The following is a 72,089-nucleotide window of genomic DNA, read 5'->3' on the forward strand; positions in this document are numbered from 1 at the left end:
GATGATACAGAAAATAGGTTAAGAGTTTCTAATTTCTTATTTTTCGGTTTAGAAGATGACGAAAAGGAAGATTGGGCAGCGTTTGAATAAATGATAATTAGGTTTTCCAGAGAAAAACTCGAACGGCACACAACCAGTACATAGTACGAATTCCATTTTTATTCTTTGCTAGGCGTGTTACGTCCACTGTACTACGTTTTTTAGGAACGGAAGCGAATTTGTGGGTAGTGGGTCGGAAACGAGAAAAAGGTTTTGGATTCTTTTGTAAGAAGATTGGGGACTTGATTGATTTGATTGATTGTAGGGTTTAACGCGCCGACGCAACGCAGGTGATGAGGCGCGCCGTAGTGGAGGGCTCCGGATTAATTTTGACCACCTGGGGATCTTTATCGTGCGCCGAAATCTCGTACACACGGGCGTTTTTGCTTTTCGCCTCCATCAGAAAAGCGGCCGCCGCGGCCGGGAATCGAACCCGCGACCTCGTGCTCAGCAAGATAGGGGACTTGGAAACCACCATAAATGGTGGGAGATAAATTTTAAGGTGTCTTTCGAATGAGTTGTTCAGACTACCATGACACGAACGTACACTGCTGTGTATTTCGCCAACCTGCTCGGTGCATATTTGTTAAAAGGGCACGCAAAGCAATGGTTAAAGAACACCATGCCGGAATTACCCCACAAGCCTATTTAGTTCTTTCCTAGTAATTTTACGTTCCGCTGATCCTCAAATAGGGCGAGCATGTTGCCGTTTGGGTTTATGTTTTTTTTTCTCTCAGTATTCCTGAGGGATTGCTCCCCGTCTTCTGGTCCTGCACAAACCGAAAGTAGAAAGTGGTGGCTCTTGGGCTCTTTTGGCTCAGTTCCCTTTTCCGTCTTTGCAACAGGTATTTCACGACGACAACAAGGAATTAGCTAAATTCTTGTATAGTGAGCCTTACATCTTCCTGAAACTATGCTAAACAGAAAAGTAGCGGACATCCAAAAAATATATTTGTTCATTACTGAAGACTTTAAAAGAGTACTGACACAAAATTTCAAAGCTGGGATAACTATAAAAAATGCTCCCTTTTTATCAGGAGATATCTCCTAGCAAGTTTCAACAGAACGCGTTAAGCGTGACACATTTTAATTCATTTTAATCTTCGCCCCCCCGAGAAAGCATAGAGCGGGCCGACATGACATCATCTGCTACTTGCCCTAAGCTTCTGACGTCGGTACGCCCGTGACGAAGCCGATGCACTGGCTGTGTTTGGCACGCGCTGCACCGGCGTGGGTACACTTCTTGGTTTTGGGGTTTACATCATGCTCCCCGGGAGTGTGAGGATAGTTAGGATCTTGGCCGGTCAAAGCGCGCGAGTGCGCTCGCTCGCGCGCGCGTCCAAAGCTGCAGCGGTACAGCAAGAACGGTGACCTCACGTGATACCTGCTGTCATGGCGGCCGTTCGGCGTTCGTTTTGTCGAAACCGAAACTGACACGAATAAACGACGCAGTAAATGAATTTTTTCGCTGCGCTCGGCCTTCTAACGTGGATTCTGTCATCAGTGGGCTGGTAGGCATGCATATAAGCGACAAAACATACTGCTAAAAATTAATTGGCGCTAAAACAGGGACGAGAGGAACACGTAACTCACAACACGGTGCCGAACTTCCAACGAGAATTTATTGAAAAAGATGCTGCTTATATACACAAAACTAAAAAACTAAAAACGAGAAGCAATTGTCACGTCTAAATGCATCACGTGTTTAAAAAAGCCACTTCTTTATCAGTCAGCGATAAGGACGGAGTACTCACGCAGTTATCCCCTGCCTGTCTAATAAAAAGAGCTTCCATAATTTCGCGCTCAAGCCTTCCTCGTGCTTTGCGCAAGAAGTTTGTCCTATCTAGCCGGGGGCTACACTTGCATCGTTTGCAGTGATCAGATAGGTGGCCACCAGCTTTATTTTCAACTGCCCAATTGTGCTCCCTTGCCCTCTCATTGAAGCATCTTCCAGTTTGCCCAATATACACTCTTTTGCAGCTCAGGGGAATTTCATAAACTACACCCATCCTGCAGTCGGTGTAGCGAACAGCGTAGTTTTTTGCACAGGGTTCAGATTCTTTCTTCGGATTTTTGCTCATCATTGGGCAAACTTTTGACAACGTTTCCGGGGCGCTGAAAACGACATTTATCCCGTACCTTTGCGCCATTTCCTTTACATTATGCGAGACCCTGTGTAAATACGGTATGACGTGCACCTTTTTTCTTTTTGGCAGCCTATCTAGTTCGTCAGGGCTATCTTTCCGCCTCACCTTTTGTAAAAGAGCCTCACACACGCTCGAAATCAGCGAAGAAGGGAAATGGGCCCGGCTTAGCCTCAAAATCTGATCGTGGAAACTAGCTTCCACTTTGTGAACGCACGATTTTTTCAAGGCTTCTTGAATACACGTCATCGCTACACCCCTTTTTACTAGTTTTGAGTGCGCACTATTGAAGGGAAGAAGCTGTTTTTGCGCCCTCGGGCTGTACTGCCAGCAAACATGCGTGCCTCCTCTGAACGAAAGCTGCAAATCAAGGAAGCGGATTTTATTATCACAAGGCAGCTCACACGTAAATTTGAGAGCTTTTGACGCCTGACTGAAGGTGTTAATCACATTTTTTACTATCAAATCTTGATGCACTAATCCCCTATTCACTACAATAAGATAGTCGTCGACATACCTACAAATGATGAGGTCAAGCGAACTATCTAAAGACAAGCTCACACGGCTGTCAAAGGCACTCAAAAACGAGTCGGACAAGATGGGGGCAAGGGAAGAACCAATACAAATTCCACTACGTTGAGCATAGTGTTTGCCCTCAAAATTAACCACTGTGGAATGTAGGTAAAAATCCAAAAGTTCCAGGAAATTGTCGCTAGTAACTCCCGTCACGCCATTGAACCTTATTTCACCATAATCATCAATTTTTTGCCGCAGGACACTGAACAGTTCGTCGTGAGGAATATTGTAGTAAAGGTCCTCCACGTCAAGTGAGAAGGCATACACTCCACTCCACGTACCTTCTTCCAACTTCTGGATGAGCTCGGTAGAGCTCCGGACAAGAAAAGGATCATCCAGGCGCAGCTGTTGCAGCTGACGTTGCAGGTAGTGCCCCACTTGAGACTGCCATGTGCTCTTTTCCGAAACAATAACGCGGAAAGGACACTCGGGCTTATGCGTTTTGCCGGTGAAGAACAAATCTAAAAGCCCCGCTTCTTCCTTACTTGTGGCCTTTCTAAGTGAATCGAGATTTAAGTCCGCAAGTAATTTCAGGCCTTGGATTTCTGTTTCTTCGGATCAAATGCCACTGTCTTGAAATTCTTCTGAATGGCGCCTAGAGCTTTCTCTCGAAAGTCGCCGTCTGGGTGGATCACAAAGCCACCTTCTTTATCCGCTTGCACAATGGAAAGGTTGTTATGCCGAATTTTACTGCAATTTGTCCTGCGAGGTATTTAACCAAGCAGCGTCATCTGTACATCTAAGGTTCTTTAGGTATTTGTCATTCACCCTTCCGCCCACCAGCTTCCAATCCGCACATTTCTCAATCACCTGATTGATCATGTGAATAGGGTCTATTGTCGAATAGCCTTTTCGAAACCCTGCTTGTTCATTGGGTTGACTAAAACAAAGGGGCCAAATTTTGTTAGCGATTAGCTTGTTAAGTTCCTAGTAGACGACTGACAGTAAGCTGATCAGCCTGTAATTTTTCAAGTGCTGCATTTCACCGAATATTGCTCGCATTCTTCCAACAATGGAGTTCACTCGCAGCCATTAGGAATTGCGTATACACCGGTGCCAGTTTTTCTAGTACAATTTGCCCAGTATCCTTCAACAGGTCACCTGTTTGATTCTCACCAGGGGCTTTGCCACATTGCATTTCTTTAAATGCCTTCGTAACTTCTACCGTCGTTAATGGAGGGATGTTTACATCCTGTGAACTGCTTCATCGTTTGGTATCATCCTGAATGTCCCTGCAACTGTACTGATCTCTATAGACCTCCTCGGCTACTATGGCATTTTTATTCCTATTTGTAATGACATTAGCTTTCTTGTGTGTAAGTGCATGCATGTGGTTTTTCTTCGTGCCCAGAGGCCTCTCCACTACTTCCAGGTTGCATTCGTTCTTGACCGCATGCTCAATCTTCTCCATATTATACTTCCGTATATTAGCTGTCCTAGGCCTATTTATTAACTTCTAAATCTCCGCGAGTTCTATTCTGTCACCTGAAGTGGGCACTGTGAAGCTTTAGCTTTTCAAAAATAAATGTTTCGCCGCCTGAGAACGTTTACCAGTATCCTATCCAGCAATCGTACCTCGGACTTCGACTTCTACTGCATACTCCGTGGAAACGCTTGTAAGCTTCTCGCTCGCTTCCTGTGTTGTAAACTTCTCTTCCTCTGTTATAGCTTAATGTCGGGTATACAGTGCGATCATGAATTCTTTCACTTTCCTTTTTACTGTTACCTTATTGATCGGATTCTTTCCTACTAGCTTTATACGGTCAGCTCCCCATGTAATAATACACATAAAAGCAGCTGCAGGGGTATGTCGGAACAGTTCTATCAAATGAACGCGCGAGCGCAAAAGAGAGGCTGAAACTCTTTATTGAAGAAAGTAATGCATAGAGGTTTATCAACATCGTTGTCGTGTTGCTGCAGTTGCCCAGCAGGAAGTGGAATGGGAAGACTAGATATTAGTAAAAACAATAGTCCTAGAGGCAAGCAGAGAAAAGGGGTAGTGTTTAATATACGGTCATTGGATATAGCCTGGACTGTCCGCAATAGGATGGGTTGTACTAAGTGACGCCAATATCATCAAGGGAGCTAAATAACGTGTCTTGAACATTACGTTGAGAGGAGGTTAGTGACATGGTCTAGGTATAAGGCCTTTCGTAATTGGTCCAGGAAGACGACAATGTATCCTCTGCTGTGGCTGCGAACAGGCCCTTGCGTCCGTGTGGGCGAAGCACTCTAGGAGGACATCTTCGATTGTTTCAGGGCAGCCACAGTTTTTCAGTATGAGTTTGGACGTCTGCATTCGCGATGTAAGTAGGTATTAATAAACGCCGAATTGATTCGCAGTCTGTGAAACAACGTCTCAGGTGAATAAGGTAGTCTTTCTGGCTGCCTCAATCCCGTGTGTGGGCCAAAGGGAGACAGAAGAGCGTGATGATGCTGGGGAAGGACCCATTAGCGGTTTTTGAATGGTCATAGCTGAAGCATCGTTGTTTGGGAAGGAAATGTTTCTTTTTTGTTATTTCTAGGCGATTGCATGCAGCCTCATCTCGTGGCTTATGTGCCAGTACACCAGTGTCTGAGGAGCCACTGAAGAGTAAATCAATGGCCAGCAGCATACCCAAGATGTCGAAGGTAAGTTCCTTCGCGATGAGTGTGGTCGTGAAATATGCAGCTGGAGGCCTGTTGGATTCTTTGTAGGGCGGCTTTCGAATCGGTGAAAATGGTTAACTGTATCAGTGGCTAAAGAACGGTGTACCGTATGGCATCTTTGATTCCATATAGCTCAGCTAGCGTGGACGAAGTACCACTCAAGCCGGTGTGACAGTTATCTCTTAGCTGACGTAATAGCTGATGTAATAAACACTTCGGAAGAATGACACTGAAATGTTGCTGATTCTTTTATAAAAATTTGGGCTGTTGCTGAGTAAAATTTTTGAATGTGCTCAAGTTTAATCTGAACCAGGTCATCTTGAGATATCCACTTTTTTTAAAGTATTCCTGTAATGGAATATTTTATGGGAACAGGTCACGGAGTCTACGGCGGAAGATACATGGCCTTGATCTGCAAAGCTTGAGTTTGCACAGCCGCAATTATTGCACTTATTGTTCGTCCAAAGCTGAAAGTGTCTCTAAACGCAATACGATTGTGTATCGCAATCGTATTGCGGATCAAGACAGTACGAGCCGGGAAATGGCTTGTGACATCCAAGCTGTGCCTGAATGATTAATAGCGTCTTTTGAAGCCGTAATACACCCACGCCAGCGGAAGCGGAAGTAGGCAGACAGCTTCCGGAAAATTAACCCAACGTGGCCAGCCGGCATGAAGGCCAAGTCCGTTGCTCTTTGCCGCTTCAAGCTGTTATCTGCTAATCGGGCACAGTCTATGCAGGATGGGAAGGCTGTAGCGCAAGACACCATCGACATATGCCTGGACCGACATCGACATATGCCCTGACCAGAACCGGAGAGTTACAATCACTAGGCCAGGGAGTGTGGTAAAGATGTACATTTATTTGAGGTACTGTTTGTGTTTGCGTTCGTAATCGTTTTACTACTGGGGACTACAAGTTTTTTCTGTGTATTTTTATGGCAAGTTAATTTTTGGTTGGTGGTCGAAGCAAAGATTGGACACTGACGATTCCTGTATGTAGGTCTCTGCTCTTGCGGGTGAACGACATTGCACCTTTGTTTCGGGGGAAAGATTGATTCTTCAGGCGCTAGGTATACATATATTCTCGCAAGACTTTTTGAAGCTGCTGCTGTGTGATTCGGCACAATCTCGATACACTCCAAACACCGACATCGGCGTAGAGTGCGACCTTGACGCTTCGGGGGATAATGTTCTTTGGGTGAATAATGGTAAGATTAAACAGTGATAGACTCAAGTCTGCCAATTTTGTGACTCCGCTTTTCCCATAATAACACGGCGCTTGGGTTTCATCGGTGTATATAAAAAAAGTGTCCATAGTCCATGCATATAACGTTTCTACTAAGCCAAGTGCTTTATAATGCACTATAGGTACATTAAACAATATACCAGGTCAATGATGCTATGAATGGCTATCGATTCTCTCGAAAACCATTCAGTTCAGGTCGGTACCATTTTTTGGCATCAATGCCAACTCATCCTTTTCAAGATAATTTTATCCATTAGTTATCCAACGCAACAGACTAAAGCAATCGGTCGAAAGGAGTCTTAGTGGGTCGGTGGTTTACCGCGCTTCCAAACGGAAGTAGATTTCATGCGAAAAAAGCCTTGCGTTCAGCTGCCATACCCTTTCGACGAACTGGTGTATTATTAGTCCTTAACATTTTGCACTGTCATGGATCCTCTCTATATCCGAGTCGTTTCGGCCGTGTGGGAATGGTGCAATCAGTAGACTACGGCTTCATGACTCGAAGGACTGAGGAGCGATTACGACCGCGGGAGGCCTTTTAAAACAAAGCTTTCTACCTCTACCAGCCAACGGTTTTTCCATTGCGGGCGCACACAGAAGCTCCCAACCAGGCTAAATAAAGGTACTGGCACCGCCAGGGATCTAACCTATGCCCGATGAGCAGCGGAACGAGAGCCCGTCGTCTAAGCGACTAAGCTACACACCCACACTTGGAGACGTTGAGACCGACACTGCGGCGCGGGGAAAGGAAGAGCACTTCTTGGAGGTGGCACATGAACAAGAGTGAGGAGAGGCAGTGAGAAAGATGAAGCAGTAGCCGCGCATGCAGCCCTCCTCGTACCCTTTGAATGACGCTCCTTCGTGTTTTTTTCCCGCCGACGCACGGTCGTGCTAGAGCGGCGGCATTGACCGCTCCACCGCGGCTATTGCCGACGCCGCTGCGTTTTGGACGCAGCCGTCGTGAATCCCAGTTAGAATCTGTGCCCGATTAGAAGCGGAGCGAGAGCCGAAGACTAAGCTACGCCCACACGTGTAGTCGGACCGACAGACAGACGGTGGTTTTTATTGAGCTCGTAGTTTGTGGGAGGCTCTTTTTGACACGAACCCCTGGTAACGGCTGGCAAAATCTGTGGTTTCGCTATTTGTTGAGCGACATGTGTGAATTGAAGTGACGTTGCATAAGGATTATTTGGGAGTTTTCGGTTACAGCTTTGCTTTCTGACCAGTTTCACAGCGTGGATTTCAGCCAATCTTTTTGTTAAAAATGGTAAGAAGACACCCACACTGCAGCCATAGTTATTCTCTTCTATGTTTTAATAAAATAGGAATCGAGAATGGCGTCTACCGATACCCGACATACTTTGTATTTGCTCGGGACATCAAGTGAGGCGCAACTGGGCCCGAAAATAAAATTCAACAACACAACAGATCAAATGTGTTGTGCCTCAACACAACTGAGGCACAACATATTTATATTTAATATAAGTATTTCTTAGCTGACTTTATTAAAAGAAGTTTTATATGGCTAGGTGCTAAAAAATCCGAGGTTCTGCTGTGTTTGGAAAACTCTTCCAGGGCAACGCAATGCCCATGCGCGATAAAAACAAGTTGAGGAAGATTTATTAGTAAGGGGGCGGACATTCACTGGATTTACAGGAGAAGTAGTTACACTCACATTACAGTAATCGGTGAGAAATAACTTTGCTCGGAGGGAGGGAGAAGACTCTGTCTCAGTAACCGGCGCTCGTGGCGAGCTACCGTTTGGCTCACCTGAAGTAAAAAAAAGGGTACTGGCAGAGCGGTGCGGGTGGCGCCGCCGGTTAAGGCAACCATACGATATCTCCGACAAGTTCGCTCCAGCAGCCCTTTCTGCACAGCGGCTCGCCGAGGGGGTTATATGCTGTCTCACCGGCGCACCACGCACTCCGGCTCCGCTAGAGCTGTCATATTAGCCTGGTTGGCACAATCACGACTCCACTGACGTGAGTGCAAAGCTTCTGCCTTATTTTTTCGTTTGTTCATGTGTGCTCGATTGGAAAGCGTTTGTTGTGTGCTTCTGGCCTTGTAAAGCCGCGAAATACATTGGCACAAACCGTTGTAGTTGTGAGAGCTGTCTAGAAAAACTAGCTTCACCTGCTAAGACAAATGTTGCTAAGTGTATCAGTATAGCTCTTGCGCGAGACAGGTGCAGCGTAACGCATCGTATGTTATACCCGAGGTGAATATTCGTGCAAAGCACAATGTTACATAAACAGGCTGCCTGCCGACGCCTGCGCAACTGCACAAAGGCAACATTAGGTTAAGACTGGCGGTAGCTGATTTTATTATGCGCACGCGCATATCGCAGTTTGCTTGAGTTTATGAACTGTGTTTAGATAGCCTTTTTTATCATCGCTAGGTAGCGACGTCAGGATACTGATAATTAAAACTGAACAAGCCGCGGATCTTCCTAAAGGCCAACCATGAAATGCTATGGGGTGAACGGATCTGAGAATACGGTGAAGCTAGAAGCGCATGTTTTATACCGCTGCATCAACGGCCACTCCTCTCCCAACATTTCGCCAGTCAAATTGACATGTGCAGTCGTAGAACACCGCGAGACACTGCGGCAACCCATTATTTTAATGTGTTCCGTACGAATTGCAATCAAAGGCCACAACAGTCAAAAACTTTGATGTAACTACACAACAACTCTTGTGCGCTTACATTCAGCCTAAATTTGAAGCCACCCCAGTTAGCTAACTGTAGGGAAGCTTTCAGTGAAGTGGGGGGGTCGGATCGCCACAATTATGCAAATATTTTGAATGACTTCAAACCGAACAGCCTCATCAAGAGAGCCTACGAGCGAGCCCCAGGAGAACAATCGTTACCTCCTAACCAGACATACGGCGCATTAGGTGTGCACAACACCCTTGAAGAACTACGTGAGGCACAAAGCACTGCGCACCGACCTCGTATCTCCAATACGGCCACGGGGAGACATCTAGCTACCAGTTGTATCGTACTTGGCTTTCGCGGCGTGCAAGCCGATAACGAGCCCCACTGTCACACCCTCTCCCTTCTCTGGCTGCGCATGCGGCTATATAAGCAAGCCCACTAAAGCTGCGCGCGGTCTGCTTTGGCTGAGCCACTTCATGTGTCGTCTTCCTGCCACCCACACATGATACATGGTGTCAGAAGTGTCAGAACCGCCAACGCAACAAGCATCAAGGAATGGACGCCATAAAGCCACCGGGACCACTGCAACTGTCTGAAAACATCAGACGCAACTGGGAGCTCTTCAACCAACGACTCCACCTGTTCCTGACGGCGACTTCGGCGGAGAAACCCAGGACAGAAGCGGTCAAGGCAGCGATCCTTCTCAGCACCGCTGGCGAAGAGGCGCTGGAAATCTTCAACAACTTTACCTTCCATGAAGGTGAGCGAAAGGACGACTTCCCCACGCTGGGGCGCAAATTTTATGAGTACTGTGTCGAGCAAGGGAACGAGGTTTACGAGCGACATCGGTTCCGCGTGCGGGTCCAAGATGAGGCAGAGCCTTTCGAACGATTTTCCCGAGAGTTAAGGACGCAAGCTAAGCTTTGCTATTTTGGGGGCCTTGAAGAGTCTATGATAACGAACCAAATTGTTTTCGGGACCAAGAACAAGAACACCAGAAAAAAAATGTTGCGGGACAAGAACCTGACTCTACAGAAAGCAGAAGATATGTGCAAAGCAGCAGAAGTAGCGGAGCAACAAAATACTGCATGGGCTAGTGAGCGCGTACAGGTTGACCTTGCCCGGCGGAATGAACGCAGCAAAAAGCAAAGAAATCGTTGCACGCAATGTATTAAGAGCCATCAGTCATGCAGTGTCTAGCTAACGAGAAAGTGTGCTACGCATGCAACAGGATGAATCACTTTGTGTCCTGCTGCAAGAACAAACAGGTTAACGATATTCAGAACGACGCGGACGATCATTTCGACGTGCTTGACATTAGCATCTGTGGCATCAAAAACAACGCAGGAAAAGATTGGACAGTACGCGGTAAGGTGTACTGTTGCGAAATTGAACTGAAAGTAGATACGGGTTCTCAGGCGCACCTTATTCCGCTCAGCGTCTTCAAACGCATGTCAACAACAGCGGCATTGGAGGAGAGCAACGCAGTGCTCACCGCCTACAATGGGTCCGTAATCAAACACCTTGGCGTAGCGACCACAGCACTGGAGATAAACGGCGCAAGGAAAGAAACCAATTTCTTCATCGTTAAGAAAGGGCGGCAAGCAATTGTTTGCCTGAGCACTTGCCGTGAAATCGGCCTTATCCCGGCAACCGTCGATACTATCGGACGAAGCGGAGCAGAGGCGCCCGAGACAGAATTCGCGCACCTTTTTCGAGGCACTGGTTGCGTAAAAAGAAAATACAAGATGGTTCTTCGGCCAGACGCTGTTCCAGTCGTGCAACCAGCAAGGAGAGTGCCACTGGCTCTGAAGGAACCATTACGTGACGAACTCGCCCGCATGGAGAAAGCAGCCATCATCGTGAAAGTAGAAGAACCAACTGAATGGGTGAGTCCACTGGTTTCTGTACGCAAGAAGAACGGGTCGCTCAGAGTACGCATGGACCCAGGAGAAGTGAAGAAAAATATATTACGTGAGCATTACACTATGCCCATCCGCGAGGACATTGAAAGTGAGTTGTCAGGGGCCCAAGTCCTTTCGCGTCTACATGCAAACTCCGGATTTCATCACATACCACTTGATGAAGCTACATCGCGGATCTGCACGTTTGCAACACCGTTCGGGCGATATCGCTTTTTAAGGTTGCCGTTCGGAATTTCATCAGCCAGCGAAGTATTTCAGAAAACGCTGTCCGAAATTTTTGAAGGTGTACCTGGAGTACGCGTGTACGTAGAGGACGTCCTGGTGTGGGGAGCTGACAAAGCTCAACACGACGAACGTTTGCGCGCCGCTCTAGAAAGGGCAGAGAAGGCAGAGCTGACCTTTAACCCAGAAAAATGTGTCTTCGGTGTGAGCGCAATAACATTTTTGGGTGACGTGATCAACGCACAAGGTGTGCTCCGCAGCGCCGACTTGATCAAAAGCATCCGAGCTATGCCCGCTCCAGAAGACAAAAATGCAGTGGGGAGAATGATGGGAGTCGTAAATTACTTCCGCAAGTACATGCCCCGACTAAGCGACAACACGTTATTGTTGCGGAGCCTCGTAAAGGGCGATATCACTTTCGAGTGGACTGCAGCTCACGCGCGCGAGTGGGAAGCCGTATGCGAGGCGTTAACGTCTCCTCCGCTGTTGGCTTTCTTTGACGAGAAAAAAAGAGACAAAGCTGGCAGCGGACGCCTCTGCAATCGGAGTAGGTGCTCTGATAACGAAACGCGATATTCCCAAATCGAAAAAGAAACGCTCGGCACCGTGTTCGCGTGCGAAAAATTCTACCAGTTTTTATACGGCCACAAGATTCTTATCGAGACCGACTACAGGGCGTTGCTTGCCAGTGGGAAAAAATATCGGCGAGATGCCACCAAGGCTACAGCGTTTCTTTGTGCGCTTGCTCAAGTACAATACTTTGCAGTTCGTTCCTGGCAAGGACCTGCTCCTGGCTGACATGCTGTCTCGCGCGCCTGCCTTCGCTTCAGAGCCGGCAACAACCGAAGACGTCGAAGTCCACGCAGTTCAGGTCGTCTCCGGAATAGTAAGCACACCAACGAAGCGACGTCTTCAAGTTGAAACTGTGGCGGATCCTTACCTAAGTTTGGTGATGCAGCAGCTTTTCGAATGTCGACCTGTTGAAGGGGAATTACGCCCGTTTGCCGCCGAGCTATCAGTCATCGAAGGAATATTACTTAAAGGATGCAAAGTTGTCATACCTTTGTCCATGACAGCTGAAATGCTAAAGAAAATACACGCCGGTCATCTCGGAATGAACAAATGCAAGGCAAGAGCGCGTGAATTAGTTTTCTGGCCTGGTCTTGACGGCAGCATTGAATCGATGATTTGTTCATGCAGCGCATGCCAGAAACATGCGTACAAGCAGATGTCCGAGCCACGTGTTCTTCGGCCAACACCCAGTATGCCGTGGTACAGAGTAGGCATCGATATCTTTTCCTTTGCTGGTGACGCATACTTGACAGTGTACGACGCGCACTCCAACTTTCCTGAGGTGGAAAAGCTAGCTACCACGACAGCACGAGAGGTAGTAGAGAAAACTTCCGCTACCTTCGCACCCTATGGGATCCCTGGACAAGTACGTACAGACAATGGGCCTCAATTTGTGTCAAAAGAATTTGCCGACTTCGGAAAACGGTATGACTTCGAGCACATCACTTCGAGCCCGCGATTCCCTCGGTCCAACGGATTAGCGGAAAAGGGGGTGCAGGTAGTCAAGCGAATCTTGAAAAAGACTACAGAGTCGCGTGATGATTTTTGGCTAGGTCGGCTGTCGTATCGGGTATCTGCATTAGAAGATGGCCACTCACCCGCACAACTATTACAGGGACGGCAACTGTGCACCAACATCGCGGAATACAGAGCGGAGCTCGGAAGCGCCGTAGTAAAGCATAGGCATCAGGACAAAGGCAAGGGCATCTGCGTTTCACACCTTTCCATTGACATGCACCCACATTACAACGGGAAGCAGAGAGAGCTGCGATCCCAGGAACACAGCCACGGGGAGCTATGGTTTCGGCCGCCAGTGACTGCTCTTACAAAATTCGCACTCCCTGCTCCACTCGAACCAAACACTCGGAGGAAGGCGAAGAACTGGCATTGCGCTAGCCGTAGCAGCAACCCAAGCGCGGAAAATGACTAGCGATTCCAGCCAGTAATACTCACCTTTGCATAATGAAGAATGTCCATCAGTAGCGTGGAAATTTGGGCTTGTTGGTTCATAACTTACAAATATGTAGCGCAGAAGACGAGAGACACAGACAAGTAGACACACACGGTGCTAACTTCCAACACCTTTATTGAAAACGAAAACACACATATATAGGCAAGAATCCCGTGACGTACCACACATGCGTACATCAGCGCGAACGCAAGTAGGCAATCTCTTTTTCTGATAATTTGATATAAGTCGAACTTACACAAGAGCTTCCTAACCTGGTTATCTTTTCCGCCTCAATGATTTCACGTGTAACGCATGTACAGATTGCAAACCATTCCTTGATAAATGTGTTATTATTGGTAAGAGTAAGGACAAGTGTACACGTGAAATCATTGAGGCGGGAAGGATAATCAGGTTAGGAAGCTCTTGTGTAAGTTTGACTTCTATCAAATTATCAGAAAAAGAGATTGCCTACTTGCGTTCGCGCTGATGAACGCATGTGTGTGACGTCACGGGATTCTTGCCTATATATGTGTGCTTTCATTTTCAATAAAGGTGTTCGAAGTTAGCGCCGTGTGTGTCTACTTGTTTATGTCTCTCGTCTTCTGCGCTACATATTTGGAAGAATGTCCAGCGTAGGGTGTCTTTACACGCCCTAAGACAAACTAAAACACCACAACCACCTTGATATGGACCTCTCGCACGTATGGCACTACAACGCAGTGAATAGGTAAAAAAAAAACTGCACGTGGTCACACCCACCCAAAGCCCCAGGCGCACATTCCACAGGCAACTCCAGATATCGTGTCTATACATGCCCAGGCGTGCTTGACCACTAAAAAGGGGAAAGACGAAGCCACTCGATAGCCGATCGTTCACTCATCAACGTGCAACAAGTGGCGTGGAGACACCTGGGATATACAGTTATCCTAACCTAGCCCTCTACTGGATCTTCCACTCGGGGACACACAACGGCGGTTGTTAACACTGCCCCAAGCTTGCAAGTTTGGTTTACATGCTATGGAAATGCCCCCGTATACAGAGACGTGACTTCGAAATTTCTAAAGGTACATTCATTATCCGCAGTAAGAGCAATAAAAACCCGTGCCTCCTGGTTGTATACTTCCTAGAATTTTTCAATCCTGAAAGTTCCGGTCGACAAATTTTGATTTCCTTGCACCTAAAGTTAACACTAAATGAACATTTGTAGGTCTGTATAGATGCGTGTGCTAAAATTCACTTTTATGTATGATTTAAGACAACCTATAGCGCTATAGTGTTAGCTCTCTGACTCTGTTTTTGTAACGGAGAAAAGCATACAAGATGGAAGGTTACAGATGTTTAAATGCGAAATCAATAACAGGTCCATTCAGCACATGAAGATCCCCCCTAATCAATACCACCAAAACAGATCGTAAAACGGCTTGCGGCCTACAGAAATAAAAAGCAAAGTAATAGAGTTAAGAATCAATAATGAAAAGTTGGCATGAGATTGGAATTATATACTGGTGTCTTGAATTGGGTCCAGTACGTATCCCCGACATCAGTGTGTTCTGGTTCCAGGTGACGTTGGGCCTGGTGAATGCGTTGAGGCTCTTTACTTTGAAAACGGGGACACCCCGTATGTGCAGCTCAATTTACAGCGATTTTTGACTTTGCTGACACGTAATGAGGGTCAACAGAAAGTAGTACCCACGGGGTAAAAGTGTATATTAGCATGACGACGTACTAACTCAGAATGATTAGCCAGCGACGACTACTGCAGTAATCAGAAGAACACAGCTGCTTCACCAAATTCCATTTTGCTGCAATTTCGCATACCCTCCCACAATTCTCCCGTTCTCGCTCAAATGGCGTACCAATGACGATGACCGCTGTTGCCAGAGGTTCATGGGAAACTCAGTCACTCTGAAACAACAGCCAAAATTTAACATACAGAGTAGGACTGGCGACTGATTATGAAAGGTGATGTCAAAGTTCGCAGTGAATTGACCAGTTCCTCTTGGCTCTGATGGCAATATGCCCGCTCGAAGAAACACTCTGTGGCATTATTTTTTTATCGCACAACTTGGCCACACGGCAACAAAGTAATGGAGGGATAAAAAAAGAATGTGACGGTATGCCAGTGGCTTTATGCACTACAGTACACTGTATGGGCCACTCTCGGCAAGACATTTCAACAGATGCTTCCAGAGAGGGCCATGCCTATAATTCGACGCTGATTCTTTTGTATTCCGAAGTCACAAGATGTGGTTAGGTGTCCTCAAACTTTTACTCTTCTCACTTGCGATTAATATATTTGGACACTTGAAGAGATTTCAGTAAAACCAAATTTTCGTTCTTTGACATACACCTACAGGGTAAAATTTATTACCCTGAGGGGTCATTACTAGTAAAAGTTCTATGTGCGAATATGTTTGGACACTAGAAGACATTTCAGCGAAACCAAATTTTTGTTCTTTGACATACACCTACAGGGTAAAATGTAGTAATGGGAGACGTCATTACTAGTAAAAGTACTCTGTGCGAATATATTTGGACACTAGAAGACATTTCAGCGAAACCAAATTTTTGTTCTTTGACATACACCTACAGGGTAAAATGTAGTAATGGGAGACGTCATTACTAGTAAAAGTACTATGTGCGAATATATTTGGACACTAGAAGACATTTCAGCAAAACCAAATTTTTGTTCTTTGACATACACCTACAGGGTAAAATGTAGTAATTGGAGACGTCATTACTAGTAAAAGTACTATGTGCGAATATATTTGGACACTAGAAGACATTTCAGCGAAACCAAATTTTTGTTCTTTGACATACACCTACAGGGTGAAATGTAGTAATGGGAGACGTCATTACTAGTAAAAGTACTATGTGCGAATATATTTGGACACTAGAAGACATTTCAGCGAAACTAAATTTTTGTTCTTTGACATACACCTACAGGGTAAAATGTAGTAATGGGAGACGTCATTACTAGTAAAAGTACTATGTGCGAATATATTTGGACACGAGAAGACATTTCAGCGAAACTAAATTCTTGTTCTTTGACATACACCTACAGGGTAAAATGTAGTAATGGGAGACGTCATTACTAGTAAAAGTACTATGTGCGAATATATTTGGACACTAGAAGACATTTCAGCGAAACCAAATTTTTGTTCTTTGACATACACCTACAGGGTAAAATGTAGTAATGGGAGACGTCATTACTAGTAAAAGTACTATGTGCGAATATATTTGGACACTAGAAGACATTTCAGCGAAACCAAATTTTTGTTCTTTGACATACACCTACAGGGTAAAATGTAGTAATGGGAGACGTCACTACTAGTAAAAGTACTATGTGCGAATATATTTGGACACTAGAAGACATTTCAGCGAAACTAAATTTTTGTTCTTTGACATACACCTACAGGGTAAAATGTAGTAATGGGAGACGTCATTACTAGTAAAAGTACTATGTGCGAATATATTTGGACACTAGAAGACATTTCAGCGAAAACAAATTTTTGTTCTTTGACATACACTTACAGGGTAAAATGTAGTAATGGGAGACGTCATTACTAGTAAAAGTACTATTTGGACACTAGAAGACATTTCAGCGAAACCAAATTTTTGTTCTTTGACATACACCTACAGGGTAAAATGTAGTAATGGGAGACGTGATTACTAGTAAAAGTACTATGTGCGAATATATTTGGACAATAGAAGACATTTCAGCGAAACCAAATTTTTCTTCTTTGACATACACCTACAGGGTAAAATGTAGTAATGGGAGACGTCATTACTAGTAAAAGTACTATGTGCGAATATATTTGGACACTAGAAGACATTTCAGCGAAACCAAATTTTTGTTCTTTGACATACACCTACAGGGTAAAATGTAGTAATGGGAGACGTCATTACTAGTAAAAGTACTAGGCGCCTACACAAGTTTACCACGGAGAAATATTTTTACGGAAAATTACAGGCTTATATATCGTGGTGTACGGCTGACAATAAAACCATTCAAATTGAAGGCCTATGTTTCGCCACTTGATTGGCAAATCATTTCAACGCAAAAGGTGTTTTAGCTTATTCCTTTGCATTAGACTAGCTCTTTTGAATGTGTACTTCTCTGGCAGTGGTCCTTCTGAATACAACATTTGACAATTAGCTCAGCTGTGGAAGATCAAGCTAGTTTTATGGTATCTGCAATTAGTATGGGGACGCAGTTTTGTGTTTAGTTCTGTCGCACCGTGCTGTCAACAGTATAAGCTTTCTATATCAAGTTTTCCTCACAGGAAAGCCAGAATGGGATGTGCACTATACATAACAGGCAAGCCTGGGATGTTTTTCTCCTATTTCTACCGTTTTGTATGCTCCATTTTCTATACACGATATAATCACTTCCTAGCACTCATCTGGTTAAACAAAAAAGTAAGCAGTGCAACAGCAGATAATGTTTTCATTCTGTAACACAAATCTGCAGCAAAAATAAATAAGTGAAGGCAACAAAACAATAAAATTAGATTCTACTAGTCTTCCCCAAATTCCCCAAACTGTAATGAGACAGGCGCGTCCTGACTACTGATGCGATTGAGAGCGCAAAAATGAAGTTGAAAAAATAGCCTGTTTTACAGCATCAGCAACCCAAACAACAATTGTGATGTTCCATGCCACCCTGCATGGTCATTAATTGCATGCAGCTGACAGATTTTTGTAACGGAACTTGTTTGTACTAGCACCTGGTGCACCAGCATACTTCGAATCCTTCTGTGCACTTTATTTCTGGCCTTCACTCTTTAGCGCTGTGAATACCGACGGGATCGAGGTGAAGTTCAGAGCACGGGAAGCGCTTTATTGTTTTTTGACATCACCCACGGTCATCATCTTCAGAAAAAGTTGGCTTTCCTGCAGTGCATTTTGGGTGGTCTACAGACACACCAGGGCGACGCTAGAAGTTTTGCTTTATTAATTGAAACTTGACTAAGTACAGTGTGTGCATGAAGCTTAAGCATCGTACATGAGCCAAGCCATTACGAAAGGATTATCGGTTAAATCCTGGCCAAAAAACTAGAGAGAGAGAGAGAGAGAGAAAACTTTAATGAACACTAAAGAGGTTAGCCCCACAAACAGCGGGGTTTGCTACTTCAGATAGGGGTGAACATAGTGAGGTGAAAAAAAAAGAGGGGAAGAAGTGCGCACCAACAATGCATAAGAGGGAGAAGAAAATAAAATCAGTTCGGAACGTAGAAAAAATTTCAAGTACTAGGAGAAAAAATCTGAGGATCCCAAGTTTAAAGAACATCGGTTAGTCCCGTGTAAGACAGTAAAGTTTAGAGAGCCTTTGTCCCTCGCGCCACGTCAGTGTGATTTTGCCACGGACCAACAAAGTGACGCAGCTCTAAAGAGTGTCCTCATAGCAGTTGCACTAGAGTTCTTTTAGCTGTTTCGCGTTGAGTTGTATGCTGCGCGCAGTAACACAAGACATGATGTCTGTCTTCACACAGAGCACAATGGCAAGTCCTCCCAGCCTATCTTAAAAAGAAAACTACCAGTGAAGGCAACGTTCATGCAAATTCGGTGAAGGACACCCTCAGTTTTCGTTTGTAGACCTCGCGGAAACTGGGAATTGCACTGAGGGTCAATCGCTTGTAGAGGCAGGGGTAACTTACGAGGGTCCTGCCAAGCTGATAACTGCTGTTTCCATCCAAGCGCATTCACGGCCGTACTTTCGTCTTGTCTGGAATACGGAATTCCAATAGACACAAGCAGATTGTGCGCCTCTTTCGCTCCCGCGTCAGAGATGACGTTCCCCTGGATGCCGGAATGACCTGGTTGCCGTTCAAGCGAGATGCGGTGCCCGTCTCGTAGCCCTAGTATGTGCAATGCGTTAGGCTTACGCACAAGTTGGCTGCAGCGGTGGGATGGCTTCATCAGTGCTTGCAAAGCAGGCCGCGAGTCGTTTAAAATCAGCCATTGTCGAGCGGGACTATTGGTGATGTGAAGGAGTGCTGCCCTAATAGCAGCTAACTCAGTGAAGGTGGACGGCGTATGGTGACTGAGTTTCTCTTTCACAGTTAGTCCCACCGAAGGAATCCAAACTCCAATGGCACACGAGTCAGACTTCACGGATCCGTCTGTATATACATGAACGTGGCCAAGATAACGCGAACTGATATAATCCAGCGTGTAGTATCGCAAGGCTGGCTCAGGCAGAGATGATTTCTTGCCTATACCTGGTATGGTGAGGCCTATATCCCATGGTGCAGCTTTCCATGGTGCAACGGCAGGCTTGCTTGGGCGTTCGAGGTTGCCGGTAAGAGGCTCCGTACATGCGGGGAAGACAGCTGTGCTAGAGGATGGTCAGCACACCGGGTTACGTGATGGAGGCTGGTGCGAAAGAACACTTGGGCTTGGAGTGTCTGGGCGGACATACACCTTGCTTCGCAGAGAGTTGCATTCGTGGATGTGCACCTTGGAAGGCCCAGGCAGATGCGCAGAACTTGCGCCTGTGCACACTCTATCACTCTGAAGTTTGTCTTAGACAAACCAATCAGCGCTGGGAGGCTGTCCCGCAGAAGGCCAAGGAATAGTGTCTTATAAAGTCGTAGTAGCGAAGGCACTGAGCAGCCCCATGTTTTTCCTGTCAGCATCCGGAAAATGGGCACAAATAAGAAGGATCACAAAAGCTCTAGTTCAATCACTCAGGTTGTAAGCTTGTATAATCTAAACTTGACATTTTATTGTGACCCGCCACGGTGGCTCAGTGGCTAAGGCGTTGCGCTGCTGAGCACGAGGTCGCGGGTTCGATTCCCGGCCGCGGCGGCCGCTTTTCTGATCGAGGCGAAAAGCGAAAACGCCCGTGTGTTTGAGATCTCGGTGCAAGTTAAAGATCACCAGGTGGTCAAAATTAATCCATAGCCCTCCGCTACGCCGTGACTCATCGCCAGTGTTGCGTCGGCGCATTAAACACCACAATCAATCCAATAAACGTTTTATTGTGGCAGTCGTTCATGCTAAGAGGAGGCGTGGTAGACAGACGTGGGAACCAATTAGCAGAAACGGCCGTTAGCAAGAAGTTGATGTGTTTATATAAATTAAAATATTTAAAAAGTAATGGTATGAAATTTTCGTGTTACGTTTTTCTCATTGCTGTGAGTGCCGACGAGCCCAGGAATCATAACGTGGAACATTGGATGGTAAATAATTATTTTGAGCGTTGTTTATTCGTTTTAGTTTTGGCTTCTACAAAACGAACACGAAGGCGGCCGCCATGCGAGAATGGCACTCTTGATGTCGTGGTTCTCATTTCGTCATGGTCAGTGTGGAAGCACTGGCTAGATTCAGCAAACAGGGCTAGGCTGGCTATTGTCGCACGCGCCTGGGCAGCACAATATCAGTCCGAAACGTGTGACCTGATACACAAGGCAGTGGAGCGTGCGCCATCAGCAGCCAGGGTGTTTGCTAAGTCACTGACGCCCTGGTGTCGGAAGTTTGGGACGAAGTGCATGGCGCTGCCTTCCACGCATCATGCTTCACAAAGGGTGTTCACTATGAGCTTACTCGTGCATGCAAAGATTACAATTGATATAAAATGTTTTTAGTGAGCGTTTGCTAATAACATTTCATATTGCCGCGAACCATGCACTGGGTTTGTTTATGTTTTGTTTTGGCGGACCGGCTGTGCCGGGCTGTGTTTATTTTTATACCACACGTGTTTTCTATTTTGATTGGGAGAACGTTTCGAACTAACGTTAACAGCCTAGAATAATCTCCTTTGATCTACAGAGTTCTGGATGAAAAAGAAGGTTCGAGAAACACTTGCGGCCAAACAAAGTACCGCCGGACAGACGGCGTGGGGTGGAATTCGCCGATGCTCGACTGGGCACGTCACTTTGTTGGCTGCTACTTCACCGCCTGTGTTTTCGTTGAGTTGTTTTGGGAGCACAACTTCACTTCACTACACTTTTTTGTCTTGAAGACAACTGCGTCGTCTTTGGCATCGTGACATCTGGTGGAGCTGCTGGGTAGGTGCACCCTAAACGCTCTGCAAGTCGTCAACCAAGCCCAACTCAGGGCAGCCACCGACAGCAAAGCCGAAAGCCAGAGTTTGGACTACCTGCAGATAAACGGAAGGCGGAAGACGTCACGACCGGTGCCATGAACAACCCATTCACGATGACCAACGCATCTTGCACTCCTGTAGTTCTGCAGCAACCCTGGTAACCAACATCACTTCATGGGTCACCTACGGTAGACCCTGAGGAATGGCTGGGGCATCTCAAGAGGATCCCAACGTTTAACCGATTGGATGACGACTAAACACTCAAGCAAGAGTTATGCAGACAACCTGGGAGTTATTCAAGACCGAGCTCTCGAAAATGTTCACGTCTCTGGTACGCAAGAAACCGCCAGAGCAGCTGCTGCAGACACGCACGCAGCACCCCAATGAAAGCGTGCTCGTGTTCGTTGAGGATCTCAAGCGAATTTTAGCCGTGCGTTCCCAGAAATTAGCGAAGAAAAGAAACTAAGGTTCCTGATGCGAGGGGTTAAGCAAGGGCTCTTCGCATGTCTTGTCCGTGACCCCCCGAAGACTGTGTCCGAATTTGCGTCTGAGGCGGCGTGTTAGAGAAGGGGCTTGAAATACGACCGAGGCAGTTCACCTCCAAATTTATGCGCTGGTTTAAGAGTTGATTGGTGCCGCTGCCATTAACTCCGACACACTACGTGACATCATCCGTGCAGTGGTGAGGGAGGAGCTGTAGAAACTTTTTCCGACGACGCCACAACCTGAAATCGCTTTCCTGACTGCCGTGATCTGGGAAGAAGTCACACACCCTATGGGAACTGCCCGTCCGAAGAAACCCGCGAGATACAGGCTATAACCTACTATGCGACTGTTCGATACCCCGCCCTGTTCGATCCCGTCGTAATGAAGCTCCGCCAGTACCACCGCTCACTGTCGCCGCCGTCCACCATGGCGCCGTCCGCGGCCCAAATCCAGACGCCCTGGAAGACTGACGTTTGGGGAACCACCGATTATCGTCCGCTTTGCTACCACTGCGGAGAGGCCGATCACATCTATGGTTGCTGCTCATACAGGACACTCGGACTGCGTGGTTTCTCCGTCGACGCACCTCACCCTCTCCCCGGGCAACGACCACGTGAGATCGACAACTACCTAGCTCAAACGAGCCGAGGCCCTGCCCGTTTCAACCATTCGCCGTAGCCCCGCCCATACCAATCGCCGAGGCCACGTAGCAAGGCTGAATTCGTGTGTGGAAGGTCCTCCAGCCCACGTAGGGCAGACTAAAATCACCAACTTTTGCAGGAAAATGTACCCGACAGCGGAAAAATTAATTCCCTCCAACGCGACGACTCGCCGAAGACCATATTTCACGACATGCTCTCAGCACGACGTCCCGCTCGAACGCGCACGTGACTCTCAAACACGACGACAGCGACTCGCCACCACGCGTAGCCGACATGCCAAAGCCCAAAAGACGACGATAACGACGACGCATAATGCCCCACCACCAAAACACACAACCCGAGATACTACACCCTGACGCACCCGAAACTCGAGGAAAGCGGCATCCGATGTCCAGTTGGCTATGAATGGGTTTGATGTAGTCGTCCTCATAGACACGAGAGCCGAATACTCAGTAATGAGCGGATCATTCGCTGCTAAGTTGAAGAAAATTACAAGATGGGACAGTCCGCACATACGAACAACAGGAGGCCACCTCGTAACCCCAAGGGGAACGTGCACATCGCGCGTCACAATAGACGGCACGACGTACCCAGCTGCGTTCGTCAATTTCCCTAACTGCTTACACGACCTCATTCTTAAAATGGACTTTTTGAAGGACAACAGTGCAATAACTGATCTGCAGAGAAGTTCGATAACTTTTTCCTCAGATCACTCCACTACGCCGGAACAGAACTCCGAACACCGTGCTGCTGTAAGGAGCGGCGACGATGACGTCACCGTTCCACCCCGCGGAAGCTTGATGATCACCGTCTACTGTGAGGATGCTACCCCTAACATCGACGCTATCGTAGAGAGTGACCAAAGTTTGCTTGTCGACAGTGGTGTCTCCGTCGCAAGAGGCATTGCGCGCTGTAAGCAAGGATTATCCCAAATTTTGGTCCCTAAGTTCACCGAGGAGTACCAGCGTCTAAACAAGTGGGCTGCATTTGCCTTCATCGAAGAAACGCCCCAGAAACAAGTCAGGTGATCGCGGGCGCCAACTTTTAACGCGCACGCGCAAATACTTTCTAGCTTCCGCATTATTTCGACGTGAACCAGGCGGCACAACGAAAAATCGGGGGAAATTATTACATTTGTTGCGCCGCTACAGCGAGTGTTTTCCATCAAACTCAGAATTACGTCAGCCGCACCTAGCGAACCTACGAATTATAACCGAAGATGGTGCCCAACCTACCCCACATTCACCGTACCGCGTGTCGTCGCATGAGATGCTCAGCGATGCTCAGCGACGACATTATACAGCCATTGAAAAGCCCCTGGGCTGCTCCAGTCGCACTCGTGAAGAATAAAGATGGCACATTAGGGTCTGCGTTGACTACAGGCGACTTAACAAAGTCCCCAAAAAGGACGTGTACCCCTGCCACAAATCAACGACGCCCTCGACCACCTGTGCCACGCGAAGTACTCCTCATCGATTGATCTGAAGACAGGCTACTGGCAAATTGAAGTGGACGAGAGAGACCGAGAGAAGCCTGCATTTATAACCACGCACGGCCTATACGAGCTCAAGGTGAGGCCGTTCGGGCTGTGCAGGGCGCCAGCAATGTTTTAAAGAGTCATGGACACTGTGCTAGCTGGCCTGAAGTGGCACACGTGCCTCGTATACCTCGATGACGTTGTCGTATTCGCCGGAAACTTCGCCGAGCACCTTGCAAGATTGGAGTCTGTACTCGAGGCTATTCACACGTCGGGTTTAACGCTGAAGACTAAAAATTGCCGCTTCGCGTACGAGGAACTGAAGTTAATGGGCCACGTCATCAACGCCGCGGGACTACTGCGTGACCCTGCGAAAACTTCAGCCATAGCGAGCTTCCCAAGACCGAAAGACAAAAAGGGCATGCGAAGATTTCGCAGACTATGTGCATACTACCAGCACTTCGTAGCAAATTTCGCACGCATTGCAGAGCCACTCACACGCTTGACGAAAGATAGCACTCCTTTCAGCTGGGAAAGCGCCCAAGAGGAAGCATTCTGCGAGCTGCATGAACATGTGCAAATCCCGCCCGAAATTTTTTATTTCGACAGCCCCGAAACGGAATGCACGCGGATGCCAGTGAAATTTGGGTGCCGTCCTTCGTGCAAAAGCAAAGCAGCTGCGAAAAAGTAATGGCTTATGCAAGCCGTGGTCTATCGAAGGAGGAGAAAAACTACTCAGCCTCTGAGAAGGAGTGCGTCGCAATTATATTAGCGATTTCAAAATTTCGCCTATACGTGTATGGTAGACCATTCAAGGTTGTGACAGACCGCCACGCGCTGTATTGGCTCGCAATTTGAAGGACTCCTCCGGACATTTTCGGTGATGGAGCTCGCGCAATAATTCGACGTTAAAATTCTCTTTGAATTTGCCAGGAAACACTATGACTCCGACTGTCTGTCCCGCTCCCCCGTCGACCACCACCACAAGACTCTGATGAAGACAGCGTGTTCTTCGGAGTCGTGACGGAGAGCGACTTAGCCAACAAGTAGCATGCCGACGCCGACTTTCGAGTCATGATCGACTACCTCAAAGGATGCAACGGCGCCGTGCCTAGAACATTCAAACAGAACTTACCAGCATTCAGCCTCCGCCCTAGTGAAGAATTTCTGCCATGGAAAGAAAAGAAAATATTTTCTTGTCACCCCCGCAAACCTTCGGGAAGAACTTTTTGAGGCTTGCATCCGACGGCCCCCACTACGTCCGGAGATGCCATGACTGCCGGCGACGACCAACGCGACTGACGAGACCCGCCGGACTTCTGCAGCCGATCGCCGTCCCATCGAGGCCCTTCCAGCAGATTGGAATGGACCTTCTAAGGACGTTACCTATGCCATGATCCTAGAACTAGTGGGTTGTCATAGTGACAGACTACATGACGCGCGACGCAGAGACCGCCGCTCTTCTGAGGTGGACTGCGCAAGAAGTGGCGAAGTTCTTCAGAAACCAAGTTGTGCTGTGACACGGGCCCCTGAAGTCTTAATCACAAAGCGCAAAATTGCCTTTACTGCGGAGATTATGCAAGGAATCTTCCGCTAGAGCAACACAGATCACCGAAGAACGAAGGCGTACCAGCCCCAAACGAACGGACTAACGGAACGTCTGCAGAAAACGATCGCGGATATGTGGTTTATGTACGTCGACGTTGAACATAAGACCTGAGATGAAGTGATCCCGTATCTCCCGTTTGCGTACAAAAAAGCAATATAAGAAACTACGCAGATGACACCGTTCGAGCTTGTCTATGAAAAACGGTCGACTGTGATCCTTGATGCCATGCTTCCGCACGTAGAAGACGACCCCAAGGCAGACGTTCTAGCGTACCTTAAGCGTGCAGAGCAGGTCCGCCAGCTCGTTCGAGTGCGTAGAAAGGACTAGCTGCAGGTGGATACGTGACGCTACAGCCTTTAACACGGAGACGCCGAGTCCCGCGCAGGGGATCATGTGAGGGTTTGGACTTCAATCCGATGACGCGAATTCAGTGAGAAGCTTCTGGGTAGGTATTTCGCACCCTACTATATTCTACGACGTGTTGGCCAACTTACCTACGAAGTGATTCCCGATAGTGATTCCGGCATATCACAACGACGCACGCGACGGGAAGTCGTCCACGTGGTTCGCTTCAAAACTTACTGGGCAAGATGGCGGGGTTCTTTGTTGTTGTTTGTTCGGACTGTTACTTTATTTTAGCATAGGGTCGATGAACCATTAGAGAGGAAGCAATGCCGCGAACTATGAATCGTGTTTGTTTGTTTATGTTTTTTTTGCTGCCCAGCCGCACCAGGTTGTGTTATCTCTGTTCGTAGCGAAGCGCGTGTTCGAAAGGGTTATCTCATTCTGATACGGAGAGAGTTTCACCGTAACGTCACTAGCCTGTAACAATCTTCTTTGATTTACAATGTTCTGCATGTAAATCAACGGTTCGAGAAACACTCATGCCGAACGATAAAAGCTTTCAGAGGAGCCACCGTGGTATAAGACTCGCCGACGCTCGCTTTCCTGACTGCTGCTTCGCCACCTCTGTATTCTTTTAGTTGTTAGAGGAGCACAGCTTCGCTACAATAAATCGGTTTTACTTGAAGACAACATTGTCGTCTTTGGCATCGTGACAGTATTAAAAAACGTGCTTCCCGGTTTGTGTCATATCACTACTTTAAATAGGCTCTTCAGGTGTTTGCAAAAACATGTGTTGGCCAATACTTAAAATCAGACCAAAATATTTGCAGCCATGTTTTTTCTTTCCGAAATATACCCTAACAAAACAAGCATTATCATCGAAAAGTACATTAGACAACCACGAACGTACGTTTCTTGTAGAACAGATTACTGTTAAAAATACCTGAGGACCGATCCGAAATTAGGACTTTTAAAAAAGTGTTTTTTCAGGAAATATTCATGACTGGAGCAGTTTACAGGAAGAACTTGTTGTTGCCTCTCCCGCTTATTCCTTTGCAGTTTTGCAGCGTTTTACATTTAGTGTTTGAAATTTGTTGCTTATTATATGGTTGAACTTTGTTGCTTATTATATTGCTTCCCTATGTAACTAAGGTTCTGTGCTTTGTGATTGTCTAATATAATTTATGTTAATAGTGTCAATGTGAATGAAAAGTTCGGCTTGCTTTCCGGCTTAGATTGGTGGCGGTTATGCTGCGCTGGTTTGTACTAATTTTTATATGGTTATTTTCTGTGCACATGAATTCCACACATGTTGGCTGTCAGGTACTGAGATATCTTCATTGTTTACTTGCATTGTGCAGCGTGTACTGTTGAATTGTTATTATCGACTTTCATTTTTGCAAGCCTAACCCCCACACAATGAAGCTGTATGAGAGGGGCGTAGGTATCCAAATAAATAAAAAACAAACAAACAAACAAAAAAATAAATAAAATAAATCAATAAATAAATTAATAAATATTGAAATAAATAAATAAATAAATAAATAAATAAACTTGTATGTTTTAGGACGGCGATCCATGCCTGCTTGGTGAAGTCGGTAAAGGGAGATGATTCGACGACCCGATTTTTAACTTGTGAGGGCTTAGTGATGGCCGTAGGTTTCGGGGGTGAGCAGTCATACGGAGGTCCTGCTTGGGGCTTGCGGAGCTGGCTTATCGTTCGACAAAGATCTTCCTAGCTTGGTGTGCCCCTAAGTGAGTGAGTGTGCATTGAGTGAGGATAGGTGAATACCTTTGCATTTATGGAGGGCGGGAATAACTAGGAATTGCGATTGCCGGTGGCTTCAGATCCATCGATGCGAAGTACTTCGCGTGGCTCAGGTGGGTGAGGGTGTTGTAATTGATGACAGGGGGTACACTTCCTTTTTTGTGATTTTATTCAGCTGCCGGTAGCCAACGCCGAACCTTAATATTGTGTCTTTGTTTCCTCTCTAGTACGACCGACACAGCCCAGAGGCTTTTCAAAGGCTGCATATGGTCGTCGCTTAGCATTTTTTTTTTACTTGCGTCTGGATAGCTTCCCGCTCCTTTGAAGACACGCGGTACGGTGACTGTCGGTGAGGTCGGACTCCATCTTCCGTTATAATTCGATGCTACTATAAAGGTGTCTGAAGTAATTATGAGTTTGATGAAAAACTCGCTGTAACGGCGCCGGAAATACCGTAATTTGTTCCGTTTGTCTTGCGGTAGCGGTGGGTTCACGTCGAAGGGATGTGAAAACTTGATGGCATCATCGCGTGCGCGTTCAATTCGCCGACCGCTATCACATCACTTACGTCTCGCTTTTCCTAGTACAACGCAATTGCAGCGGCCTTGTTGTGCTGGTACTCCTCAATGAAATTAGTGGACGAAACGTGGGATTGGCGTTGCTTAATGTGCGCAATGACTCTTGCAAAGGAGTCACCACGGTCGAAAAGAAACTTTGATCACTCTCTACAAGAGCTTCGACTTCAGGAACCCGCTGCGGTGGCTCAGTGGCTAAGGCGTGCGCTGCAGAGCACGAGGTCGTGGGTTCGAGTTCCCGTCGCACCGGCCACTTTTCTGATCGAGGCGAAAAGCAAAAACGCCCGCGTGTTCGAGCTTGTGGCGCACGTAAAGATACCTATGTCATCAAAATTATTCCGGAGTCCCCAACTACGGCGCGCCTTATCCCCTGAATTGCGTCGGCGCGAAACTCAACACTCACTCACTCACTCACTCACTCACTCACTCACTCACTCACTCACTCACTCACTCACTCACTCACTCACTCACTCACTCACTCACTCACTGACTCACTCACTCACTCACTCAATCAATCAACCAACCAACCAATGAATCAATCAATCAATCAATCAATCAATCAATCAATCAATCAATCAATCAATCAATCAAGCAATCAATCAATCAATCAATCAATCAATCAATCAATCAATCAATCAATCAATCAAGCAATCAAGCAATTGATTGATTGATTTCAGTAGCAGCCTTTTCACAGTAGACAGTGATCATACAGATTGCGCCTAGTGGCACACTGACATGATCAATGGCTATCCTTACAGCAGCATGGTGTTTCAGTTCCAGTGTCGTGGAGTGGTCAGAAGAAAAAGTTATCGACTCGGGATGCAAATCAATTATGGCACCGTGGTCTGCAAAAATGTCATTCCAAGAAATACGTCGCGGGAGCCGTTGGGAAAATGACGAACGCAGCGGAATACGTGATAGCGTCCTTTGTGACGCGCGGGGTGCACGTTCCACTTGGCGTTACCGTCACATCTTGTCGCAACTTTCTTCATTGTAGACGGAAATTAACCGCTCATTGCTGTGTACTAGGCTCCCGTGTCGACGAAGCCGTCGATGAAAACTGGACTTCCAATGGCGCCATCCTCGAGTTACGTGTGCGTCGGGGCGTCGTATCTTGGCTTGTGCGTGTTTTGAAGGTCGGCAAGTATGCGTCGTCATGTTCTCGTCTTCTTAGCGGCAAGATCAGTAATGTCGGGTACGCGTCAAGCCGTGTAGCTGTCTTCGTGTTTGGAAATCACGTCAGTGTTAGATCGGGTTGACGGGCTGAGGGCATGTCATGAATCCAATTTATCGGTGAGGTGTTGCGTCAATGCAGGTTTTTCGTCATTCCGCCGTTGTGAAACTTCACGTTGAGAAGTTTCTGCTTTTACTTTTTCTTGCGTAGGCTAGAGGATCTGCCACGCCTGAAGTCTACGGTGCTTCGATGGCTTGCCGATCGACATAGGTAGGACGATGGGGAATGGTTGAAGCGCGCTGGACCTCGGCTGGGGTTGCACAGGTATGCGTCGATCTCAATAGGGTGCTGGCCGCGTAGGGGGGGCGGTGCGTCGACGGAGAACCCTCACAAACAGGGCCTCATGTAGGGGCAGCGGTGGTAGATGAGGGCAGCCTTTCGCAGTGGTAGTCCAGCGAACGATTATCCGAAATTCTCCTTATGGCATAATCCTCGGCATCCGGTTCTGTACTACACGGGGTTGGGCGGTGGACTGTGGGCGGCGGTACAGCGGGGCCTCATGACAAGTTAATGCAGGGTCGACGAACAGGTGCGGAGTAGGTATTAGCTTCTGGGTCACGGCGTGCTTCGGGCGGCACGGAAGTTCCCAAAGCTCGTTGAACTTCTTCGCTGATAATGTCGGTGCCGGAGGGTACTTCAGGTCGGGACGTCGGTGGAAAACGAAAGTTTCTTGATTAAAATGTCGGGATTAGGGCAATCAAACGCTTTTGTAATATTGGTAAAAAGGCAAAAGAAAAATATTCCAGTATCAATATTTTGTGCTAGACGCTCTTTCAGTGCTAAAAAGGCGGTTTTGGAAGATCTCCCTTCGAGAAAACGCACCTTCCCAAAAGAAACTGTAGCCAGCTGATTGATCTATCTGATCAGCATCGGCAATTAGACAAAACACATGATCGGCTTAGCCCTCCGTCCTGCTTCATGTTCACGGGATCAACAATCCAACCTGCCTAGAACATTACATTGAACGGCACTGCATTCATTCCTGGGCAAGCATTCGTCTTCAGAGTATCTAATATTTTCAACTATTTTTACCTGTCGGGGAAAATGTCTCTGAAGAACCTTATCTCGGCGCTGTGAAAAGAGGAGTTCTGAATCGTCAAAGGCAAAAGACCAAAAAGTATTGGCTTGTACCACCAATGCGGGAACTAAATAAGACGAACAGGATCGACCTTACTGTCCTAGAGAAACCAGGAAGTAAACTTAAAGCTAAGCCACAATGCAGAACATTGCGCGTTACATTGAAAGTCACCGTTACGAAATAGTACCTTCTTATGACCACGAACTCGAGTCTTACAGTCGCGAAGTAACGGTGGCTCAAAGGAACCAGGAGCTCAGTTTGATGATGATCAATTTCAGCCTATATGCAGCCAAGATACCGAATGCTACCGTCAACAAAATTAACATGCAGTCATGTGTAACGTCGCGGAGAGCAAAAATATTATTTATACTCGGAATCACCAAGTTCATTTAATGTGGCGAAAAAACAGCAATCAGCACGGACCAAGGAAATAACGCACATCCACGAGCGCTGATTTGAAACTGAGCAGTTTTAATTGACCAAGGCAATAATAATTATTCTAGCGATTTATAAATAGCCCTAGTAAAGACCATAGTCGGAAGCTCTTCTAATGTGTGTGACAAATCATCGTTAAGGTTAGACGTCACGAAACCTCAGCCACATTACTGTTTTGCGCCCTTGAAGGAATCCCCAATTATTCTGGTTTAATATGGAGAAACACAAGCGCTACAAAACGGCCGCTCTATATAGTAATATAGATAGATGTCGCATTAGAATAATTTACACAACTTGCCGGACACTTCACTCACGCTGAGAACCTGTTCAAACTTTTATGGTGCGGTGAAATTGCTGCCACCGCAATTTCTGAGTTCTCTCGTGTAGGTTAAACTACCATTTCGGGGTTGTAACCACGTCTCTCAAATCTCAAAATTCCTAGGCACTGTCTCTCTGTTACAGGGAACACTGTATGATACGACGACTAAGACCATTGCTTCGCATCATTTATAAAATTCGGTTTGTTGGATGTCTACTCATCATTTTTTTCAAAAGGCGCAGCAGAAATGCTCGATGATATAAACGGAGAGTGTGTGGCTTCTAGCCTCTATATACCTACATGTGAGTAAAAACGTAATACACCAAATGAGTCCCGTATTAGCAGAACTTGTCATTAAAAGTAGTATTGCGGTCGTGTAATAAACTATTAAATTATATTACAAGTTTAAAAAACGTTTAACAAATCAAATTCTCTTTACAGAACCTTTTAAACCTTGATTTAACTTGTGAACTACTTAAAAATATCTTAAAAAAGGTGTGTTTATTTAAACAATTTAAAAATTTCTGTCTTTGCTTTTATTTTAAATGCCATATTTTACATTATTTAAACACGTACGTCAACAGTGAAACCAACCATGCCTGTTTTTGAGCTGAGGTTAGTACAAATATGAAATTATAGTGGTAGTCGATCTTGCGTACACTCTTCTGTGTGTTGCAGTTTGGTTTCTTTCTGCTGAACTTGTGTGCGGTTTTTTTTTTCCTGATTAGCGCACTGCATATACAGGGTGATGCGACGATAATTGGAGCACTTTAAAATTTTTTTCTGAGCAAACCGCCGCTCTGTTCGCGCTCAAACTTGCCACGAAGGTCGGAATTTGTGGTCTATTTTGTTTGATACCGGGCGCAACGATGGTACGTATCTGTGTATTCTGAAAATAATGAAAAACCATTTTCGCCTATGGGAAAATGGCAGCTGATTTGGACGTGCGAGCCAGCGCAAGTTGATGTTGGAACAACGGAACCCCCGGCAAAGTGAAACGCAGGTTTGGGATTCATGTACAGAGCCAAATGGTGCAGCAGACGATCAGAAAATGCACCTATAAATGAGCTAACAGACGATCAGATAACGTCCAAATCGCCGCCATTTTCCCATAGGCGAAAATTGTTTTTATTTATTTTCAGGATAAACAGGTAAGTACCGCCGTTGTTCCCGGTGTCAAACAAAATACACCATAAAATGCTATCTTCGTGTGAAGTTTGAGTGAGAACAGAGCAACGGTTCACTGAGGAAAAAATTTTAAAGTGTTGTAATTAGCGTCGCAACACACTGTATCATGTGTCTTGTCGGCCCGTCTAGTACTCAACTACAACGGGTATTAGCTGTTACTATGTTTAATAAATTATCTTTAGCACGTGCGATGTAGTTCACAGCAACATCATGACTGCTGGTTATAATGTTAGTCTGCGCTCCATACCAGACCGGCAGCTAGACACGATACGGGCAGGCAGGCAATACTAGCCAAAACTGAACCATAACAAAAGAACTTTTTCGAACACGAGCTACTACGGATCGGGCCATTTTTTCTATTTGACACACTGATTCCACTCGATTTTTTTTTGCGCGAGCATGAGTGCAGACGCTAGTAATTAACTACAATCGCAAGCTTTGAGTTTTGACAGGGTGACATAGTGCTTGTTTAATCGAAATATATTACAATCAAATCAAGCGTGCAAGTGTTTAGATTTGGGGGTGTTAGAAAAATTTCAACTTCTAAAGACATTTAACATAAAACTTGGTAATTTTAAAATCAAAGCCTTGTAAATGCGTTTGTGTATTTTAAAGTAAAATTGAAAAGTTTGACAAACTGTTTAACTTTCCATGTTCAAACAAGGAGATTATTTTTCCGCCTTATCTGACACCCTGTAGAATTTTTCGTATCAAATATTTTAAGAAGAAAATGGTTCAAAACTTTCCACTCCGCAGTTCCCAGTTCTTTGTTGTGTAACTGAGGTACAATACTGTAGTGTAGAGGGAGAGTGTTGATTTTAATTAGGCTACTGTCTAGAAAAGAGATCGCTGGGGAGCTGCAACAACGGGGAACGGGGCTCGTTTTGTGAAAGGCGTCGTTTGAGCTCTAGATTTCAGGGCGCGTTCACTTTTAAACGATGGAGGAGCTGTTGCGACAAGGCAAGGCTTACGGAGCACTAGGGTAGGACCCTTGCAGTTTGCTCCAGCCAAGTCGAGCATACTTAATTAACCCAAAACACCGAGTAATGACAGTCTCTTATCAAAACCCAGTAATAGAGCACATAAACGCACCAGCAACTGAGCGCGTGATTTCACAGGCAAATGGGAGCAGGGATACTCTATGAACAAGGTGCAAAAGTAAATTCGCCCCATAGGGTAGTTGTAATTGACCTAGAAGCAAGCAGCAGAATGTTGGACGCTGCGAAACTAGAAAGTGAAGAAACTTTGCGGTAAAGCAGGACAGACGAATTGAATGTTGCAATATATATGCACTATAGTGACAGCCTACTTGCGAGAACTAATTGCGAGACATCAACGTTTATCAGAACAAAAAACGACCTCGTCCTTCGGAGGGGGGCAGCCTGTTACTTCAGCAGCAGTCACCTCCAAATGCAGCGGTAGAATAAAAAAAGGCGCGCAACACCGCTGCGACCATGCGCCTCTCACAAATCAACTTCTTTCAGGTTATCAGCCGTCCATTCCTGGCCCACTCGCTTTTTCCCTCTGCACTACCAAGACCCAACGCCGCTTTGTCTCCGGTTGCGATTACCGCCATGTTGGGAAGCAACTGCTCCCAACTCTTTGGCAACATAGATTCGGCACGCGTACGGACGACGCATGCGGAGCGAAGCGTAAATTGGAGCCTGCCGCCTCCATCGTCGGGCACAACAACACTGCCACCACGCACTGCTCACAAATATTGTTCTTTCAGGTCAGCTACTTAAACCGTGCTGCATGTGCCAAAACTAGCAATTACTGTTTTGTTGGTGTCGTGTCCATTAGAGCTGACTAGCGTTAAGAAGCGCATGTACTGTCATGTTCATTGAGTGCATCTTGTTTCCTAGTCAACTTCTCATGTTAGCGGGAGATGTAGAATTGAACACTTGCTTAAGTAGAAAGGCAGAGGCGGATTCTTTTGAATGGACCATAAAGGTAACCGGAAAACTGCAAACTGGACTGAAGTTTCCTTTGGTTGGCTTCAATGCTATCATCGAACAACAAGACGCTAATAATAATGAAATTAAGAAGCTTATTGCGAGAGTGATTGCACTTGAAACTGGTACAACCGAAGCTACTCGCACTGGAGCGGCTTTTCCTCAGAACACCCTGCAGGACAGTTGAAGTCAGCTACAGCAAAATTAAGCACAGATATGACCATACATAAAATAGGTTAAGACTTTCGAAATTCTTATTTTTTTGGTTTAGATGATGACGAAAAGGAAAATTGGGCAGCGTCTGATTAAAAGATCATTAGGTTTTCCGGAGAAAAAATCGAACGTCACAAAACCAGTGCATAGTCTAAATATGTGCACCCAGTAGGAAACTCTTTTAATGAAAGAAAAACCGGCCGACAACTGCTAAACTCACTCCACTAATGGACCAACAAAGTATCCTGTCCGCTGCCCGTAAACATAAGGGGACATTGTTTTTCATTCGCGAAGACTTTGAACCATGAACACGTCCAGCTAGAAGAAACATCGTAGCTTTCGCCGAACCACTAGACAAGCTTTTGAAGTTGGTAGTCGAAAAGCATTATGCGTAGCATTTCGGATGGTGTACATGCACATTCTCCAGCCATTTTTACCCGGGGCTACCAATGAGCTTTAGGTGTGACCAGTTCATGTGACACCTTCGGCTAATGTACATGAGCTTTTTTTTCTTTTTTTCTTTCTATTCGTTCGCTTCCTCCCTCGTCCCGCCATCCCTACCTTTCACTTTCTTCTTGCCGTCCCATCTCCACCGGTTCCTCTCCGCCCGACTCGCCGCTAGGAATACACGCGCGTTTGATGCCTGCGTGCCCGCGGCCGTCGCTGTTTTTAGTGTTTTTTGTTTTCTTCCCATTGAAGGGTTGGAAAGAGGCATGCGTGGGGATTCCCTCGGTGGCTGTGTTTATTCGGTCGCATGATGCATTCGCGGGTACTACAAACGTATTATTGCCGTAAAGGGCGCGAATCTCTCCGTCCGCGCTGGTGACAAACCCCTGCACGCTCGCGCCACGGCTCGGGCTCGGGCCCTTGTTCGTTCTTTTTTCTCTCTTAGTCCCCAGGTGCGGTTGCACAATCTAAATGGCCATTGGTGCCTATTGTAATGCGTATTTCAATATCGTTGACTATGTCAACACTATTTTCTCTCAAGTTTGTCTTTCGAAGCAAAACTTCAGGTATGAGGCGGGCCGTAGTTAAAGTCTGCGGATTAATTCTTATCAGTAAGGGCTCTTTGACGTGCGCCAAAATCTCAACACACGGGAATTTCCGCTTTTAGTCTTCATCGCAAGAGCGACCACCTTGGCTTGGATCGAACCCTTGACCTTGGACTGGTCAGTAAAACATAGAGACACAAACAGCACCTCAGAGCTTGCACCAAAGCGCCGGGGTTGCACAAACGCAAAGTGCCTTACACACATGAACACATGCGGCAAAATAATATGTGCTGATACAAAAGCAATGTCTGGAAAACTAAGAAGAATATCAGGGCTTTATAGCCTATCTTGGTAAATAATAGGAACCAAGAAGAAACTAAAAAAATATACTACAAATTTCTGGAAATGAAAAGACCGAGGAAAACATTTTCGATAAAATGGCCGTCGATGAAACGGCGTTTGATGAAACAGCGTACGACAAAAACGACTTCTATGAAACAGTGTTAGATAAAACGGCGGTCGACAAACTGTCCGGACCTCCAGAGGACGTGCATAAGATTCCTTCGTGTGTTTTTTCATAAAACGCACTACAGATAAATGCGTTGAGAGAGCACCGTGGCAATCGATACTCCGGCGATCGCCTGTGGACGTGACTCCCTTGACTTCTTATACCCGTGCACACGTGTACAAAAAATGGACATAAGTGTTTACTGCTTTAAGTTTTAATGCTATTAATTTGCTGCTACATGCAAAAATATAATGTCATTCCTCTAATGTCATTTTTAGCTGAAGGAGATCTGCACAACTCATTCGCCTTAACGAATGCCTAAATCTGCCTAATCTCGAAGGCGATGAGCACCAAGTGAAACCAACAAAGCTCTCAGCACCAGAGCGTTTAGGAGTAAACGCCGTGGAATTTCGAAATAACAGAATTTGTTTGTGCACTCTTGTTTGTGAAGTTCTGAAAAAGACAGTGACTCGTTGTTTTGAATTTTTCAGATGTGACTGCCTCTGACAGGTGACCGCAGCTGCTGAAGCCGCTTTTATAAAAGCTCATACCATTTTTTAGAAAACAGTATGTCTCACAATGTTTTCTTTCCCAAATACAATTTGAACTCTCGTACGTTTTGCTCTGCTTTAAAAACCTTTAAACTATGACTGTATTTCTCTTTTTGGTCATAATCACCGTCATGCGTAACACATTTATTGCCCTCGGATTTTTGCCTTTATCACAATCCGCCCTAATAGTGTCATTCTGTATGTTAAGACCTTAAACACTTAATGCCATCGTCCGTGTCTGTGTGGCACGGGTATTAGACGCTTGTGTATTTATGAGTATTGCCGAAGCACGAGTTCACTTCGATAAACTTTGCTCTTTGAAGAACCCTGCGTCGTTCCTGGCAATACACCTGTTAAGCCAGATAGATCTTCATTTTGGATAACAGGAATCAGAGTGCCTATTGCTCATGAGGTACTTGCGTCGGAGCTTGTTCAATGTACTTTCCATTACGTTTCGTATTTATTAAAACGCACGACGCTTTATAATAAAAAAGACAGGGACATGATACAAAGTTTATGCGCCCGCTGCATTCTTGAACTTCTAATGACGTGAAATTTCTCTCCGTTCGTTTGTAGCCAGCCGCCGCATAACTCAGCGACGCGTTCTACTTGTTACTAGCTTGAACACTGTCGCGATCGAGCCGTTATACTTGTGACATTCAATTGAATTACCCTATGCCTTGAAGTGTACATCTCTAGCCCCGGTTTCCTCTTCATTCTCCCTTTTTTGTATTTGCGGTTATTGTAGTAGTAGTACTAATTGTTTTGGTGTTGTTGTTTCTTCCTTTTTCAGGGGAGGAGTTCTCTTCTCTTTATCTAATATTTTTTTCCTGCAGGTTTTACCGAAAGGTTTTTGTTGCTTTTCTTTTCTTTCTCGCTCCACCGCTGCTGCTGCCACCATCATTGGATTTTACGGCTTGCGAAGCTGCCTAGAGCGGGTTTTTCCGAAGAAATACACCGCAATATTATGTATATTTTATACAAATAACGCAATTCGATTCATTTCAGTATCAAAGGCCACTCTTTAAGTGGCGGTGTGCATCCTCCAACAGCAGACAAATGAAAGAGTGGCGTGTCAGGTAACGGAAAACTACAGCGCTGTACATTCAAAATACGTCGCGATTGCAAACCACATGGCAACAATCTGGGGAAATTATTCGTCAGCTGCATTTAATGACCCCAATCTGAACGGGCGCTGGAGTGGCGTAAGTAGGTGGGGGGGTCCGGGGGATGCTGCGTGCATACATATAGAAAAATGCTTACTTCCGACCCCAACTCCTCTTTACATTCCGATCAAATAGTGTTGTAAAACAGTTTAAAGTTACGCCGTGCCGCACAGTATTCCTCCCTCTCTGTACACCGCCACCCATGCTGCAGGCGGATGGAAGGGAGTGCAGAGGGCATACGATTAATCAACGTGCTTGAAAGTTTTAAAATAAGCATGCGCCTACACAAAGAGGAAACCTACAGTATTTGAAAACCAATCTACATTTTTGCGCCCCGTATTATATCTCGGCACGTTATCCTGCCATGACAACGTAAGGAATGGGATAATGTACTTTCGAGCATTCGGCAATGTAAAAAAACCCGTTTTACAATTTTTTTTGCATACAATTACCGAGAATCGTTATGGCTTCTGGGTGATTCCACGACAGAATAAACTTGCGTGGAAAGGCGCATTTTTCTTCACTCCTACACTGTTGTTGACGCATGGCCAAGCCAGAGAAAAGCTTAAAACGACCATTCGTTTTCCTCTAGAGTGCGTTCTCCGCGAGAACAATGTTTGCGAAAGTTAGCGTGGCTGACGCGCAATTTCCAGCCACTGCAGTTGTTTCCGAATTCCGGGCTCGCGCGCAGCAAAGTTTGATCGCTCTGAGCATTTTTAATCCCAAACTGCACGAATATCACAAACAGGTGAAAAAAATTTGGCGTACTGCCACTAAAAAATTATAAAAATTGTGAAATTCCACCACATCCTAAATTTTCGCTTTGAACCCCTATGTCTGGGTTTGCAATTGTCACGACTCGTAGAAGATAGGTAATGTCCGCCAGATATTCGTAACATATTTGTTTATTATGGGTTGTCTAGAAAAAAAAAGAAATTTTTGCAAAAACATTGGATGTTGTGATTTTTCTAATAAGGCGTAATTTAAAACAAAGAAAAAATTGAAACCGTACTACTTAATGTTAAAGCAGTCGGAAGTGCAGAGCAATGATTCGCTATAATTTGTTGTAGCGCCGTTATCCGCTCACTGCTTCCACCCAATGCAATCCAAAGTTCTTGATGTTATTTCAATGAGCAGGAATTTGAATGAAAGACGGACAAAAAAGCGCGACCCACACTGTAATTGAACCGGTGTTGTTCTGGTTCGGCGCTCTGGTTTTACAACGATTTATCTATTACAAACGCTTGCGCTTGGGTTGAGTAATAGTCTGTTCTGTGCAGATGAGAGAACGGTGAGAGTGAGTGCAGATGAGAGTTAACGGTCACCGATATACTATACAATTACCGGTAGCCTCGAGCCAGGTTAAGCAATGTGTGCTCTTTCTAGCCCTTTGGTTTCGCTCATGGTGACTGCTAAATCCTACTGCACTCGCATCCTGCCCCCGTAGAATGATAAAAATAAATTAGCGCAGCGTAAACATCCAGACCTAAAGATAATTGCTGTTTATTGAAAGCGTACGTACAAAAACTCGATGGGGGTAAGAGCTACGAAAATGTGGTGGAAAAGGGTGGAGTCTTTGGAATGGGCTTTGACTCTGCTGCTGATATTGACAATGGAGAAGAAACCGGTTCGGTTTATTCTTTATGTCATGTCATTTTTGGTAAGTTGTAGAGATTATTTCGCGTTCGAGAAATTTATGTCAAAATTTTTAAATTCCATTTTTATTCTTTGCTAGGCGTTTTACGTCCACTGTACTACGTTTTATAGGAACGGAAGCGAATTTGTGGGTAGTGGGTCGGAAACGAGAAAAAGGTTATGGATTCTTTTGTAAAAAGATAGGGGCACTTGGAAACCACCATATAGGTTGTGAGATAAAGTTTAAGGTGTCTTTCAAATGAGTTCTTCAGACTACCGTGACACGAACTTACATTGCTGTGTATTTCGCCAAGCTGCTCGGTGCATATTAAGTGCGAATGCACTTCTTAAGCTAGCCTGAAGCGTCCGCCGCCGTCCGCATTCCGCCGCCGTCCGCATAGCAACAGCTGCGGGTGCGCGCGCTCCTCGTCTTCCTTGGCAACGGGGGAGATGGGCGCGCGCTGCCTGGCCGCTGACATGGCACATACCCACGTGGGGGATTGGCCAGCAGTCGGGCGTGAGAAGGGCTAATGAACCCGCTTAAAGGAGTAGTGACACGAAATTGCAAAGCTGAGATCCGCTCTAGCAATGAAGTACAACGACAACAGAAATAGGTGTCTGTGCATGGCACATACCCACGTGGGGGATTGGCCAGGAATCGGGCGTGAGAAGGGCTAATGCACCCGCCTAAAGGAGTACTGACACGAAATTTCAAAGCTGAGATACGCTCTAGCAATCAAGTACAACGACAACACAAATAGGTGTCTGTGAATAAATGCATCTTTCCTTCTTTGTAGTTGTGTGTGTGTGTGTGATCTCTCTTTCGCGAACATTACCGAACCGCGCAAATTCAACTCCTGCATTCGCACTTTCACATTCTTCCCCTCGGGTAAATGCAGGGAATTTTTTGTTAAAAGGGCACGCAAACCAATGGTGAAAGAACACCATGCCGGAATTACCCCACGAGCCTATTTAGTTCATTCCTAGTAATTTTACGTTCCGCTGCTCCTCAAATAGGCGAGCATGTTGCCGTTTTGGTTTCTGTTTTTTTTCGCTCAGTATTCCTGAGGGATTGCTGCCCCGTCTTCTGGACCTGCACAAACCGAAAGTAGAAAGAGGTGGCTCTTGGGCTCTTTTTGCTCAGTTCCCTTTTCCGTCTTTGCTACAGGTATTTCACGACGACAACAAGGAATTAGCTAAATTCTTGTATAGTGGGCCTTACATCTTCCTGAAACTTTGCTAGACGGAAAAGTAGCGGACATCAAAAAAATATATTTGCTCATTACTGAAGACTTTAAAGGAGTACTGACACAAAAGTTCAAAGCTGAGATAACTAGTTAAAATGCTCCCTTTTTATCAGGAGATATCTCCTAGCAAGTTTCAACAGAAAGCATTCAGCGTGACACATTTTGAAATGATTTTAATCTTCGCCCCCACGAGAAAGCTTAGAGCGGGCCGACATGACATCATCTGCTACCTGCCCTAAGCTTCTGATGTTGGGACGCCCGTGACGAAGCCGATGCGCTGGCTGTGTTTGGCGCGCGCTGCACTGGCGTGGGTACACTTCTAGGTTTTGGGGCTTACGTCATGCTCCCCGGGAGCGTGGGGACGGTTAAAACCGCGGCCGGTCAAAGCGCGTGAGTGCGCTCGCTCATACGTGCGTCCAAAGCGGCAGCGGTACGGCAAGAATGGTGATGTCTCGTGATACCGCCTGTCATGGCGGCCGTTTGGCGTTCGTTTTGTCGAAACCGAAACTGACAAGAATAAACGACGCTGTAAATGAATGTTTACGCTGCGCTCGACCTTCTAACGTGTATTCTATGATTAGTTTGCTGGTAGGCATGCATATCAGCGAAAAAAAAACATAACACGAAAATGTCGTGTTATGTTTTAAGCCCCGTTTTAGCCACCTTGTCCCAACCAAACATTACCTTACGTCCAAGCTTATTTTTAAAATCAGTACTCATCACAGAAACTGTAGATCCTGTATCAACTAAAGCCATTGTTCTAACACCGTCTACCACAATTCTAACTTTGTTTTTGAGCATGAGAACGGGCGGAGGACCCTGTTCTCATAAAACAGAACATCCGGTCTCGTGTTATGTTTTCGTGTTATGCCACTAGGGGAAAGAGAGAAAGATGTTTAAAGCAAGTTGTGTATGGTATCTGATGGGCATAGAGCAGTAACGTTTGACCTAGGAAATTTGTGATCATTGGTGTAAATACTGAATGCATTGCTTGACTACGTTCTTAAATCATTTAGGATTAGAAAAATTAATAGCCGTTGCAGGATTACTTTGAAGGGGCCGCTCTCCTCGGCCACTGCCTCGTTGTTTTAGGTTGGCTAAAATAACGCCATCCGAACACGCCTGTTGAGCTCAGCTGAGAACCAGGGAAACTGCGGACGGTTACCGTTCAATAAGAACGGCTAAAGGTACTCTTCAACACTTGCGATAAAGGCTTTCACACTTTCCTTCTCGCCAGGACATACTTCGAATGCAGCAGTTGTCGCCTGCACGGGGCGGCACTGCGTGATTTGCTCGTCGCAGCAGTTACGGCTTGCGTTTCTACTTTGCGTCTGTAGCATTTTTTTAAGGGGCTATGAATGCATGAGTGGCAGCAACTGAAATTTAGTCGACCAAAAGCCACTAAACCTCTGAACTGAGGATATTCCAGCTGTTAGAGAAAGCAAAGAATGGGGAAAAGCAATGAATGATTTGTGTACGTTTCTAAGTTATTTGATGGTTATAGGACAGTAATTTTGGGCTTGGCGTGTTTTTCGACACACAAATCTGAGTGCTAGACGTGTATATTGACTACTTTGTGGAAGTATATAGCATTACAAACAAGTTCAAAACAGCGTTGCAGAGTTTTTTCGTTAGAAAGAGTAAGCTGCCGCCTTATCGAATAAGCTGCCGCTTTATTGAATAGATGGTGGTGTGGTAGAGGAATGGCATAAAGGGGTGAGAATAATATGTTGTGGGGCAAGTTGCTACTCAGGCGCAAAACACCTTACAGCCCGAAAGCAGACGAAGGCTGCCAGAGCACATGGAACCAGCACTGACAATAAGGTATTTCTATTGAAGTGGCGCCCACGTAAAACGTTTTGCAGAAACACGCAAGCTAAAAAACAGAGCTTCAAATGTCAGCCATGTCGCCTAATGTACTTCGTCCTCATCCACTTCAGAGAACAAAAGCAGACAAAGTACGAATAATACTGACATCAGATATACGAGCGTGAGAATCATTTAAAGCAGTGTAAACGAGTCCACTGCGCTTCGTGCAGTTTTATAGGAGTGCGCTGCAGGCACTGGTAATCTTTATTGAAACAAAAACGCTTCTACCAGCCCTGGTGGTGTCTGCACCAGCTTCGCCCAACAATTTTGGGTTCTAGCAATTCCAACGTGCGGGCATCACAATCTAGGGATATGTGTTTTGAACCATCGCTCTTGATGCTGTCCGCATGTTTCCACTGATGGTCGGTGACGCAACACCTTGTGTGTGTGCAACAAAGGATTCGCCGCATGTCAAAGACAATTGATGTACAACCCCTCTCACACTCTCCACTCAGGGCTTTGTTTGTTTCTCACAGTAATGCTTCCGACTGTAGAAGCCTGAAATGCAGAAGAATGTACTTTACGCAGAATAAGCGCGACGAAACAGCTCTCTCGTATGGCGGGAAAGAATTTTTTAGGCTGGAGAATACAAACTGAAGGTCCTACCTATGTTCCGCCTTTATACATTGTTGGGCCACCTTATGAACACTATGCAGTCAACTTGGAAAAGGTCATTTTACGGACGCTCCAAAGGCTTCTCTTTGAAGCCTTTAGCGTTTTGAGCTTTACCGGGAACCTGTTGAAAAAATCGAAGTCCGCAAGAAAATTCATTCAGGGCGATAGCGAGAGCTGTGCTATGCGGAGTGTTGTAAATTAGGAATGTAAATCAGCTAAGAGCAACAATATCGCTTGCATGACGTCACTCAAATGTGCAAACAATGCCCAGACTGAGTAAAAAAGAGGTTTGAGGATTTCCAAGATATTGAATAGGTGGAGACATCCATATTTGATTTTGATGGGTACATTCATTATGAGACAATCCGCCCGCGCTACACAGGCGTAGAGGCAGGCCGTAGTGGAGGGTTCCGGACTAATTTTGATCAACTGGGGATCTTACATGCGCTGAAATCTCGTACAAACTGGCGGTTTCGCTTTTGGCAATCAGTGTTTGTCTAAGGTACTTTGTGGCCTTTCAATGTACACGCTAGAAGCGCTTGTTTACTTAGTTACGACCGCATATAAGAGTTCGGCAAATATATAAAAAGTCTGGTACACAATTGTTACCTACACACATCGCTAAAAAAATTGTAACCAGATCGGTTGCTCTGTTTGTACAGCATATACAACTAGCTCACACGCACATTGCTGGCAGAAAATGTTCTTCGCTATAACTCCTGCGACACATCCAGGAGATGGACATGCCAGAAGCCGAAAAGATCACATTGAACTGCACCGCTTTTGGTCATAGGCAAGAATTCGTCGCCCGAGTGTGTGATATTTATAACCATTTTCACAATATAGTGCTTACGTTCCAAGAAGAAAACGATAGCGGCACCATGATAACAAGATTGGTGAATCTTCTGAGGAAGAAAACACAAAAGTTGCTGCTTTACACCAACAATTGAAGAACTACACAAGACGAACGGGGTATGTCTAAAGCCGCCAGGCAGTAGCGCTACCCCGAAGCCCAAAATGTAGAAAAATGCGCTTCACGTATAAAATCACCGCGACAGTACAGCTCTCGCGTATGGCCACGAACTACTGTAGTAGACAGTCGCTTAGTACTGGCGGCATAATGGAAGCAGGGGCTTGTTGGAAGATGGACAAGTTCAACCTATACGCACGCAAAACGCCGTCTACAACATAGCCAGACAATCATGCGTAACAGCGCGAAGAGCACAAACATTCCTCAACAGAAATCCGGAAGCTCATGTCATGTGGCAAAAAAAGCAGCGCAAAGCAAGGACCAAGCAAACAACGCGCAAACTGGAGCGCAGACTAAAAGCAACGCTTTTTATTTATCCAGGAAATACATATAGATTACTCTGGCCCTTTAAAACTGGGCCGAGTTTAAACCTTCGGGAAGTTTTTGTAACGTGTGTGACAAATCATAGTGGCGAATAACAAAACCTCAGCCACATCATTTTGATGTCCAACGGGGACCGTTTTCCAATACCTCAGGATAAATAAGGGAAAAAAGTTCCTGCCCGGCGCCACCAAGGCAAACGAATGCACAGGGTGCCTTCCACAGCCACGGTGTACGCTCAACTCACAATCGCCGGTGGCTGGACATGCCGCCAGACTCTTTCACCCCCGGAAATGACGCAACGCGGCATGATGGCCGGGGGCCCCGCCAGATGGGCAAGGGTCAGGAGCCCCTCGCCAGGGTTAACTTTCCAGACGTGGATTCCCCGTTCAAGGGTCCGCACTGGTCCAGGGACGCCTGTACCCATAAAAACACCGATGGGTGCCCCGCGGTTCCAGGATTCGAACCCCGTACCGCATTCCAAGCGAGTTCTGTACCTCTGAGCCATCGCTGCGGTGAAAGTTACGACCCCTTCCACTGGGTCGTTTCCCGACGAAGTCGGGTAACTTCCCAAGCACTGGATCCCCTATTCAGGGGCTGCCAGTGCCATTTTTTATACTGGTTGGTGCCCAGCGGTACCGAAGTACCTTCCACTTTCTCGTAACTAATGAATTGTCCGGCCTGGTATTACGGTTTCCAGGAACCCCGCAAGGTATGCGCCTGTTCCCATTTTCAGACTTGTGGGTGGCCAGCGGCTGATGTCCCGGAGCAGCAGCCTCCCACGTAGGCCGCAGACGTAGAGACGGTCCAAGCCATTTATGCCCTGCCAAGGCAGTGCAGGGGGCCCTTGTACCCTTTGTACTGGTGGGTGCCAAGCGGTTCCTGACCCAGCGCGAACGGGTTCGAGGGACCTCCCACGTCACCTCCCACGGCAGCTTTGGCCAAGATCCAGGCGTTTATTCCCACGTCCAAGGCGCCCAGAGGCTCAGGGAACGCTTGTGGCCTTTAAAGAAACCGGTGGGTATCCGGCGGCGCAGGATGCAAACCTGGTACTTGCCGCTTACGATACAAGTGTTTTACCACTCGACCATCGCCGTCGGTTAAAAAAAGCCACCGTGTAAAGCAATATAGACAAATGTTGCATTAAAACACTATATGCGTGTTTCTTTACACTTCAGTCACGCCGATTTGCTGTCAAAATGTTTATGATTCATTCGCATTGCTGCCGTCGCAATTCCGGAATCCTCTGATGCAGGTATAAGCAGGGATTTATGCATTGCAACCCCGTTTCTGAGATCACAAAATTAGCGGCATTGTCTCTCGCCATTACTTAAACACAGTATCATCCAATGACTCAAACCATTCCTTCGCATCATTTAGAAAACTCACTGAGTTGTAAAGCGCCGCCTTGTTTGTTTTTTGAAAGGGCGCCGGAATTTATTCTTACTAATAAAAAGAGAAGTTTGACTTCCCGCACCTATAAGCCTACAAGTGCGCAGTCAACAATTGTTACAACTGGAAAAACTACATAATTATAGTCGTTGATTTAGAAAAAGTTATTAGCCTCGTACAAATTCTTTTGTAAAAACACATTGGCGTTCTTCAGCGCATGTTTCAGAAAAATATATATTTCGAGTCATACGAATTTATAATAGCAATTTGTTGTAATTCAACCTTTCTGCAAAAACTTGTTCTTGCCAAAAAAATCTGTAATAATTTTACTTTTTTCTTTATTGTCTCAAACTTCTCTAATAATATAAAATGTACTGTTATTTTGGCTTTAATTCCTCAATTGTAATTGCTGGGAATTGTTGCTGTGCTTGGTCATTTTCATTGTGAATTAGCTTATGTACTTTGTGACTGGTCGACTTCTGTAGTGCCTAATTACAGCAAGTTATAGCTCTAACTTGATTAAGCCAATTCTCTTTAGCTAAAGTGATATAGGTATACTGTGAAAAACTAACTGTTGGTGTGAATGCTACTCTACGCTTCATAAAAGACGGGTAGCTGTGAAAAACTAACTGTTGGTTTGAATACTACTCTACGCTTCAGAAAAGACCTGTAGGTCTATACGACACGGGCAGGCAGGGCGTTTTATTAACGACGATATCCTTCTGTGAGAGAAGAAAATTTAAAACGCCCGTGTGTTCTAGATTACGGTGCACGTTAAAGCTTCCCAAATGGTCAACATTAATTCGGAGCAGTAGACTACAGGACTACAGCCTGCCACATCGCCTGTGTACAGTCTGATCATAAGATCTTATATTCAGTCTATCTATCTTAAACTACAGCCTTGAGTAGTCTGCTAAATGTGATAAATTTTAGTCCACCTTCCTTTCTGTCTGTCCGTGAGTTCTTCCCTCGACCGGACGAGCCCTGGCTACACACACTTCTTTATTTCTACTAAACTGTCTTTGACATGCGTCTGTTCTGTGACCCACTCCGCTCTCGTCTTATCCCTTAATGGTAAACCTATCATCTTCATTTCCTTTGCTCGCTTAAATGTCCAGAATTTCAGTTGAACCCTATTAGCGAGTCTCCAAGTATTTCCCCGTAGGTGAGAACCGGTAAGATACAGATGTCACACACGTTATTCTTCAGGGACGATGGTAGGCTGCCATGCATTACTTGACGATGCCTGCATGGTGCCCTCCACCCCATTCTTATGCTTCTAATTATCTCTGCTTTAAGGTTGGGATCCGGAGTTTCTGTTGGATATAAGGAGATATATTCGATTACCCCTTCCACTGCCTCGCCACCTATCTCAAACAGTTGTTCGCCGCCGAGGCTATCGAGAATTACTTGAGTTTTTTGCATTTTCATTTTAGGACGCTCGATACTACTGCTTGCCCAGTGTGGTAATGATGCTTTGGAATTCGTCCTATGAATTACTTAGCAAGTCAGCGTCATCAGTACACCTAAGGCTATTTAGGTATTCTTCATTCATTCTTACGCCCACCTGCTCCCGATCCAATCTTCTGAATAGCTCTTGTAAATATGCAGTGAATAGAATTGGAGAGACTGTGTCTCCTTGTCTGACACCCTTCCTTACATATGTTTTACTGCTAGCAGTTTTTAGATATCCTTCAGTATTCATACGTTAGGGTCGTCTGCGCCCTTATTCCGCAATGCCTTTATGACTTCCGAGGATTCGACAGGGTCATATGCTTTCTGATAATCTATTACCTCTATATATATTGGTTGTACTGCAATTCGTCCTGCGAGGTATTTAGCCAAGCAGCGTCATCACTACTTCTAAGGTTATTTAGGTATTCGTCATTCACCCTTCCACCCACCTGTTTCCAATCCGCACATTTCTCAATCACCTGATTGATCATGTGAATAGGGTCTATTGTCGAATAGCCTTTACGAAACCCTGCTTGTTCATTGGGTTGACTAAAACAAAGGGGACAAAATTTTGTTAGCGATTAGCTTGGTAAGTTCCTAGAAGACGACTAACGGTAAGCTGATCCGCCTGTAATTTTTCAAGTGCTGCATGTCACCGAAACTTGCTCGCATTCTTCCAACAATAGAGTTCACTCGCGGCCACTAGGAATTGCGTATACTCCGGTGCCAGTTTTCTAGTACAATGTGCCCGCTATCCTTCAAGAGGTCACCTGTTTGATCCTCACCGGGGGCTTTCCCACATTGCATTTCTTTCAATGCCTTCGTAACTTCTACCGTCATTAATTGAGGGATGTTTACATCCTCTGAACTACTTCATCGTTTGGTATCATCCTAAATGTCCTGGCAACTGTACAGATCGCTATAGACCTCCTCGGCTACTATGGCATTTTATTCCTATTTGTAATGACATTAGCTTGCTTGTGTTTAAGTGCATGCATGAAGTTTTTCTTCGTGCCCAGGCGCCTCTCCACTACTTCCAGGTTGCCTTCGTTCTTGACAGCATCGTCAATCTTCTCCATATTATACTTCCGTATATCAGCTGTCCTAGGCCTATTGATTAACTTTTAAATCTCCGCGAGCTCTATTCTGTCACCTGAAGTGGGCACTGTGAAGATTTGGCGTTTCTTAATAAATGTTTCGTCTCCTGAGAAAGTTTACCAGTATCCTATCCAGCAATCGTACCTCGGACTTCTACTTCTACTGCATACTCCGTGGAAACGCGTCTAAGCTTCTCGCTCGCTTCTTCTGTTGTAAACTTCTCTTCCTCTGTAATAGCGCAATGTCGGTTCTACATTGCTATTATGAATTCTTTCACTTTCCTTCTTACTGTTAGCTTATTGATCGGCTTCTTTCGTACTGGCATTATATGGTCAGCTCCCCACGTAATAATACACATAAAAGCAGCTGCAGGGGCCTGTCGGAACAGTTCTATCAAATGAACTCGCGAGCGCAAAAGAGAGGCTGAAACTCTTTATTGAAGAAAGTAATGCACAGCGGTTTGTCAACATCGTTGTCCTGTTGCTGCAGTTGCCCAGCAGGAAGGGGAATGGGCAGACTAGTTAATTAGTAAAAACAATAGTTCTAGAGGAAAGCAGAAAAAAGGGGTAGTGTCTAATATAAGGGCATTGGATATAGCCTGGACTGTCCGCAATAGGTTGGGCTGTACTAACTGACGCCAATATCATCAAGGGAGCCAAATAATGTGTCTTGATCATTACGTTGAGAGGAGGTTTGTGACATGGTCCAGGTATAAGGCATTTCGTAATTGGTCCAGGGAGAAGACAGTTTATCCTCTGCTGAAGCTGCAACAGGTCCTTGCGTCTGTGTGAGTGAAGCACTCTAGGAGGACATGTTCGATGGTTTCAGGGCAGCCACAGTTTTTCAGTATGAGTTTGGACGTCTGCATTCGCGTTTTAAGTAGGTATTAATAAACGCCGCATTAATTCGCAGTCTATGAAACAACGTCTCAAGTGGGTAAGGTAGTTTTTATGGCTGCCTCAATCCCGTGTGTGGGCCAAAGGGAGACAGAAGAGCGTGATGATGCTGGGGAAGGACCCATTAGCGGTTTTTGAATGGTCATAGCTGAAGCATCGTTGTTTGGGAAGGAAATGTTTCTTTTTTGTTATTTCTAGGCCATTGCATGCAGCCTCATCTGCTGGCTGATGTCTCAGTACACCAGTGTCGGAGGAGCCACTGAAGGGTAAATCAATGGCCAGCAGCATACCCAAGATGTTGAACGTAGGTTCCTTCGCGGTGGGTGTGGTCGTTAAATATGTAGCTGGAGGCCTGTCGGATTCTTTGTAGGGCGGCTTTCGAATATGTGAAAATGGTTAACTGTATCAGTGGCTGAAGAACGGTGTACCGGATGGCATCTTTGATTCCATAAAGGTCAGCTAGCGTGGACGAAGTACCGCTCAAGCCGGTGTGACAGTTATCTCTTCGCTGACGTAATAGCTCACGTAATAAACACTTCTGAAGAACGACATTCAAATGTTGCTGATTCTTTTATAAAAATATGGGCTGTTGCTGAGCAAAATATGTGAATGTGCTCAAGTTTAATCTGAACCAGGTCATCTTGAGATATCCGCTTTATTTAAAGTATTCCAGCAATGGAATATTTTATGATAACAGGTATCTGCAGAGCTTGATTTTGCACAGCCGCAGATGATTGCACTTATTGTATGTCCAAAGGTGAAACTGTCTCTAAACGCAATACGATTGTGTATCGCAATCGTATTGCGGATCAAGACAGTACGAACCGGGAAATGGCTTGTGACATCCAAGCTGTGCCTGAAATGATTAATAGCGTCTTTTGAAGCCGTAGTACACCCACGCCACGCCAAGGTAGCAGAAGCAGGCAGACAGCTTCCGGAAAATTCTCCCAACGTGACCAGCCCGCATAAAGGCCAAGTCCCTTGCTCTTTGCCGCTTCAAGCTGTTATCTGCTAATCGGGCACAGTTTATGCAGGGTGGGAAGGCTGTAGCGCAAGACACCATCGACATATGCCTCGAAGAGCAGAACCGGAGAATGACAGTCACTGGCCCAGGGAGTGTGGTAAAGATGTACATTTATTTGAGGTACTGTCGATGTTTGTGTTCGTAATCGTTTTACTAATAGGGACCAGCAGATGTTTCTGTGTATTTTTATGGCAAGTTAATTTTTGGTTCGTTTTCTAAGCAGATTGGCCTCTGACGAATCTAGGATGTAGGTGTCTGCTCTTGCGAGTGAACGACATTCCACATTTGTTTCGGGGGAAAGATTGATTCTTCAGGCGCTAGGTATACATATATTATCGCAAGACTTTCTGAAGCTGCTGCTGTGTGATTCGGCAAAATCTCGATAGACTTCAAACACCGACATCGGCGTAGAGTGCGACCTTGACGCTTCGGGGGAGAGTGTTCTTTGGGTGAATAATGGTAAGATTAAACAGTGATGGGCTCAAGGCTGCCCCTTTTGGGACTCCGCTTTTCCCACAATAACATGGCGCTAGGGTTTCATCTGTGTATAACAAAAAAAGTGTCCACAGTCCATGCATATAACCTTTCTAGTAAGCCAAGTGCTTTATAATGCACTATAAGTGCAATAAACAATATACGAGGTCAATAATGCTGTGAATCGCTATCGATTCTGTCGAAAACCATTCAGTTCAAGTCGGTACAATTCTTTGGCATCGATGCCAACTCATCCTTTTCAAGATAATTTTATCCATTACTTACGCAACGTACTTACTAAAGCAATCGGTCGAAAGGAGTCTTAGTGGGCCGGTGGTTTACCGCGCTTCCGAACGGAAGTAGATTTCACGCGAAAAAAGTCTTGCGTTCAGCTGTCATACCCTTTAGACGGACTGGTGCATTATTTTTCCTTCTCATTTTGCACAGTCATGGATCCTCTCTAAATCCAAGTCGTTTCGGCCGTGTGGGAGTGGTGCAATCAGTAGACGTCGGCTTCACGACTCCAAGGACTCAGGATTGATCACGACCGCTGGAGGCCTTTTAAAACAAAGCTTTCTACCTCTACCAGCCAACGGTTTTGCCATTCCGGGCGCACACAGAAGCTCCCAACCAGGTTAAATAAAGCTACCGGCTCCGCCAGGGATTTAACCTGTGCGCGATCAGCAGCGGAACGAGAGCCCGTCAACTAAGCGACTAAGCTACACACCTACACTTGGAGACGGTGAGACCGACACTGCGGCGGGGGAAAGGAAGAGGTTTTCTTGGACGTGGCAAATGAAACAAGAGTGAGGGGAGGCAGTGAGAGAGAGGAAGCAGTAGCCGCGCATACAGCCCTAGTCCTACCCTTTGAACGACGCTCCTGCCCCTTTTCTTCCCGCCGACGAACGGTCGTACTAGAGCGGCGGCATTGACCGCGCTACCGTGGCTATGGCCGACGCTGCTGCGTTTTGGACGCAGCCGCCGTGAATCCCAGTCAGGATCTGGGCCCGAAGAGAAGCAAAGCGAGAGCCCGTAGACCTAAAGACTAAGCTACGCCCACACGTAGACACGGGCAGGCAGATCGTGGTTTTTATATTGAGCTCCTAGGGTGTGGGAGGCTCTTTTTGACACGAATCCCAGGTAACGGCTGGCAAAATCTGTGGTTTCGCTATTTGTTGAGTGACATGTGTGAATTCAAGTGACATCGCATAAGGATTATTTTAGAGTTTTCAACTACAGCTTTGCTTTCTGACCAGTTTCACAGCGTGGATTTCAGCCAATCGTTTTGTTACAGTTGGTAAGAAGACAGCTACACAGCAGGCTTAGCTATTCTCTTCTATGTTTTAATAAAATAGGAATCGAGAATAGCGTCTACCGATACACGACCTACTATGTATCTGTTCAGGCACCATCAAGTGAGGTGCAACTGGGCCCGAAAGTAAAATTCAACAACACAACAGATAAAATGCGTTGTGCCTCAACACAACTGAGGCACAACATATTTATATTTAATATAAGTATTTCTTAGCTGACTTCAATAATAGAACTTTTATATGGCTAGGTGCTAAAAAAATCCGAGGTTCTGCTGTGTCTAGAAAACTCTGCCGGGGCAACGCAATGCCCATGCGCGCCAAAAACAATCTGAGGAAGATTTATTAGTAAGGGTGCAGACATTCACTGGATTTACAGGTGAAGTAAAGTTGTTACACTTACCCCACAGACATCCGTAAGAAAGAACTTTGCTCGGAGGGACGGAGAAGACGCTGTCTGAGTAACCGGCGCTCGTGGCGAGCTACCGTTTGACTCACGTGAAGTGAAAAAAAGGGTACTGGCCGAGCGGTGCGGGTGGAGCCACCGGTTAAGGCAACCACACTATATCTCCTACAAGTTCGCTCCACCAGCCCGTTCTGCACAGCGGCTGGCCGAGGGGGTTATAAGCTGTCTCACCGGTACACCGCGCACGCCGGCGCCGCTAGAGCCATCATATTAGCCGGGTTGGCACAATCACGACTACACTGAGCTGTGTGCAAAGCTTTTGCCTTATTTGTTCGTTTGTTCATGTGTGCTCGATTGGAAGACGTGTGTTGTTTGCTTCTGGCCTTGTAAGGCCCCGAAATAGATTGACATAGACCGTAGTAGTTGTGAGAGCTGTCTAGAAAAACTAGACTCACCTGCTAAGACAAATGTCGTTGCTAAGTGTATGAGTATAGCTCTTGCACAAGAAAGGCGCAGCGCAACGCATCGTATGTTATACCTGGGGTCAATTTTTGTGCAAAGCACAAAGTTACATAAGCGGGCGGCCTGCCGACGCCCGCGCAACTGCACAAAGGCAACCTTAGGTTAATACTGGCGGTAGCTGATTTTATTATGTGCACGAGCATATCGCAGTTTGCTTGAGTTTATGAACTGTGTTTAGACAGCCTTTTTTATCATCGCGGGGTAGCGACCTCAGGATGCTGATAATTAAAACCGAACAAGCCGCGGATCTTGCTAAATGCCAACCATGAAAGTCTACAAGGTGAACGGATCTGAGAATACTTTGAAGCTAGAAGCGCATGTTTTATGCCGCTCCATCAACAGCCACTCCTGTCCCAACATCTCGCCACTCATATTGACATGTGCAGCCGTGGAACACCGCGAGACACTGCGGCAACTGAATATTTAATGTGTTCCGTAGGAATTGCAATCAAAGGCCATAACAGTCAAAAATTTTGATTTAACTACACAACTCTTGCGCGCTTACATTCAGCATAAATTTGAAGCCACCCCAGTTACCGAACTTTAGTGAAGCTTTCAGTGAAGTGGGGGGGTCGGATCCCCACAATTACGTAAATATTTTGAATGACTTCAAACCGAACAGCTTCTTTCAAGGAGCCATGAAGACAAAATGCAAGTTGGGTTTATTAGAAAGAGTGCTTAGTCCCGATAACAATGATACCAATATCATCGCAATCTTCGAACAAATAACGGAGATATAAAAGAAAACGTTTGAAGCAGTCGCGACCCCCTAGCCAATTTCCCGCAACTTTCCTATGACGTCACGGAACCTTGTTCGCGCGATTGGCGGCCGCCTAACTGACCTATCGCGACCGCACATGACTGGACGTCTGTAATGGGGCCTCTAGTTCCATTTGACCGCATCACTTGAATGCTAACGTGCAGTTAACGCACTGAAAATTATGTTTTGTTGTTGGCCCGTATGACATCATCCTTGCTCATAACACGTCACTGTGGCGCAAAATTTGAAAGTTTTGAAATATTTCTTGCGTTTTTTTCGTTAAAAAAACAACTTTTGTGGCTGTAATGGAGCTGAGTGAGATACTGAATTCTCGTTCTTTCAAACTAAACGAAGTTGTATTTTATCTTCACGGCTCCTTAAGAGAGCCGACGAGCGAGCCCTAGGAGTACCCTCGTATCCTCCTAACCTGACATACGGCGCATTAGATGGGCACAACACCCATCAAGAACTACGTGAGGCACAAAGCACTGCGCACTGACCTCGTATCTCCAATACGGCAACTGGGAGACATCTAGCCACCGGTTAGGCTGTGTATTTTATACATAGAAGACCTTCGACTACAAGATTACCAACCACTTCGGAACTGCGGAAGGGCATCTGCGTTTCAACCCTTTCCATGGACACGCACCCACATTACAACGGGAAGCAGAGAGAGCAGCGATCCCAAGATCACAGCCACGGGGAGCTAGGTTTCGGCCGCCAGCGACTGCTCTCACAAAATTCGCACTCCCTGATTCACCCGAAGCAAACACTCGTAGGAAGGCGAAGAACTGGCATTGCGCCAGCCACTGCAGCAACCCAAGCACGGAAAATGATTTGCGATTCCAACCAGCAATACTCACCTTTTCCTAATGAAGAATGTCAAGCGTAGGGCGTATTTACACGCCCTAAGATGAATTAAAACACCACAACCACCTTGATATGGACCGGCCGCACATATGCCACTACAACGCAGTGAATAGTTCAAAAAGGCTGCTCGTGGTCGCACCCACCCAGAGCGCGAGGCGCACATTCCACAGGCAACTGTAAAGATCGCCTCTATACATGCCGAGGCGTGCTTGACCACTACAAAGGGGAAAGACGAAGCCACCTGAGGGCCGATTGCTCACTCATCAACCCCCAACAAGTGGCGTGGAGACACCTGGGACATACAGATATCCTAACCTAGCGCTGTACTCGATCTTCCACTCGGGGACACACAACGACGGTTCTTAACACTACCCCAAGATTGCAAGCTTGGTTCGCATGCTATCGAAATGCTCCCGTATACAGAGACGTAACTTCGAAATTTCTAAAGGTACATTCATTATCCGCAGTAAGAGCACCAAAAACCCGTGCCCCCTGGTTTTATACATCCTAGAATTTTACAATTCTAAAGGTTCCGGTCGACAAATTTTGATTTTCTTCCACCCGAAAGGAACAATAAATGAACATTTGTAGGTTTGTATAGATGCTTGTTCCAAAATTCACATTTATGTATGATTTAAGACAAACTATAGCGCTAAAGTGTAAGCTCTCTGACTCTTTTTTGTAACGGAGAAAAGCTTAAAAGATGGAAGGATACAGCTGTTTTAATGCGAAAGCAATAACAGGCCCATTCAGTAGATGAAGATCGTCCCTAATCAATACCACCAAAACAGATCGTAAAACGGCTGGCGGCCTAGAGACATAAAAAGCAAAGTAATTGAGTTAAGATTCAATAATGAAAAGTTGGCATGAGATGGGAATTACATACTGGTGTCTTGAATTGAGTAAGTACGTATCCCTGACACCAGTGTGTTTTATGGTTCCAGCTGACGTTGGGCCTGGTGAATGCTTTGGGGCTCTTTACTTTCAAAACGGGCACACCCCGTACGTGCAGCTTAATGTACAGCGATTTTTGACTTTGCTGACATGTAATGAGGGTCAACATAAAGTAGTACCCATGGGGTAAAAGTGGATATTAGCATGACGAGGTACTAAATTAGTAAGCGACGACTACTGCAATAACAAGAAAAACACAGCTGCTTCACAAACATCTATTTGGCTGGAATTTCGCATACCCGCCCACAATTATCCCGTTCTCGCTCAAAGGGCGTCCCAATGACGATGACCGCTGTTGCCAGAGGTTCATTGGAAATTCAGTCACCATGAAACAACAGCCAAATTTTCACATACGGAGTGGGACGGGCGACTGATCATGAACGGTGATGTCAAAGTTTGCAGTGAATTGACGTGTTCCTCTTGGCTGTGATGGCAACATGCCCGCTCGAAGAAACACTCTGTGGCATTCTTTTTTTATCGCTCAACTTGCCCACATGGCACCAAAGTAATGGATGGATAAAAACAGAATGTGACGGTATGCCAGCGGCTTTATGTGCACCAGTATACTGTATGGGCCACTCTCGGCAAGACATTTCAACAGATGCTTCTAGAGAGGACCATGCCTACAATTCGACACTGATGCTTTTGTATTCCGAACTCACAAGAAGTGATTAGGTGTCCTCAAACTCTTACTCCTCTGACTTACTATGAATATATTTGGACACTTGAAGAGATTTCAGCAAAACCAAATTTTTGCTCTGTGACATACACCTACAGGGTAAAATGTATTAACCTGAGGCGTCATTACTAGTAAAAGTACTATGTGCGAATATATTTGGACACTTGAAGACATTTCAGCGAAACCAAATTTTTGTTCTTTGACATACCCCTACAGAGTAAAATGTAGTGACGTGAGACGTCATTACTAGTAAAAGTACTATGCGCCTACACACGTTTACCCCGGAAAAAAATATTTACGGAAAATTACAAGCTTATATGTCGTGGTGTACGGCTGACAATAAAACCATTCCAATTGAAGGCCTATGTTTCGCGACTTGATTGGCAAATCATTTCAACGCAAAAGGTGTTTTAGCTTATTCGTTTGCATAAGAGTAGCTGTTTTCAAATGTGTACTTCTCTGACAGTGGTATTTATGAATTACACGTTAAACAATTAACTTAGCTGTGGAAGATCAAGCTAGTTGAATCGTACCTGCATTGAGTATAGGGACGCAGTGTGGTGTTTAGTTCTGTCGCGCCGTGCTGGCAACAGTATAAGCTTTCCACATCATGTTTTGCTCACAGGAAAGCCAGAATGGGATGTGCACTATACATAACAGGCATGCCTGGGATCTTTTTCTCCTAGTTTTACCTTTTTGTATGCTGCATTTTCCACGATATAATCAATTCCTAGCCCTCATCTAGCTAAACAAAAACGTATGCAGTGCAACAGCACATAATGTATTTCATTCTGTACCACAAATCTGCAACATAAATGAACAAGTGGATGCCACAAAAACAATAAAATTAGATTCTACTAGTTATTGAAAGTCTTCATTTGGCTTCATATTTCTGTTCTGAGCGTCACATCAGAACTAAGCTACACCAATATGACCCTTAGGGCTGGTGTCTGATAAATCATGGCTAATACTGTAGCACTGCTGATTGGTTTACAGTTTCCTACATTACAAAGCTCACCTACGTGTGTATTCCTCGACCAAACATGTTAAAAGGAGGCAGTGTAACCGGCAAATATATGGTTTCAGTTCTGGTTTTTGGCGGCCTAAATTTGTTTCATTTCAGTTTCTATTAAACAAATCACCCCCTTAACTGGCCCGGTTCATTATAGGTGCTGTGAAAAGGAATAAATTGTGTACTTCAAATTGACATATATGAAAAGGGACCATTTTGGTTCATTCAAAACAACGCATTTGTAATATTAGTGCCAACTATTAACTATGAAGCTGAATAATGTGGACAACGGATTGAGTAGTTGCAGTTTAAGAGCACTTTCTTGACCAGCCTTATAAGGTAACAGGGGCTTAGTTATGCGATTGACCACTGCCAACCGAAGCAAATGTTAGAAATCGAGACTGCGTGATACCGTGGTGCCTCAAGGGCTGTTTTGACAACTCTTGATACCTATTTTTCCATTATCTGCTGTTTTTGCAGGGTAGCGTGAAAATAAACCGTTTCAATTATTCTCATCTTTTGTGAAAATGGAGAAAAGCAAGTTACGAAACGCTCGTCTTTTAAAAAAATCAAGATTGTAGTTTGCCTTCCCGTTCTTTCTGATGACCAATGCACTGCGTGTTTGGAGATGCAGCACAGACGAAGCACTGACCACGAACTTCGTCGTCCTTAGTATCGAGAGGAGTTTCACACTTGCCCACAGAGAATTCTACCTGGGTCCCTGTACCACTATTCAGTAAAAATTCGCGCAGAAGTATTAAGAACTCTAAGCTAGTGGATAAACGTTCTTTCTAGGCACTTCGCTACACACCAAGGTGCTTTGATGTTGGCTTCGGTTTTCTACAGAAATGGATTGCTGCGAAGATAATACATATGGAGCCATATGAGCAGTCTTCAATCAATGTATGAAAGCCGAATGTGTACTTCTGAAGTATAAAATCCAAGAAGTAGTGTGGGTTGCCAGTGCATGGTGAATCAATCTTGTAGCGTGCATTCTTGTCCCAAGCAAAAGTAATATGTCAAACAAAATGATTTTCACAAATACATTTTTATTTCGTGATTTCGGTGCCGATTTGTGTTGATGTTAAATGCTTATAAGTCTCATCTGTGCCTACGTTTGAAAGTGAAAATATATTAATTATTGTCCGAAGGTTTATATAGAGTGATAATATGTCTGCGTACCCCATCCCTTTGTGTGAAACTACTTGCAACGTGCTAATTCAATACTGGTGCGCATTCCTTTGCATGAATAGAGTGCTTGTGTGGTGCGAATGGTCTAACGGGAAATGTGCATGGCTGATTATTAAATTGAGCGCACGTAGAAGAAAAAGGCCTCAAATGATATCGATTCTTAAGTATCAACAAAAAGTAGTGTAACTGCGCTGCTGGGAACCAGTAACTCTCATTATCTTTCTGAGTTGAGTTCTACTTCTGGTTCAGCTTGCTGGAAAAATATTTGCGAGTGGGTTCACAAAAACTAAAAAATATTCTGGCGTGGGTTTGGGGGACACCTTGATTACAATAGGCTTAAACGCACAATGCGAATTAAAGGATTAGACTCTCTTAAGTGACAAGCCAAACTTTTCTTTATTCCTCAACAAAATACATAATGAGTAGTTATAAATTCATGAGTAGCGTTAGATTCGGAAACTTGAGGAGAAAGTTGTATACGGTGGTGATTTGTGGGCGAAGAACCTTTTCTCACATCAAAGCAGCAGTTGTTAAAAGAACATTGGGCCATAGTGCATCCCTTTGTCTTATGATGAGGTTTTCTTGCTCAAAATGCCCATTTGGAACACCGCAGAAAAACGAATGGACTGGCAACTAAAATGGCTTTTAACAAGAACCAATGATGTGACGTGCTCACAGGGGGGAAGAGCATTCGGAACTGCTCATCCCTTTTCTTGCATGCTTAAGCAAGCTGCAAAAATTGTACGAAACATAAAACAATGTCTCTACCTGGATTTTCATTTTCAGGAATGGACAAATTTGCAAAGGCAGTCCCACTGCAGAAAGAAATAAAATTCATGTACAAATAAACAAATAAACACACAAATTGCAACAAAAGCGCTTTATATGTGTGCCACCTGGGAAAGCAAATTTTTCATGTGCAAGTGCACTAGGTACCTTTCTTCAAAAAGTTAGGAAGGCGTTATTGATAACGCAATTTTATTCATAAAAGACGTTTGTTAGCACTCAATGGCACATAAAATAACAGTCAAATAATTAGGTTGGATACCTGCAAGGCATGGACAAATCGGACCTCTCTTGCATTACAGCAGATTGCATGTGTACACACATCCCTGTCTGCATTTATACATGTGCAAGAATGTGCTTTTACAGTCCACCAACCTCCCTATGCAGTAAGGAGTGCACAGTGAAACCCACTCAGTCAATCAGTAGGTGTAGTGCAATCATTGCCATAACTGTCGCATTCACGAATCTAGGATGTCGCCCAAGAAGGAGATAAATGTCGGTTGGAAGGATCATTGTAGTTATCGTTTACTCAAGCGACTGGCCAAGAAGCTAATAGTCCCCGTTATAAGTGGGGTTATTTCAGTCAATACGAACGAAGTCGCGGGAAACGTATAAACTTTATCCAGCAACTTGCAGTGAAAAGTATTAAAATATAAATAGACATAGGGGCTAGCCTCTTCTTCGATTCCGAGCTGTTTATTTGCTTCAGCTGGGATAAGCTGTGATAAATATTTTGAGTAAGTCACAATGACGAGCCCTAATTTTAAGTTCTTTAGGTGTTACACAATTCTCTTGGGTGCCAAGAAGCTGGAAGAAAATTTGGCACACACACATAAAATGCATCTCTGATTCGATTCCAACATCAACAGCCTTTTCAGGTTGACGAATCAAGGAGTCATTATTGACAGACAAACATACTTGCATGCATAATGATCCTATTCAAGCATTTTGAAAGTTTCGACGAGTTAAAAAGCCTGATTCCTATTGAAAACTACGTATTTGCTCAAAAAATTTTAGTGTTTGATGAAATCAATTTGCTCGAGCAATAAAGCCCGCCTTTTTTGAACATTCATTCAAAGTTGGAAATACGAGTGGAGTTTTAGAGACAGAGAACAGATGCCCAGTTACTGCTAAACCTCAGACGTATAGGTTGTCATGATGAATAGTATCTAGAAATGAGAGATAGCAACGCAATAGCTATAACTTTATCAAAGATAAAATCCTCAACGTGAATTTCTTTTGCACGGGGAACATTTTATGAAAGATTTTGTACTTCTGGAAGACAATATTGACGAAACTTGAATGCAACCTCACACTCTTTCACTCGCGTAAACCGAATTGGCGAAGTAACCCGACGCTACTCCCAAATTTTAATTTCCAAGAGACTGCCAGTGGTTCATTCGGTGTAAACAGTGGGAAAAAAGTAATTTGACATTTCAATTTTGAGCTTTTCTTTTTTAAACACTAGTACCATGTTTTCCTTCAAATAGAAGAGGAATGTTTTCAATGAAAACATTAAAGCACACAGTTCCCCTGTGTGCTTTTATGTTTTCATTGAAAAGATAGAGATGTTGGCTCTACGTACGCAATGAATACTGAAAGCTACTGCCACCATCATTGGCCAAGACTGTGCTGGAAAAACTGTAGATTGAATCTCTCAACATCACATGAAATATCTGGTGACGCAGCTTCTTTTGACTGCTCACAAGGGTAGTGGATGCTATTTTTGTGGTCGCGCGCAGGCAAACCCCGTACATCACCCTTCCTTCTGCTTTTTATGGGTAGAGAGAATTTTCTACTTTATGCATGAGCTACATCTGAGGTAAGCGATGCGCTGGAAATAAGGGCTCTGCATAATGTCGCTAATCTCACAAGAACAGTGACTCTCACTCACTTTTCTCCTGTTACCAAGTCATCTATTTTGCCTGTCTCTCCAACAAAGGGCACCATACTTAAATTTAGTACATTCACCAATTTTAATCTATCAACTTGGATTTTAAATGCATATTTGTGCATATTTAGGGCAAGGTACAGTTTGAAAAATATTTCTGAAGATGTTTTCTTATACCACTGTAAACGCAAGTAAGTGGTTTGCGGAAGGAAATTGTTTTGGGGACTCTGCATGGATAACAAAGATTGCGATGAGTTGAAGAAAAAAGATGGCATATGGAATTTTTGTTTCCATTACCACTGTCTAAATTCAGTCACAAAACAGTGTGTATCCACTCCCAAGAATAGATGGCGCCTTGACTGGCTGAGGTTAGCCTCACACTTCTCACCTGTGATTTTATGTACCCGAGCGACAAAAACGATACTGCTTTTTTTGGAGTCCGTTTGCGTATTTAGGGTAATGCAGTGTGGACTGTGCAATGCGCTTGGAACATTCTGAAGGTGCATGGACGCCATTTTGTGGGGTCTCCTGGGAAATATATCTCTGTAATCTGGATGATAACGTGATCTTTGGCCGCCGCTTTTCCAAAAAGAACGCTCGGCGATCTGTTGTACTGGACTGCATACAAAACGATGGTCTTCTCATCAATTCTATGAAATGCCGCATCTGTGAATGTAAGACGCTCTAATTAGAAATTTTCTTCGACAGCGAAGGCATTCAACCAGACCAGCAGAAGAGAATGGCAGTAATATCCTTCAAGGAACTACAGTCGTCATAGATCTGACGAGTCTTCCTGGTCTTCGTTGTTATCTGCGTCGTTTTGTTCCTTGATTTGTATATGGTACTTCTCGGACATGGCGTCTCTATAAACCGCATCATTCATTTGGACTTATGATAGCCATTCAGTGTTCTATCAGCTAGAATTCCACTTGATACGCGGACCGATTCACCGATACTTCGACTTCCTGACCCTACTGATAGCCATACCGAAGGCAGTGGTGTGCACCTCCTAGCCGCGCTGGTCCATCGTCCCAAAAGCAATGAAGTTGTCATTGCATACGCAAGCCACTCAGTAAGGCAGATTAAAAGAACTGCACCGTCACACAACAGGACTGCTCAGCGGTTATATTTGCCTCCCGAACATTCAGCTTATAGCTATAAGCATAATGAATCACAATCGTTACTGACCATCCTTCTTTGTACTTGCTCGTTAATTTCTGGGACCATTCTTGCCGGCGTGAGTGCTAGGCTTTGGAGCTACAAGGATGCGACTTCACCATATCCTACAAGAGTGGCCGTAAGAATGAGAACTTCTTGCTGGGCTAGTTGTTGAACAGTGTCCATATTTTGAACCGAAACAAAAAAAACAAGGACGAAAAAACAGAGAAACGAAACAGACGCTTTCTCGTCTACTCTGTTTCTTCTTCTGTGTTTTTCTCGTTGCGCTTGAAATCATGGCCGTAAGCGTGCCGGCGCAAGTTGCCTGTCCCGTCTTAAACTTTAAACGACAGAGTGCGACGCCAAATACTTCGAGAAGCATCTCACTGCCTTGACGCGGCGATTCCTGACCTTGAAATTGTCAACCATGAGCAACAGCACGACATGAGGCTCCTCCCCTTTATTACAGCTGTACCTAACGGTGATACACTATTTTTAGTATTCCCTATGACCTGCTATACAAGAAGAGCTACTCTCCGACGGGCTCCCGCTGCTCCTAATGGTTTCAGAAAAATTGCATTCTTCTGTGCATCAAGCTACGTACGACGTCCCCACAGATGACCATTTTTCTATGCCCACTGTCTTCACCGCCCACAACAGTGTTTTTGGCCCAAAATGCGACAGTCAATCGCCCGACATGGGGTGACTTTCTCTCTGATGTAACTCTAGATATGCCCTACGACTGCTCAATCGGGAAAACTGCACCCTGTGAACCCCCCACATTATCCCTTCGAAAATTTGGGCGTAGGTTTGATCGGCTGTTTCCCTTGGTCGAAGAATGAAACCCATTCTATCATCTCCCTACCCTATGTGCTGTTGCGACACAGCTGCATTTTTATCTGTAACAGGTGCCGAAGTGGCAAACTTGATTCTTTTTTGCAATCCACTTGATAATGGGTCACATCGTGTCCTGATTAGCACTCGCTGGTGCCAGTTAGGAGGTAACGTCGTTGAGGAGCAACTTCATCCTTCCTGCACTCCAATACTCTATTAACCACCATATCACAAACAAGCATACTGTCTCACAGAGCGGACCAATCGGTCACTTGTTAACATGATTGCCGTGTATGTTGCTTACAATCACAACAATTGGAACGACATCTTACCGTTTATTACTCACGCCTACGACACTGCCTAGCCTGAGAGAGCGGGTTATAGCCCATTCTACCAAGTTTACGTACGTGTTCTGCCAAGCTACCTCGACATCACCTTCTCCTACTTCCTTCACGAAAGGCCAGTGTACCGAAAACCTCTGCCTCGCTAAAGAAGCTCGGAGAACAGCTCGTCTTCACGTACTGGCATCACAGGATCATTCACAACTCTGCTAATACAGCCGACATCAGGAAACTTGGTACTAGCCAGGAGACCACCTGGAGGAGACCACCATCAGGAACTCGCATTCGCCCTGAAATCAAGCAAATTAAGCATGAATTTCGCAAAAAAATGAATATCCATAAGGTCCCCTCGCACTACCTTATTTACCCGATCCCTAACGCGCACTTTTTTTCCGAAAAAATAGGCCCAAAAATTGCATGCGCGTTAGAATCGGATACAAAACCGAAACTTCCGAAACAGTGGAAATTTAGTCCCACCCATCGCCATCGCCATCTCAAGAGAGCGCCAAAGCTTTTAGCAACGATTTTTCAGACGCAGCAAGCCTAGGCGCCTAGGCTTTTCTATCGGACTTCACACAAATCGTCAAATCGTTTCACTTGCGCGCTTGATAACAGCAGAGGCAGCAGCGGCTCCCACGCGTTCTAAACGAGCGGTCTGCTGAAGCGTGCGCCTCTGGAGAAGCTCGCGGGATGGGCGTGGGAGGCGTGGGCCACGATCCATGGTTGAACGTTTGTTCAGAAGTGTGGCATCGCGAACGCGCTTGAAGGCACCGAGGCCGAGATATTGTTGTCAGCGGAGAGCGACGAGGAGTGAGATGAGTGAGATTACTTAGGGAAATAAATCGCCCGTTTCTCTCGCATTCGTTTGTCTGGGTCACAAAGTCTCGTGCGCGCTACAATCGGAGGTGCAGTTTTTTTCGTTTTTTTGCCAGGAAAATCGGGTGCGCGTTAGAATCGGGGGCGCGTTAGAATCGCGTAAATACGGTAATCGTATTTGCCGACAAAAGCAACCCTGCCGCGCCTGTATACTGCCTTACCTGGGTCTCGGCTAGACTATGGCAAAATCGTGTATGCTTGAGCGACAATAACAGCATTAGGAATGCTCGACCTAGTGCTACACTTGGGGCTTCGCTTTGCGTATGGTGCTTTCAGCACTAGCCGAGTGCAAAATCTATATGCTGAACGTAACACGTGGTGCCTTGAGTACCAGCGAACGTATATAGTGTAAGAGGGAAGCAGACTGCAACAAGAAAACGGTAATTCCAAGGCAGGTCTCTTTACTCAGCCCGCAGGGAACACGGTGACTCAGCCGAACGAGCCCAGACGATGATGATAATCCACCAATGATGACGATAATGGGTATGTACAGGTGAGAGATTGCTCCCACTAGCGAATAACAATTAATTCATTCCAGGAGTCTTCTTCATGAGTCAAGACACCAATAAACGCTCACACTTTCCCACTCTCGCTGGGAAGTGGCCGCCTGGACGCTTTTAGCTAATGCGCGCGCTGGGTAAAATGCTTCATACGAGAAACATGAACGACTTCACTTCCACGTCGGCGACGGTCGTTGGAGGCAACTGCAGGAGACACTCTATAGTTGACAGGTGAAGTTTGCGCAATGACAGTGTATGGGCCAATATAGCGGTGCAGAAACTTCTCGCAAAGGCCGGGCGAACGTGTCGAGGTCCACAAAAGTACTTCTTCACCGGGATGAAAATTGATGTCGCGGTGTCCGGCATCGTAATGGGCTGTTCGTTCCTGCTGCGTTGCTTCAGTGTGGATGCGGGCTAAGTGTCGACAGTGCTTAATTCGGGAGATGAACTGGTCAGAAAACGGGGTAACGGGAGAGACCGGTGCGGATAAGAAAGCGGTATCAATAAAAGAAGGAAGAGGAACGGCCAAAAACCAGGAAAAATGGTGAGTAGCTAGTGGTGCGCTGAATTGCTGTGTTGTAGGCAAAGGTTACAAACGGAAGAATTTGGTCCCAGTTGGTGTGGTCTGGTGTGATATACATAGAGAGCATGTCGGAGAGAGTCCGGTGAAAGCGTTCAGTGTGGCCGTTCGTCTGAGGATGATAGCTGCTGGTTGTTTTATGAATCGTATTTGCCGCTTGAAGCACTTCCGCCGCAATTCGGGACAAAAAGGCCTTGCCGCGGTCGCTTAAAAGGACGCGGGGTGCACCGTGGCGCAAGATGATATTCTGCAGCAGAAAGTCGGCGATTTCGTGGGCGCAACCAGATCGTAGAGGGGCCGTCTCGGCGTACCTGGTTAGATGGTCGACAGCAGTCACTACCCAGCGATAGCCGTTTGGTGTGCTGGGAAGCGGGCCGTACAGGTCAATGCCCACAGCTTCGAAGCGCGCCGAAGGACAAGGTGCCGGTTGTAGGAAGCCGGCTGGCGGAGTCGTAGTGCGTTTTCGGTGCTGGCATTTGGTGCATGAAGAAATGTACTTCGCCACACTAGTCGACATCCCAGGCCAAAAGAAGCGACAACGAATGCGGTCGTAGGTTTTGTCAAACCCGAGATGTCCTGCTGTCGGATCATCGTGAAATGCCTCTAACACAACTGCACGCAGCTCCCGAGGCAGGACCGGGACCCACCTGGCCCCTGTAGGGTGGTGGCTGTAACGGTGCAGAACCCCGTTTTCAAGCCGAAACTTCTGGAGTTGGCGACGTAACCGGCTGTTGGGAGGTCGCGCGGAGCCGACTATCCGGTCGATTATCCTGCGACAAAAAGTATCGTCGCGCTGTATGGCCGGGAGACTAATGTCATCAACCGTGGAGTAAGCAATGGGCGCCATGGATAAAGCAGGCTTGCTTGCCGGCGAGAAGCAGACAGCCGATTGCGATAAGGGACAGCGTGAGAGGGCATCTGCATCTAAATGCTTTTTTCTGGACTTGTACGTGATGGTAAAATGATAATGCTGTAGACGGAGAACCCAGCGGCCGAGGCGGCCGGAGAGGTTCTTCAACGTCGACAACCAACACAATGCGTGATGGTGAGTGACGACATTGAAATGTCAACCGTACAAGTAAGGGCGGAACTTTTGGATGGCCCACACAACAGCAAGGCATTCCTGCTCCGTGATTGTATAGTTTTGTTCTGCCGACGTCAGCGTGCGGCTAGCATAGGCGACCACTCGCTCCCTCTTGCACGAATCGAGTTGCAACAAGACCGCACCGATGCCTTGACCACTAGCGTCCGTGTGTAGAACCGTTTGTGCAGCGTCATCGAAGTGGCAAAGCACAGGGCTCGACGTGAGTGCGTTTTTCAGAGCTTGAAAAGCCTGTTCGCAATCTTCACTCCAAACAAAAGCTGTGCCAGAACGCAAGAGGTTATTGAGAGGAGAAGCAACTGTTGCAAAATTTCGTATGAAGCGGCGGAAGTACGATGATAGTCCGAGAAAGCTGCGAAGGTCCTTCTGCTGTAGCGGGCGCGGAAAATTTATAACTGCAGAAATCTTCGCAGGGTCTGGCTGTATTCCGGTTTTGCTCACGATGTGCCCTAACCCCTTTATCGATTTGCTGGCGAATGTGCACTTTTTTCTATTAATCTGTAGTCCGGCATTTGAGAGACACGCCAGTACCTCGTCGAGACGTTGGAGATGTTGTTCAAACTTGGTTGAAAAAACAACAATGTCGTCAAGGTAGCAGAGCCAAGTTTTTCATTTGAGGCTGCGGAGCACGGTATCAATCATGCGTGCAAATGTCGCGGGCGCATTACATAGCCCGAAGGGCATAACATTGAATTCGTAAAGCCCATCGGGAGTGGCGAAGGCCGTCTTTTCTTTGTCATCTTCGTGCATCGGGATTTGCTAATAACCGGATCGTAAATCAAGGCTGGAGAAGAACTCCGCTCCTTGAAGACGGTCGAGAGCGTCATCGATGCGTGGCATCGGATATACGTCTTTCCGAGTGACCTTATTAAGGGCACGGTAATCGACACAAAAGCGAACTGAGCCGTCCTTTTTCTCTACTAACACGATTGGCGATGACCACGGGCTCGATGATGGACGTATAACATCACGCTTGAGCATGTCAGCGACATGGTCTTCTATAATCTTCCGCTCATGCGAAGACACACGGTAGGGGCGACGGCGTACAACCGCCGAGCCATCTATCTCAATCCGGAGTGCGGCCACAGACGTTCGTTTTAGCGTGGAGGAATTCACATCAAAAGATGCATTGTGCTTCTTCAGCACCTGAAGTAACTTTTCTGTCTGTGTGGTTGTCAGGTCTGGGCTAATGGCAGCGGTAAGAGCTGACAAACCATCCGAAGTAGTGAGACCGCACATGCCTGAAGGCGTTAGGGAGCTAGAGACGACAGATGCGGGCGCTACATCGACCACTGAAGCGATGGTCATGCCCTTTGGTAGTAGAATGGGCTCACCCGTGGTGTTGATGACGGCCAGAGCTGCAAGTCCCCGCGAAAAGCGTTGGAGGCACGCCGACATGGCAATTCCTCGAGGAAGCAACCGGGTTGACGGTGAGGCCACCACATCCCCGTCAGAAATGCTGCTTGAAAAAAACCACCAGGACCTCTTCACTACCGGGTGCCAGAACGTGGTCGGCATGCAAAGTCAAGAACTGATGTCAGGGACTTGGAGCAGAAGTAGGATCGGTGTTCGTAATATGAATAGCTGGTTGAGAACAGGAGATAATGGCGGAAGCTGACGAAAGAAAATCCGAGCCGAAAATTAGTTCGTGAGCACACTCTAGCAGAACCGCAAATTCAATATGGTGTCGATCGTCCCCGATCAAAACGCGTGCTGTACAAGTTCCAACAGGCTTTATAAGATGTCCATTCGCGCTGTATAGTGCCGGGCCAGAGTATGGGGTTCGCACTTTACGTAAGCGTGTACACAAATCCAAATGCATCACAGAAAGATTGGCCCCGGTGTCCACTAAAGCTTGCACAGATATACCTTCCACTATTACTGGTAAAATATTTAATGGGCGCTCTGGAGGAGTTGTGATAAGTTCGACCGATGCATTTTCCCCTCCATAAACTGCAGCATCTAGTTTTCCGATTGGCTGCCAGGGTCACGTAGAACGGGGCGGAGAGGTGACACAAAACGGCGCGCAGGCGTAGGCGAACGGCGTCGCGTCTGATCACGGTAGCCGCGGGAAGGGTCGCCCGAATCATGAGGAGACGGTGAGCGCTGTCGAGGTGGATACGCACGTTTCCTAGGACCGTAGTTGTAGCGAACGCCGCGTTCGTACGGAGCGTAGCCTCGCTGCTCATCTCGCTGGCGCCGTCGACAGAAGCGAGAGATATGGCCTCGAATACCGCAGTATAAGCACACTGGGCGGTCATTAGGCCGAACATCCAGACGCGGCCGCCAGTTTGTGTAGCCAGTCTGAGCCGGAGGCGGCGAGGAAACGGCTGCGACTCTACCGAGCACGGACGGAGGCACAGAAATTTCCATGTTCGAGAGCGGCGTTCGAGAAGCTGCTTCCGCGTAAGACGGCACGTCGAAAACAACTGGGGGCCCATTGCGTGGATTTCCCGTTATCGGCGCCAATTCCTCCTTGATAATCTCCCGCAAGTTAGTCGCAGGCTGGGAGCATCGGTCTCCATGACCACAGGGCGAAGCTTGTAGCTGAAGTTCCTCACGAATTATGCTGCGTATTAAAACACGCAAGTCCGGTTCGGCAGGAAGACGAGCTTGTCCATGAGCTGGCTGGAGGCGCATTGCTTGAAGTTCATCAAGACGCTGGCATGTGGTCCGTATTTCATTCACAGTGGATGGATTTTGCAGCGCAAGTGCATTGAATGCGGACTCTGTGATGCCCTTGAGGATATGGCGAACATTGTCAGCCTCCGAAATGTCAGGGCTGACCCGACGGCAAAGGGCAAGGACGTCCTCAATGTACGATACGTACGTCTCGTCAGAGCGCTGCCAGCGGGCTTCAACTGCACGCTTCGCTCCATCGGAGCGAGCAGACGGCGTGCCGAAAATCCGACGCAGATGCTCAGTGAAGTCGGCCCAGTCAGATATGCCACCTTGGTTGTTGAGGTACCACGTCTCGGCAACCTTAGTCAAGTAGAACCTGACGGTCTGCAGCTTAAAAGTGTCGTTCCACCCATTAAATTGGCTGACGCGGTTGTACTGCTCAAGCCACTCCTCGACGTCATCACCGCGGAGGCCAGCGAAGAAAGGAGGTTCGCGCTGGCGGCAGGTCACCATCCATGCCGAGGCAGAAGCGGCGGTATTCTGCGCTCCTTCTCGCTCCATTGGGCGGGTTGGGGGTAGCACACGACGTCCTGAACGAAGCTCCAGGGGTGCGGCCGGTTGAGGTAGAGGTCGGGGTCGAACGCAACCTCCAGCACTTGTAAGAGGGAAGCAGACTGGAACAAGGGAACGGTAATTCCAAGGCAGGTCTCTTTACTCAGCCCGCAGGGAACTCGGTGACTCAGCCGAACGAGCCCAGACGATGATGATAAACCACCAATGATGACGATAATGGGTATGTACAGGTGAGAGATTGGTCCCACTAGCGAATAACAATTAATTCATTCCAGGGGTCTTCTTCATGAGTCAAGACACCAATAAACGCTCACAATAGATTTATTTAGGCTTTTAAATTTTCACCCTTGCATAACAATCCTTTTAAACCTGTTTTTAATTATACATCTACGTCTGCGGTATTCGTAAATCGCGCTTCGATTGCTCTGCCATTCTCCCTTAGATCTCAATTTGTTGTTTTTAGATGTGGACAGATCATCTTTTTCAGACCTTGGCAAAATAATTTGTCTCGTGATTCACTTTTTACGAACTGTGATAAAAAAAGGGTACCAAAAACTGCAGCATTGTAGCAATTTCTGTCTCTGCAATATAAATACCCGTGTGCACAATTTTTCAGTTATGCTTCAAAAACGTCCACGATTATGTCTTGTGCTTCTCATGCTCGAAATTCTAATGTATCCTGAACCATAATCGTACACACCAGCATTTCCTCAGCCGAAGCATGTCGAATTTCACTTATTTACAAACCGTTTTTCAAACCCGATTACCAAGTTGTTCATCTATAATGATCCATCAGGTGTTGTTCTTGCCCTGTCATCTGACAAGACCATCAAAAACCACCCTTACTTCATGTGGTTTTTCACACCGCCATGTTTTAGTACGCCCAAAAACATAAACTGTTCTTGTGCTGGGTCCCGGGGGACGCTGGGATCACTGGAACGTAGTTGGCATTTGAAGGTGCCATTCCTGAAGCGGTCAGAAACACAACCGACATATTACCATACATTGACCTCCAATCACAGATGAGACAACATGAGACAACAATCACATGAGACAACAACCACACTGGAATGACCAGACCGACAAATTACATATCATAAACCCACTCTTGGGACCATAACCCACTGTGTGAGGTGTGACGCTCGTGATGAAGACGATGACGATTACGACACCGTGGCTGGAGCGTACCCACTCATTGCTCGTGGCGCCAATGCGGCCTCCAGGGATTGGCCTTAGTATGATTGCGCGAAGAAGAAATAGCAAGCCACAAGAGGGGCTGCCATGGGCGAATGGGAAGTGACCACTATCGAGGAGCTGGGGAGTCCAGGCCGGAATAGAGGAAAACGCCGGGAGAAGTGTACGGAGCAGGTTCAAGAAGCACGACGTCCAGGTGGAAGACTGGAAGCTCGTTGTGTTTTCGGTACCCAGGCCCGACAGGGCTCCACCTAGTGCCTTGGCATCTTGGAGAAGAGGTGCGAAGCCTGACTCGTGGAGGCGCGCAACATTGGCGTGCTGCCCAGCGCCTGCTACCCGTCGGCGACCGGCCGGGCGCGGTTCCATCCCGCCCACTATTACAGGATGCCATACCGTGGGCGGCTGCAATGCAAACCGTTGCACAGAAGGACAACAGTGCGTATTACTGTCGACACTCCGGCATGGGCACCGCCGTCATCATAGCCCCGCAACTCCACACCCCGCCTCGCCATAAGCAGTCACGACGCCTTGCGGACAACGCCCCATCGCAGTGAACATTTGGGGAGGCAGTGCTAATATCTACTACAGAGTTTGTATTTCCTAGTATTTTATAACTGTGGTTTAACTTTGAGTGGCAATTGCCTGCCGTGTGCGTGTGTATGGTCTAAAATATTTGTTTTTTTGCTGTTGTCAAGCAACCTCATGTAATTATTGGCACTGTGACAGGTCCCACTCGCCACAGGATACCTGAAAAGAACCTGCGATGAAGTTCCCC

At 46.0% G+C, this 72,089-nt stretch overlaps 1 protein-coding gene across 1 annotated transcript; it reads left to right on the forward strand.

Annotated features, from left to right (window-relative positions):
- Nucleotides 1-10,945: 10,945 nt before the first annotated feature.
- LOC144148212 (uncharacterized) lies at nt 10,946-45,614 on the forward strand. The gene is made up of 3 exons (XM_077679794.1): nt 10,946-11,202; nt 12,227-12,459; nt 45,551-45,614. The coding sequence occupies exons 1-3, from the start codon at nt 11,062-11,064 to the stop codon at nt 45,612-45,614; spliced, it is 438 nt and encodes a 145-aa protein (XP_077535920.1). The 5' UTR covers nt 10,946-11,061.
- The last annotated feature ends 26,475 nt before the right edge of the window (nt 45,615-72,089 follow it).

Source organism: Haemaphysalis longicornis, unplaced genomic scaffold, assembly GCF_048455015.1.
Source record: "Haemaphysalis longicornis isolate Haplotype H1 unplaced genomic scaffold, Haemaphysalis longicornis Haplotype H1 scaffold_8, whole genome shotgun sequence".
NCBI classification, from domain to species: Eukaryota; Metazoa; Arthropoda; class Arachnida; order Ixodida; family Ixodidae; genus Haemaphysalis; species Haemaphysalis longicornis.

Coding starts and splice junctions, on each gene's coding strand:
- LOC144148212 (XM_077679794.1), top strand. CDS start 11,062: ATGGTTCTTCGGCCAGACGCTGTTCCAGTCGTGCAACCAGCAAGGAGA. Junction 11,203..12,226: donor TAGAAGAACCAACTGAATGG/GTGAGTCCACTG, acceptor AATACTTTGCAG/TTCGTTCCTGGCAAGGACCT. Junction 12,460..45,550: donor GTTGAAGGGGAATTACGCCC/GTTTGCCGCCGA, acceptor TCCCATTTTCAG/ACTTGTGGGTGGCCAGCGGC.